The 72,089-nt window shown below is 37.6% G+C and overlaps 5 protein-coding genes across 5 annotated transcripts; all 5 read left to right on the top strand.

Annotated features, from left to right (window-relative positions):
• Nucleotides 1–155: 155 nt before the first annotated feature.
• LOC122484213 (olfactory receptor 8B3-like) lies at nucleotides 156–3,464 on the top strand. Its single transcript, XM_043582216.1, has 2 exons — nucleotides 156–265; nucleotides 2,504–3,464. The coding sequence occupies exons 1-2, from the start codon at nucleotides 156–158 to the stop codon at nucleotides 3,462–3,464; spliced, it is 1,071 nt and encodes a 356-aa protein (XP_043438151.1).
• Nucleotides 3,465–10,064: 6,600 nt separating this feature from the next.
• Nucleotides 10,065–11,021, top strand: LOC122482512 (olfactory receptor 143-like). The gene has a single exon (XM_043578832.1). The coding sequence runs from the start codon at nucleotides 10,089–10,091 to the stop codon at nucleotides 11,019–11,021; it is 933 nt and encodes a 310-aa protein (XP_043434767.1). The 5' UTR covers nucleotides 10,065–10,088.
• A 22,806-nt stretch (nucleotides 11,022–33,827) lies between these two features.
• LOC122482511 (olfactory receptor 8B3-like) lies at nucleotides 33,828–34,760 on the top strand. The gene has a single exon (XM_043578831.1). The coding sequence runs from the start codon at nucleotides 33,828–33,830 to the stop codon at nucleotides 34,758–34,760; it is 933 nt and encodes a 310-aa protein (XP_043434766.1).
• A 15,555-nt stretch (nucleotides 34,761–50,315) lies between these two features.
• Nucleotides 50,316–53,055, top strand: LOC122482510 (olfactory receptor 145-like). The gene is made up of 2 exons (XM_043578829.1): nucleotides 50,316–50,326; nucleotides 52,119–53,055. The coding sequence occupies exons 1-2, from the start codon at nucleotides 50,316–50,318 to the stop codon at nucleotides 53,053–53,055; spliced, it is 948 nt and encodes a 315-aa protein (XP_043434764.1).
• Nucleotides 53,056–62,802: 9,747 nt separating this feature from the next.
• Nucleotides 62,803–63,735, top strand: LOC122482509 (olfactory receptor 145-like). Its single transcript, XM_043578828.1, has one exon. The coding sequence runs from the start codon at nucleotides 62,803–62,805 to the stop codon at nucleotides 63,733–63,735; it is 933 nt and encodes a 310-aa protein (XP_043434763.1).
• Nucleotides 63,736–72,089: the final 8,354 nt, after the last annotated feature.

The following is a 72,089-nucleotide window of genomic DNA, read 5'->3' as shown; positions in this document are numbered from 1 at the left end:
TCAAGAGTCGAAAGCTCAACGGACTAAGCCACCCAGGTGCCTCCCAATACCCAAATCTTAAGTTACTACAGAAGGTTGAATAAACTTGAATTGTAAAATACAGAATACTACTCAGCAATGAAAGGGACAGACCGGTGTTACATACAACAGCTGGGATGGACTTCAGGACATGGTACTTAGTGAAAAACACTAATCTCGGAGGTTACATGTTATATGATTTCATTTATTGTTCTCTAAAGGAATCAACTGAAGAGGTGGAGAACAGGTCAGTGGTTGCCGGAAGACAGATACAGGTGGAAGGGGTTGGGTTTAAGGGGTAGAATAGCTGGTGGAGCAGTCCTGTGTCCTAATTGTGGTGGCGAATCTGTACAAGGGATCAGATTGCATTGATCTCCACACACACACACACACACACACACACACACACACACACACAGGCACACACAACACAAACTCTCAGTGCATGTAAAACTGCTGAAACCTGAATAACATCTATAGTCCTAAATTCTACTTAACATGATTGTTCCAAAGTCAGTTTACTGGTTTTGCTATTATACTACAGTTGTTGGAGATGTAGGTAGGAATCTGGAGTTCCAGGAAATCGCGACGTTATTTTTATAATTCTCTGTGAATCTATATTCATTTGAAAGTAAACTTTAGATATCTTCTCACAAGCATAAGGAGAAATTAATATATACTCTGGAATTCTAAAATTGTGTTTTCTTAAGATGGAAATCTATTACCAGTGATTTTTCTTATAGATTTAATTTTAATATGTGGAAAGCAAAGCCATATTGAGTCAGAACAACGCAAAGTAACATTTCATAGAATAATGGGTTGTTATTCTATCAAATTACTTTCTATTTAAACAATAATCTCTGAAAACAAAAGTATCCTTTTGCTGTGTCTATAAAATATGCTTAATGATTATTTTAGAATTCTCAAAATATTAAAAAAGCATAATAAATAAACTTTAGGAGATGTGTATAAATTCTGACTAGAACTGGGTTACATAGAATGATAATTAGTGACATTTTCAGTGACGCTATTTATATGCATCCTTCTAAGGGACAGCAGAGGACCCTTTCTCCTAAAACCTAGGGAATATGTAATCCCTGTTGGGAAATTAACATTTACGGTTACAATTAGTGTGTAAACTCAGACATCAGATTCTTCCCTGCAGAGTTTATCACGATGGGGAGATCTTAGGGAAGACCTACACCGTATTTCTAATGAGGTCTAAAAGAATTATAAGCCTTAAGCAAAAGTCTTGTGCTCTATGTCATGATGGGTCAGGTGTCACCTGTGTGGTTTCCCTTCAAACTCTCTTAGTAAATTTATAACTAGAAGTTTGATCTACTTCTCAGGCTGACTCCTGGAACATTCAGTCTGGGAGATCTATGCTATTGCTCTTTTGCCAGTAAAGGAAGAAGATCCTGTGACTATCTATATCTGCTCAGTTGTGACATCATAAAAGCCAGTTCTTACAGGGAAGTGGAGGTGAAACTCATGAAGAATCAGCACTGAGTTATCTCAATGGAAGGAGAGTGAGTTACGCAAGTTTCCATTTTTCTCTCACTCTGTTGCTGAAAAATGGGGGAAAGTACTTATTTTGAATAGCAAGAAATTCCGAAGTATGCAGCCCTTAATCCACTGCCTGCATTATTCTTAGCACACCCTTCCTGTGTTGGCTTCATCCTCAGTCTAGTAGCAGGAGAGCTATAGCAGTTCCAAGTGACATGTCCAGAAAATAGAAACATCAGAGGAAAAGATTTGTTTTTTTCCTAAAAATATTTTTTAGCTGAAATATGCTATTTCAGCTGAAATACACATACAATAAAGTTTAAATGTCCTAAGTATACAGCTTGCTACATTTTCACAAACCTAACTAATTTAATCAACATCCAAATTATGTTTCTCTTTTGTGCCCTCCTACAAAGAGAAGGAAGCACATCCACCTTCCTTTTACATTCTCTGTCCAGCTAGGATGGAACAAAGGAGGAGAATGTGTAGAAACACCTGATGTATGGTTAAATATAAGTCTTGGGCTACCAAGGGTCTCCTCAATAAGTGTTAAATATCTGAATGATCTCTACTCTAGCAGAAGTTTCTCTTTTTTTGTTAGTCATCACTGGGGAACTGAAGTATCTGGTAAGGTAATGGAAATCTGAGTAGGAACTAGGAAGTGAAGGATCAGATGAGTGGGAGGGAGAGAAGGGGGATACCTCCCTACTGAAGCTCACCAACAGGTGGGCTTAGTCCTCAGCTACTCCATTCTTGTATCTTCTAGTAAAGACAGGAATAGCTGTTTGTCACATACAACTCATGCAACAAAAGACAGAGTGATTTTAATGCCAATGGCTATGTGTGCAGTCCATTTGGACCCTGTGAAGCAAAGGGACTTATTCGATTTCTGCTGGTCTGAGTCTTCTCATAAATAAGAGCATGTAAGGAAGGAGAGAGCTGGGGTCTCTATTAATGGAAGTTTCTTCTGTTCTCACAGATTTCTGAAGAGAAGAATACTGGTTAGAAATGAGTCCTTAGTGACTGAATTTCTTCTTGCTGGCCTAACAGACCGTCCAGAGCTCCAGCAACCCCTCTTCTTCCTGTTTCTGGTGATCTACATTGTCACCATGGTGGGCAACGTTGGCTTGGTCACTCTTATTAGTCTAAATTCTCACCTCCATACCCCCATGTACTACTTCCTCTTCAACCTATCCTTCATTGATGTCTGTTACTCTTCTGCTTTCACCCCCAAGATGCTGATGAACTTTGTATCAAGGGAGAATATCATCTCCTATGTCGGCTGCATGACTCAGCTGTTTTTCTTTCTCTTTTTTGTCATCTCGGAATGCTATATGTTGACCTCAATGGCCTACGATCGCTACGTGGCCATCTGTAATCCGTTGCTGTATAAGGTAACCATGTCCCATCAGATCTGTGCCTTGCTGACTGTTGCTGCATATATGATGGGGTTTGCTGGAGCCTCTGCCCACACAGGGTGCATGCTCAGACTAACCTTCTGCAGTGTTAATGTCATCAACCATTACCTGTGTGATATTCTTCCTCTCCTCCAACTGTCTTGCAGCAGCACCTATGTCAACGAGGTAGTAGTTCTGATAGTCGTGGGAATTAATATCACAGTACCCAGTTTTACCATCCTGATTTCTTACGTCTTTATCCTCACTAGCATTCTTCATATCAGATCTGCTCAAGGACGATCAAAAGCCTTCAGTACCTGTAGTTCTCACATCATTGCTATTTCTCTTTTCTTTGGCTCAGCAGCATTCATGTATCTTAAATATTCTTCTCCGGGGTCTATGGACGTGGGAAAAATTTCTTCAGTTTTCTACACTAATGTGGTGCCCATGCTTAATCCCTTAATCTACAGTTTGAGAAACAAGGATATCAAAGTTACATTGTGGAAAGCATTGTTTAAAATACAAAGGATAACCATGTTCTGATTAGAAATTATAACATAAAGAAATTCAATTTTTATTAAAAAAATTTTTGTATGTAAAATTATTTTTGAGAGAGAGACAGAGTGTGAGAAGGGGAGGGAGGGGCCAAGAGAGAGGCAGACATAGAATCCGAAGCAGGTTCCAGGCTCTGAGCTGTCAGCACAGAGCCAGAGGTGGTGCTCAAACTCATGAACCATGAGCTTACCATGAGGTGGGGCTCAAACTCATGAACCAGTTGGACGCTTAACCGACTGAGCCACCCAGGTACCCCAAGAAATTCAATTTTAAAATTTTTATTATGTTTTTCAAGAGGTTTTGCTCATTATAAATGTTGTTTCTTCAGATTGTGGTATCTGTGTTTTAATAGACCTGTCTTAACATTTCCCTTATAGCTACTTTGTTTCATTGTTTGCTTTTGTATTTCTGTACCTGAAACCAGTTTACTAAATAACTAGTAACATGTTTATAAAAAGAAAAAAATATACTGGCTATTTTCTTTTCATACTGTTTCTGTCTCTAAGCTATTCTTAATCTGAACAAATATGATAAGCTTCATAAGTCACAGAAAGTTGAATTTACATTTATCTCTCTTAAACACAGAAGTGCCAAAAACTAAAGAAACATTCTTATTCTTCTCCATATTATTGCTGGTATAGGCAGGAGGATTCAATGAAATGTGTTCATTACAAACTGAGTATATGGCCTAAAGTATAATCAAGTCCTCTGATATTTGCATTTTGTTCTATTTTCTCACCAACTTTTCCCTTTACCATTCTGTTCTTTCTTGTTCCCATTGAAAATGGCAAAATGCATTCTGTACACCACCAGCTTTTGAGAGCCTCAAACAGTCTAGTTCATTTAAATTGAAGTGAATACATATATTGCCACATATAGCATTAATATATATGATTAAAGGAATAATACATATGTATCTCAGGATCCAAATATGGGGGGGGTGGTTGGTGTATGACTAGTCTGTTACTTATCACTTAAAGGAACATATTGCACATTGGGAGAAACATGTTAAACACTTTTACTTATTTAATGAAATTTATCATGAAGAAAGGGTATATATTAATGATAATAAACTTTATTTCTAGCAACATTTTGTGACCTTCCTTAAACCTGTCTCATAGTCCATTTGGGCTATTATGATAAAATACCACAGACTTAGTGGCTTACAAACAACAGAAATTTATTTCTAACAGCTCTGGAGGCTGTAAGTCCAAGATCAGGGTGCCAGCACAAATGGGTGAGAGCAGTTTTTTAGGTCACAGACCTCTCATTACATCCTTACATGGTGGCAGGAACTAGTGATTTCTATGGAGATTGATTGATTGATTGATTGATTGATTTAAAGTTTATTTATTTATTTTGAGAGAGAGAGAAAAGAGTGGGAGAGGGACAGAGAGAGGGAGAGAGAGAATCCCAGGGAAGCTCTGCACTGTCAGCACAGAGCCCAGTTCGGGGCTCGACTCATGAACCATGAGATCATGACCTGAGCTGAAATTAGGAGTTGGATGCTTAACCAGCTGAGCCACCCAGGCGCCCCTCTATGGAGCTTCTTTGAAAGGTATAAATCATACTTATGAGAATTCCATTGTCATGAACTAAGCACCTCCCAAAGGCCCCACGTTCTAATATCATGTTTGGGAGTTAGGATTTCAACATTTGACCACAGCACTTTGTCTCACCAATAAGAAAATAAATATTTACAGTAGATGCTGTTTCCTTCAATTTTCCTATCTCTCCATGTTTTCTCATTAGTATATTTAGAATTTCAGATACATTGGGAGGGCAAGAAATGCTTGTTGAATTGGATTGTCTTGTTTGAATAACAACAATAATAAATTTATTGCTAAAACAATAATTAATAAAATATAATAAAATAACAATAATAGATAAATAAGAAAGAACACTGGGACATATTTTGTTTTGGGGAGTGGACTGTGGCAGTCATAGAGAGCTCCTCTTCAAGAGAACCAGCTGTGTGGAGAACTGTTGACTAATAGTCTATAGCTGATACTCCTTTGGATTCACCATCATGTTCAGGCAGAGTCCACGCTCACTCTGAGATGTCCCCAGCCGATGGCTGAGCATGATGGGTCAGACAGGAGCTGGCCAATATCTGCGTAACATGGCGTCTTCTGATAGGCAGTCTTTGCTTAGGGACTTCCTGTCGTCCTAACAGAGAATTTTTAGAACTGCACTTCAGGCTGACATTTGCCTACCCTGTCCTTCCTTCTCTTCCTTCTTTCTTAGGTGTTGAGGTTTCAACCCAGTCTGAAAGCCTTTATCATTGATTCCTTCTCCTTCCCATTTTATCCTTCTCAGGCATTTACCACAATAAATGTCTTGCAGGTCTAACTATTCCTTGGCATCTGCTTCTCGGGGAACTTTAGATGACACAGAAGATTTACACTAACTGATTTTACCACTTAGATTTAGGCTCTGGTAATGAGGACAGATTGGTTTTGTTATAAAGATAGATAAATAAGTCATGGTACAGCATAGAAGGTTCAGAGAGAAATCCTTACTTATACAGTCAATTGATTTTTGACCAAGCAGCAAAGTAAATCCATAGGGATAGGAAAATCTTTTAAGCAAATTGATGCTGGAAATACTATTCATGAGAAAACAATGAAATGACCTCTATCTCACACCATATACAACAATTAATTTTAAATATGTCAAACCGCACATATAAAGCTTAAAAATAAATCTTCTGGAAGAAAATATAGAAAAGTATGCTGGTGTAGGCACAGATTTCTTAGACATACTCTAGAAAGTACTACATTCAAAAGAAAAAAAAAAACAAAGACAAAATAAACTTCATTAAAATTAGAACATCTGTTTATCAGAAAACTATTCATAGGCAAGCCACAGACTTGGCAAATGTTTACAATACGTATACCTGACAAAGGTATTGTAACCATAATATGTAACAAGTTAAAAATTAAGAGATACCTCAATAATAAAAAGGCCATTTCATAAATGGGCAAATGATTTGAAAGATATATCCCAAAGAAAGGCATGCAAATGGCCAATAAGCACATGGAAATGTACTTAACTTTCCGTACCTCCTTAGATGCACAGTCAGTAACTGGACAACACTCCCTTGGCAACTGTATTGCCCTCCCTTGCTTCAGTGCATGGGCTGTGTGTATCCTGAGCAGCTTAAGCACTTGTCGGGTTTCCATTCATCCAAGCACCGATCCCATAGAGCTGCTCCTCTGAGATTCCAGAATCTGGTTATTCTTCCTTTTCTATGTGTTCCACCAGTTGTGAAAATGGTTATTTTCTATAGTTTACTAGTCTTTATACTTTTTTGTAGTTTAATATTTTCTGTAGTTTAACAGTCTTTATATTTTTCAATTTTTTTCTCTTTCCCCCTTGCAATATCTGTATAAACCAATTCTTTGTTTTAAATATACTCTATAGGAAGCACATATTATGCCATTTGTTTTTCTGACTGGACCTTGTCTGATACGGGTAACTCATTTTATGTGATTTTGATGGATTGATTTGCTCACGTTAGGAGACATTGTCTTGTCCAATCAGCACATGCCGAATCTCAATGGCAGTGATTAGTCAGAAATAGGCATTTGACTTGTCTTTTCTGCCATAACTATTAAAAAAACATTTTTCTTTTCTCCCTAGAGTTACTGAGTTGGTAAGATTAAATCTAGGGATTTTGATGGTTCTCTTTTCACTACATGGGGAGAACCCATCTGGGATTAAAACTGAGTAGAATTAAACAGAACAAAAAGTGGGAAGAGAGACATACCCATGAAGGACTTGGTCCTGTACAGCCACACAAGAAGCCATGTGTGTTCTCAATTCACCAATTTCACACACTTCTGTGTTACAGGCTGGCTTATCGAGATAAATTTGACTTGAATTTCTGTCACTTAATTTGAAGGAGTCTTTATGTACGCTTTAGAAAATTGTGTATATCACCTCTACCACACAATTATGTAGTGGTAAAATAAATCAATTTTGGATTCATAGCCATTTAAATATGAATCTTTCTCTGGCAGTTGCTGTTTTGACCTTGCAACAGCAATTAATCCCTCCTGCCTGATTTAGAGGGTGGGTGTGAGGTGACATGAGGGAAGGTGGATAAAGAATCCAGCACTGTGACTGGCTAACAATAACTAATAGTGCTACAAATCTCAGTTTCCTTGGTTATCTCTCTAATATACTGAGAAATCATAGGGTCAAGGCCTATACCTCATTCTGTTCGTGTTCACTCTGTCTTGTAGTCTAAATGCTCAAAAAATTGTTCATTAAATGAAATGAGCCAGTAAAATCTCTAAAATAAAGAGAAAGTCTATTTATGGAGTTTTAGCCCTCATGTAGCATCTACTTTGGGTGGAATATAACTGATCAAGACCTGGAACATTAAACTCCAGGCTCCAGGTTCCTGTGGACTTAGTGTGATCCTAGAAGTGCAGTGGAGGACTCGGGTTAGAGACAGAAGACAACGTAAGCAACTTGTCTCTATTTCTTCTTGAAATTCACGGATGTGACAGAATGGATTAAAATGGCATTAACTCAGATAATTTATGATTATAGCCATATGTCGGTAGGAATTAGGAATAGAGAGCAAGAAGAGAATGTGCACGAATGTGCAGTGATGAAAGGGGGTAGAAAAGTTCCAAATTCTTATCTTCTGTAGGAGTCCAGGTTAGAAAACTGTTAGAGTAATCTGAATTTGAGATAACGAGAGAATGCAGAAGCTGTGTGAGAGGGAAGACCAAACCTTTCAAGGAGTTGGATTCTCTGGGACTTGGAGACTGGACGAAGATGGCAAGTGAGAGGAAATTGCTTCAGTTTAGTTTGTAGACTAGTTGCCTTGGATGATGGTGAAAATGATGATCTGGAGGAGGAGCAATGGAAATCGTAAGAAAATGCTAACTTCAGTTTTGGGAACTTTGTGCTTGTGGCACATAATGGACATAAGATAGAGCTTTCTGAGAGGTACTTAAGGAAGAAATGCATATATATGTAGATATAGATCTACATATGCGTCCACATTTCTCAAAATGAGTGATTTTGCCCGCCCACCCCCACCCCCAGGGACTTGTGCCAATGTCTGGAGAACATTTTGCTGGTCACAACTGGTGCTGGGGATACTACTGGCATCTAATGGGTAGAGGCCAGGGATGCTTTCAACTTACAATATGTAGGATGGTCTCACGATAAAGAATTATCTTGTTCAAAATGTTAATGGTGCCAAGGTTGAAAAACCTTGATATGATTAATATGGATTGGGAACAGGGGAGGGGTACCAACACTTATCAGGCCCCTTTTATGTGTCAGGCATGTTTCTGATACTTTGTATGATTTAACCCATTTAATCCTCACAGCAATCCCTATGAGATTGCTCTTTACTAAACTCATTTTATAGATATACATAGGTATAAGTAAATATAAAAGTATACATACAAGGGCCGGAGAAGTTATCACTGCCTTCAGTCTCATAATTAAGGACTTTAAAGCCCAGACTTAAACTCAGTCTCACTTGAGGGCCCACTCCCACTCTCTCAACCACTTTGCTAGAATATCCCTTTACAGGAGTGAGATCCACAAACATGGACAGGGCTAAAGCTATGATTTAATGTTTTGCTTATGTGATCCCAGAGGCTTTAGGAAAATGCTAGAAATGGCAAGTGACCATGCCCAGATTTTCCTCTTAGAACTGTGCAAAGACTCCAGGGGATGATAAAGGAAATGACGCACTTCCTTCCTCTGAATTGGGGGTTAAGAATGTCTATTGTGAAAATATAAACTGAGCAGAACGTGGAGTCTTAAGGGATCCAACATTAGGTCTATGACACAGGATATAAACGTAGGCTCAGTAATGTCTATCCTCAGTGGACTCATTTAACTTGGAAGGAAATAATGAGGGAGAGAATAAATCTTCTGTGATTCTAATCAATTTCCCCAGAACTACAGGTCATGCAATAGATTCCCATTTGAGTCAATTGTTTTGGAGCTCAAATAAGGTTGTTTTCCTTCTTGCAAGTGAAGAGGACTTCTGGACAAATTCTCAAATAGAGAGCATGGCCTGTTCTCCAGAATGCCTCTTTTAGCCTGTCAAAGACCTAGGGTGTACTGATGGATATTGCCTTTTTCCTTGTCAGAAACTTTGACCCCTCATGACTGTAGAGTAGAAGTGGCCGTAAGGTCCAGCAGCAGTGAGGCCTCTAGGAAAGCGAAGGTGAGGGTTGAATTACATTTGTCTGGATAATTTTCTTTCAGACTCCAGACTGCACAAGTCAAGGGTTGTGGGGAACAACACCAATTTATTAATTTATTGCTCTTGTCAGCCTTAATCCTGAATGGAAACTGGGGAGAAGGGAGGAAATGATGTGCAGAGACATTGGGGGTCTACCAGCATTCTTTCTGCACAAATAGCATGTGTAGGATTAGAAGAGAAAATGAGGAGTCATTCAGAATAATCATAGGAAGTCTTTCTCCTTGGATTCCTTGCATGTGTCTTTATATAACCTTGAGCTTGTAAGCCAGCAGATGCATCTCTACCTCTGGAGACAAAGAGTGAGGGTCCATTGTTAATGTCAGCTTCTACCTCTGTTCCTGCAGATCATACCTGTGAAGCGAATGGCTGTGGAAAATGACTCCTCTGTGACTGACTTTATCCTTATGGGATTAACAGACCAACCTGAACTCCAACTACCTCTGTTTTTTCTGTTTTTGGTGAACTATGTGGTCACTGTGGTGGGCAATTTGAGCTTAATTAATTTAATTTGCCTGAATTCACACCTTCACACCCCCATGTACTTTTTCCTCTTCAATCTGTCCCTGATTGATCTCTGTTATTCATTTGTCTCTACCCCAAAAATGCTGATGAGCTTTATTTCGGACAAGAACATCATCTCCTTAATGGGATGCATGACTCAGTTATTTTTCTTCTGCTTTTTTGTCAACTCTGAGTGCTATGTGTTGACAGCCATGGCCTATGATCGCTATGTGGCCATCTGTAAACCTCTGCTATACACCATTACCATGTCCCCTCAAGTCTGTTCTCTGCTGATGTCTGGTTCATATGTGATGGGTTTTGCTGGTGCCATGGTCCACACAGGGTGCATGATCAGGCTGATCTTTTGTGACTCCAGTGCCATTGACCATTACATGTGTGACATTTTCCCCCTCCTCCAGCTCTCCTGCAGCAGTACCTATGCCAGTGAGCTGGTTATCTCTGTTATTGTGGGCTCAGTTGTCATTGCATCTAGCCTCATTATCTTTATTTCTTATTTTTTGATTCTTTTCAATATCCTTCACATCTCATCAGCTCAGGGTTGGCCCAAAGCCTTCAGCACCTGTGGCTCCCACATAGTAACTGTTGGCCTGTTCTATGGATTTGGGTTGCTCACTCATGTCAAGCCATCATCTTCTGGGTCTGTGAGCCAAGGGAAATTTTTCTCAGTGTTTTACACCAATGTGGTACCCATGCTCAACCCTTTCATTTATAGCTTTAGGAATAAAGATATCAAACTTGCTCTGAAGAAAACCCTGAAGAGAATTACAAACTGAGTAGAACCATCTATGTCTCCTTTACTATGTCTTTTTGTCTGCTCTCTGGTCTTCTTCATCCTCTTCTTATTTTTTCCTTCCTCTTACCTTTATAAAGTCTTCTGGGCAGGATTTCTACCTTAGTTCCCTTTTTTTCCCCTCTTGTCACTTAATGTAACCATTTGGGCCTATTCCTGGACTTGAGGGTCATCCTCAGTTCTAAGGTGACCCCAAACTGATCTTTATTCACCATTATCAGTTGGAGACACAAGGCTAACCTTTCCTATTTAAGGATAACTCTACCTATTAGTTTTTTCTCTTGTCTTTCCCATCCAGGGTAAGCCATCAGGTAGTATGCTATCTTACGAGTTCATTTCTTTCTTTTTTTTTTTTTTTGCTTTCTCTGAAACAGTTACACAGAGAACTTCCCTGTTTCAAGGGTTTTATTACCTATAATTGCATTAAAACAGAGAAGGCATGAGAAAAATTGTGGACACTACATTTGTAAAAATTTCCAGAAATTTTTAGGATTCTTTTAGTAATGGTTCTTGTTCTGGATTTTTATTATCATGTATGTAATGGAATTGAATACCTTGTTGAATCTAGCTTCTTTCTTTTATTCTTGAAGATGCTTGGAAATGAATGAGCTACACTACTCTGCTCACATTTTCCAATCCCCGCTAATAATGAATGCCTCTGTTTGTGCAGTGGTCAACTGATATTTTGTCATAAATAGAATTGAAATTACCATCAACTTGTCTGTGTATGCATGGATTGTGATTGTGATTAAAAATCACAGAATAATATTCTTGGCTACAGAATAGGGTGTCATGTGCAATGTCAAGATTCTTTGCCTAGCTCTGTAACAGGGATTCCCTTTTGCAAAGGAAGATTTGTTTTCTGCTTTCAAAAGACAAAAATATATGGCGGAAACCTTGCCCTATTGGGATTTATTTTTCCAATATGTAAATTTGACTCCTCCCTTTGGTCTCTTACAAGAAAAATTAAATCTATGGTCCATATGTGTGCCACATTCTTTATAATTTATATTAAAAGATAAGCCTATCTATCCTGTTCTTGGATGAGGAAATAGTTATGTGACTTGCAGGCACACTTAATGGTGCAGAGCCTAGTGTTTTAGTCCACTGTGCATCTCACAAAGAAATGGAAGGGAAGAAAGGAGAATTGTGAAGGAATAAGAGAACTTCTGGAATGTTGTTCCAGAATGAGTTTGAAAGTGGGAATTTTCATGGAAATAATGTCCTCAGCCATGATGCCTATCCAAAAGCAATTGTCTACAGAGCTCTGATGCCCAGCTAGAAAAATGCATCTGTCTCTGGAGAAGTTTGATTTTAAAGTGAGGTTACAGGGTGAGTTACAAAGATATATTTTGTCACAATATTTTTATGTCTGTGATCATTTCTTGGGATACTGAGGCTGAGGAGTTTGGGGGTAAGCCTCCCTGGTGAGGCATGCTACAATTTTCAGAGTATTATGTATAGTTTAACAAGCCTGTTAGATATTATGCTATCTGCTGGAAACAAGCAACAAAAAAGAGTTCTTTATAATAAATACAATGGAAAATAGGACTCTACAAAATTTTCCTATTTTGTGTGTAACTTTGTGTGTGTCTACCATCCATAACTACTTTCAATGATTTTAGGGTCAGATATCTCTCAAGGGATATATCCTAGGCAGGGGATATATTAGATTATCTCTGTCATTTTTATGTTTATACAAAGATATCATGAGTTTTGAGAAGTTCTAAAACATTAGTTTGTAAGAATAGCCTTATGAAATAACTAATGCTTTTAAGAACTTTGCTTAAACCAGATTAAAATTATTGTTACAAGATTTGGCTCAGTCAGTTAAGGGCCCAACTCTTGATTTTGGCTCAGGTCATGATCTTGCAGTTTGTGAGATCAAGCCCTGCCTCTGGCTCTGTGCTGACAGCATGAAGCCTGCTTGGGATTCTCTCTCTCCCTCTGTCTCTCTGCCCCTCCCCTGCTTGCACTCTAACTTTCTCTCTCTCCCAAAATAAATAAACATTAAAAAACTACAAGAACAGATAATCAGGTAATTATATTTAGTATACTACCTAGCACACTGTCATAATTTTTATGGTTTGTTTTTTGAGAGAGAGAGCATGAATGGGGGAAGGCAGAGAGGGGGGGACAGAGGATCTGAAGCAGTGTCCACGGCATTAGCACAGAGCCTGATGTGGGGCTGGAACTCACACACCTTGAGATCATGACCTAAGCCAAAGATCAACGATCAAACAACTGAGCCACCCAGGTGCCCCACTGTCATAATTAAAAAACAAAAAACAAAACAAAACTTTTATTCCTCAAGTAAATATGAATGCCTCATACCCACATCTGTCCTTCTTTGTCTACATCCACTTAAATGCCTGGTTAAATAGCTTAAAACTGTTTGGTTTGAATTTGGCTCTAAAGCACATGTTTTTAGAAGTTCACATGCTTTAATAAAGACCTAGAATAAGACATACAACATGCGTGTCTATAAATCCTTGGTACTTAACAAAAAATAAAATGTTTATCACAGGCATAGCACATAACTTGTGGTCTGAATACTGTATGTAGGCATCAGCACTCCATAGCCTGGCTCAGTTCTGTGAAGTCAACAGTCTTAACTTCACAGGTCAAAATTCTTGTGTTGACCTAGCAAATCTAATTGATTTAACTTTTTAATTTAAACCACATTTTAATATTTATAAATAAAATTTTTGAAATTTAAGCCTAGTGTTTTAAATATTTATGTAATAAGAAAATTCAATGTGAAATAATTTCAGAATATATAAGCTTATTTTACAACTATTGAATGTTTGGAAATTTTGTATATGTATTTTGGTGACTTTTTAAAAGATGTGGATATTGTTATATACTTATTTCTTTTTCTCCTGTTATATCGTAGTTGTTTCCTAAACAATTTAAATTGGAAAATCCTTTGTTTCACTTACATTCAACCCATATTAACATAAGTTAAAGACATATCAAATCTTTTTTATATATAGAAAATTACATTAATTATAATCTGCTTAAGTAGATTATGTTAACTTAAAAGGGTCCTTTAGTTAAACTTTCCAAGAAAACATGAAATAAGAAATCTTAGAAACTTATTGTTTTAGAAGTTATGAATGGTGAATGGTACCTGTTCATCAACCAAGTTCATTCCATTATTTCAAGGAATTGAAATGTTTTCAGGTCCTTGATTTGCTTCAGCACTAAGGCTGACTTACTAATGAAAAACTTTTTAGATTTTTTTAAATCCAAAGTTCTCATTCTTTCTCCTTCATGAATAAAAATTGGGACAGAGTTTTCTCTGCATAGCAGACAGTATGGCAAATGGGTTAAGGTTAAGGTGTTGGATTTAGGGCAATCAGATTTGACTGTGAACAGCTGGAGTTTAAATCTGATTGCCAAGCATGTGGTAGGTAGCCTAGAAACAGAGATAAAGAGGAAAGGAAGTCTCTACTACAAAGCTGTAATCATCAAGACAGCATGCTTTTAATTCCTTTGCCTTTGGAGATGTGTCAAGTACGAAATTGCTGCAGCTGAGGTCAGAGAGGTTTTTTTCCTGCTTTCTCCTCTAACATTTTGATGGTTTTCTGTCTCACATTCACGTCCTTTATCCATTTTGAGTTTATTTTTGTGACTGGTGTAAGAAAGTGGTCTAGTTTCATCCTTCTGCATGTTGCTGTCCAGTTCTCCCAGCACCATTTGTTAAAGAGACTTTTTTTTCCATTGGAAAGAGCCTAAATGTCCATCAACGGATGAATGGATAAAGAAATTGTGGTTTATATACACAATGGAATACTACCTGGCAATGAGAAAGAATGATATATGGCCTTTTATAGCAATGTGGATGGAATTGGAGAGTGTTATACTAAGTGATATAAGTCATACAGAGAAAGACAGATACCATATGTTTTCACTTTTATGTGGATCCTGAGAAACTTAACAGAAGACCATGGGAGAGGGGAAGGAAAAAAAGAGTTAGAGAGGGAGAGAGCCAAATGTAAGAGACTTTTAAAAACTGAGAATAAACTTAGGGTTGATTGGGGGTGGGAGGGGGGGCAGGGTGAGTGATGGGCATTAAGAAGGGCACCTGTTGGGACGACCACTGGGTGTTGTATGGAAACAAATTTGAGAAAAAAACAAGAGGTAGGAAGATGGCAGCATAGGAGGACGCTGGGCTCACCTCATCCTGCTGATCACTTAGATTCCACCCACCCTACCTAACTAACCTAGAAAACCTCCAGAAGACTAACAAAATGGACTGTCCGGAGCCACGTGTAGACAAGAGGCCCACAGAAGAGGATCCACCTGCCTAATACGCCCTTGGCCAGATCCCATTGAAGCAGCACCACAAGCCTAGAAGTGTGCAAATAGCCCAGACAGGGGCCACACCACTCCACAGTGAGTTCTGCCCTGGGAGAGGGAAAGATAATGTACACATCAGTCTGACTGTGGCCCCAGCAGTGGGCTGGAGACAGACATCAGGTCTGACTATGGCCCCGCCCACCAACACAAGTTACTCCAGCACAGGGGAAGTACTCTGCAGTTCCACACCACCCCAGGGACTACCCAAAATGACAAACTGGAAGAACTGTCTGCAAAAGAAACTCCAGGAAGTACAACAGCTAACGAATTGGTCAAAAACGATTTAAGCAATATAATGGAACAAGAATTTAGAATAATATTCATAAAATTAATCGCTGGGCTTGAAAAAAGTATAGAGGACAGCAGAGACTCTATTGCTACAAAGATCAAGGGACTAAGAAATAGTCATGAGGAGCTAAAAAACATTATAAATAAGGTGCAAAATAAAATGGAGGTGATCACAGCTCGGATTGAAGAGGCAGAGGAGAGAATAGGAAAATTAGAAGATAAAATTATGGAAAAAGAGGAAGCTGAGAAAAAGAGAGAAAAAAAAATCCAGGAGTATGAGGGGAGAATTAGATAACTACGTGATGCATTCAAACGGAACAATATCTGTATTGTAGGAATTCCAGAAGAGGAAGAGAGAGAGAAAAGGGCTGAAGGTGTAGTTGAACAAATCATAGCTGAGAACTTCCCTGATCTGGGGAAGGAAAAAGGCATTGAAATCCAAGAGGCACAGTGAACTCCCTTAAGATGTAACTTGAATCGATCTTCTGCATGACATATCATAGTGAAACTGGCAAAATACAAGGATAAAGAGAAAATTCTGAAAGCAGCTGGGCATAAACAGGCTCTAACCTATAAAGGGAGACCCATAAGACTAGTGGCAGACCTGTCTATTGAAACTTGGCAATCCAGAAAGGAATGGCAGGAAATCTTCAACGTAATGAACAGAAAAAATATGCAGCCGAGAATCCTTTATCCAGCAAGTCTGTCATTCAGAATAGAAGGGGGCATAAAGGTCTTCACAAACAAACAAAAACTGAAGGAATTCATCACCACTAAACCAGCCCTACAAGAGCTCCTAAGGGAGGTTCTGTGAGTGAAATGTTGCAAGGACCACAAAGTACCAGAGACATCACTACAAGCATGAAATCTACAGACATCACAATGACTCTAAACCCATAGCTTTCCATTAATAACACTGAATGTAAATGGACTAAATGCTCCAACCAAAAGACATAGGGTATCAGAATGGGTAAAAAAACAAGACCCATCTTTTTTCTGTCTACAAGAGACTCATTTTAGACCTGAGGACACCTTCAGATTGAAAGTGAGGGGATGGAGAACTAGCTATCATGCTAATGGAAGTCAAAAGAAAGCTGGAGTTGCCATACTTATATCAGACAAACTAGACTTTAAATCAAAGGCTGTAACAAGAGATGAAGAATCGCATTATATAAGAATTATAGGGTCTATCCATCAGGAAGAGCTAACAATTATAAATGTCTATGCACCGAATACAGGAGCCCCCAAATACATAAAACAATTAATCACAAACATAAGCAACCTTATTGGTAAAAATGTGGTAATTGCCGGGGACTTACACTTATAGCAATGGATAGATCATCTAGACACAGGATCAATAAAGAAACAAGGGCCCTGAATGATACATTGGATCAGATGGACTTGACAGATATATTTAGAACTCTGCATCCCAAAGCAACAGAATACACTTTCTTCTCAAGTGCACATGGAACATTCTCCAAGATAGATGACATACTGGGTCACAAAACAGCCCTTCACAAGTATACAAGAATTGAGATCATACCATGCACACTTTCAGACCACAATGCTATGAAACTTGAAATCAACCACAGGAAGAAGTCTGGAAAGCCTCCAAAAGCATGGAGGTTAAAGAACACCCTACTAAAGAATGAATGGGTCAGCCAGCCAATTAGAGAAGAAATTAAAAAATATAGGGAAACAAATGAAAATGAAAATACAACAATCCAAACGCGTTGGGATGCAGCAAAGGCAGTCCTGAGAGGAAAAACATCGCAATCCAGGCCTATCTCAAGAAACAAGAAAAACCTCAAATACGAAATCTAACAGCACACCTAAAGGAAATAGAAGTGGAACAACAAAGACACCCCAAACCCAGCAGAAGAAGAGAAATAATAAAGATCAGAGCAGAAATAAACAATATAGAATCTAAAAAAAAAACTGTAGAGCTGATCAGTGAAACCAAGAGTTGTTTTTTGAAAAAATAAACAAAATTGATAAACCTCTAGCCAGGCTTCTCAAAAAGAAAAGGGAGATGACACAAATAGATAAAATCATGAAGGAAAATGGAATTATTACAACCAATCCCTCAGAATTACAAACAACTATCAGAGAAAACTACATAAAATTATTTGCCAACAAACTGGATAACCGTGAAGAAATGGACAAATTCCTGAGCACCCACACACTTCCAAAACTCAAACAGGAAGAAATAGAAAACTTGAACAGACCCATAACCAGCAAAGAAATGGAATCAGTTGTGAAATATCTTCCAACAAGTAAGAGTCCAGGACCAGATGGCTTCCCTGGGGAAATCTACCAGACATTTAAAGCAGAGCTAATACCTATCCTTCTTAAGCTATTCCAAAAAATAGAAAGGAAAGGAAAACTTCCAGACTCATTCTATGAAGCTGGCATTACTTTGATTCCTAAATCAGACAGAGATTCAGCAAAACAAGAGAACTACAAGCCAATATCCCTGATGAATATGGATGCGAAAATTCCCAACAAGATACTCTCAAATCAAATTCAACAGCATATAAAAAAATTATTCATCATGATCAAGTGGAATTCATTCCTGGGATGCAGGGCTGGTTCAACATTCGCAAATCAATCAACGTGATACATCACATTAATAAAAGAAAAGATAAGAACCATATGATCCTGTCAATCAATGCAGAAAAATCATTTGACAAAATTCAGCACCCTTTCTTAATAAAAACCCTCAAGAAAGTCGGGATAGAAAGAACATACTTAAACATCATCAAAGCCATTTATGAAAAGCCCACAGCTAATATCATCCTCAATGGGGAAAAACTGAGAGCTTTTTCCCTGAGATCAGGAACACGACAGGGATGTCCACTCTCACTGCTGTTTAACATAGTGTTGGAAGTTCTAGCATCAGCAACCAGACAACAAAAGGAAATCAAAGGCATCAAAATTGGCAAAGATGAAGTTAAGCTTTCATTTTTTGCAGATGACATGATACTATACATGGAAAGCCCGATAGACTCCACCAGAAGTCTGCTAGAACTGACACATGAATTCAGCAAAGTCGCAGGATACAAAATCGATGTACAGAAATCAGTTGCATTCTTATACACTAACAATGAAGCAACAGAAAGACAAATAAACTCATCCCATTCACAATTGCACCAAGAAGCATAAAATACCTAGGAATAAATCTAACCAAAGATGTAAAGATCTGTATGCTGAAAACTATAGAAAGCGTATGAAGGAAATTGAAGAAGATATAAAGAAATGGAAAAACATTCTGTGCTCATGGATTGGAAGAATAAATATTGTCAAAATGTCAATACTACCCAAAGCTATCTACACATTCAATACAATCCCAATCAAAATTGCACCAGCATTCATCTCGAAGCTAGAACAAGCAATCCTAAAATTCATATGGAACCACAAAAGGCCCCGAATAGCCAAAGTAATTTTGAAGAAGACCAAAGCGGGAGGCATCACAATCCCAGACTTTAGCCTCTACTACAAAGCTGTTATCATCAAGACAGCATGGAATTGGCACAAAACAGACACATAGACCAATGGAATAGAATAGAAACCCCAGAACTAGACCCACAAACGTATGGCCAACTAATCTTTGACAAAGCAGGAAAGAATATCCAATGGAAAAAAGACAGTCTCTTTAACAACTGGTGCTGGGAGAACTGGACAGCAACATGCAGAAGAATGAAACTAGACCACTTTCTCACACCATTCACAAAAATAAACTCCAAATGGATAAAGGACCTGAATGTGAGACAGAAAACCATCAAAACCCTAGTGGAGAAAGCAGGAAAAGACCTCTCTGACCTCAGCCGTAGCAATTTCTTACCTGACACATCCCCAAAGGCAAGGGAATTAAAAGCAAAAATAAACTACTGGGACCTCATGAAGATAAAAAGCTTCTGCACAGCAAAGGAAACAACCAACAAAACTAAAAGGCAACCAACGGAATGGGAAAAGATATTCGCAAATGACATATCGGACAAAGGGCTAGTATCCAAAATCTGTAAAGAGCTCACCAAACTCCACACCCAAAAAACAACCCAGTGAAGAAATGGGCAGAAAACGTAATAGACACTGCTCTAAAGAAGACTTCCGGAGGGCCAACAGGCACATGAAATGATGCTCAACGTCACTCCTTATCAGGGAAATACCAATCAAAACCACACTCAGATATCACCTCACGCTAGTCAGAGTGGCCAAAATGAACAAATCAGGAGACTATAGATGCTGGAGAGGATGTGGAGAAACGGGAACCCTCTTGCACTGTTGGTGAGAATGCAAATTGGTGGAGCCACTCTAGAAAACAGTGTGGAGGTTCCTCAGAAAATTAAAAATAGACCTACCCTATGACCCAGCAATAGCACTGCTAGGAATTTACCCAAGGGATACAGGAGTACTGATGCATAGGGGCTCTTGTACCCCAATGTTCATAGCAGCACTCTCAACAATAGCCAAATTATGGAAAGAGCCCAAATGTCCATCAACTGATGAATGGATAAAGAAATTGTGGTTTATATAGACAATGGAGTACTACTTGGCAATGAGAAAGAATGAAATATGGCCCTTTGTAGCAACATGGATGGAACTGGAGGGTGTGATGCTAAGTGAAATAAGCCATACAGAGAAAGACAGATACCATATGTTTTCACTCTTATGTGGATCCTGAGAAACTTAACAGAAACCCATGGGGAAGGGGAAGGAAAAAAAAAAAAGAGGTTAGAGTGGGAGAGAGCCAAAGCATAAGAGACTGTTAAAAACTGAGAACAAACTTTGGGTTGATGGGGGGTGGGAGGGAGGGGAGGGTGGGTGATGGGTATTGAGGAGGGCACCTTTTGGGATAAGCACTGGGTGTTTTATGGAAACCAATTTGACAATAAACTTCATATATTGAAAAATAAATAAATAAATAAAAAATTCTCATCAAACAAACAGACAAAAACTCAAGACAAATATGTGAGAGGTAATAGATGTGTTCATTCAAAGGGGGGAATTCTTTCACAATGTATATGTACATCAAATCCTGATGTTGTACACCTTAAATATCTTTTTTAAATTATTTTTAATTTTATTTAAACCCAAGTTAGTTAACATATAGTGTAATAAAACTATCTATTTTTACCTTCAAAAAAAAAAAACTGAGAACAAACTGAGGTTTGATGGGGGGTGGGAGGGGGGAGGATGGGTGATGGGCATTGAGGAAGGCACCTCATTGGAAAGAAAACTGGGTGTTGTATGGAAACCAATTTGACAATAAATTTCATATTAAAAATAAGTAAATAAATAATTAAATAAACATTAAGAAAATTTTTTTAGATAAAAGTCGACCCAAGGTCTAATAAGTCATTTTATAGAAGGGTTTTCTAAAATCACCACTGTTCACATTTTGGGCCAGATAATTCTTTGTTGTGGAAGGTTGTCCTTTGTATTGTAGAATGCTTGGGGGCATCCATCCCTGGGTTTTACCCACCGCGTGCCAGTAGCATTCTCCCCATCCTTCCCCTCCCAACCCCCAGATGGTGACAACCAAAACTGTTTCCAGACATTGTCAAATGTACCCTGGGGATTAAAATTACACCAGTTTCATTGTGCCTGGGTGGCTTAGTCGGTTTAGCGTCTGACTTTGGCTCAGGTCATGATCCCACAGTTGGTGGGTTCGAGCCCAACATTGGGCTGTGTGCTGACTGCTCAGAGCCTGGACCTTGCTGTGGATCTGTGTCTCCCTCTCTCTCTGCCCCTCCCGCGCTCATGTTTTGTCTGTCTCTCAAAGATAAATAGAAATGTTTTACAAAATTAAAAAAAAAAAAGAGTAAAGGAAGTCTGATGTGATTGCACTCCTATGGTTTTGGCAAGCAGCAAAACAAGAAACAAAAATGGTACCCACTGCTCCATTTTTAAAGCCCAGACAGGGGCACCTGGGTGGCTCAGTTGGTTAAGCATCCCACTCATGATTTCGGCTCAGGTCATAATCTCATGTTTGGTGAGTCTGGGCCCTGTGTTGGGCTCTGTGTTGACAGCAGGGAGCTTGCTTGTGATTCTTTCCTCTCTCTGCCCCTGCCCCCCCCCCCACTTGCATGAGCGCATACCCTCTCACTCTCAAAATAAATAAATATTTTTTAAAAATGAACTGAGGGTTGATGGGGGGTGGGAAGGAGGGGAAAGTGGGTGATGTACATTGAGGAGGGCACCTGTTGGGATGAGCACTGGGTGTTGTATGGAAACCAATTTGACAATTTCATATTAAAAAAAAATAAAATTAAAATTAAAAAATAACACAAAAAAAGCCCAGACATATTGTTACTCCACTGTCTGGTGGCCAGCTATAGCAGCTACATGCAGAGGAGGACAGTGCCCGTTGTGAACAAGAGTCCCATGGCTCTTGCCTAGACTGCTGAAGAGTTGTGTTTTAAGTGTGCCAGGAGCATTCGTAGATGCTGTAGTCTGTGGTTGTGGGAGGCCAGGCAAGGAATCCTTAATTTGCTCCAGATAGATGTCCCCACATCTGTTTCCCCATTTCAGATACTCCGGTCCATCACCAGAGGGATGTACCTTCTTAGTACTATTGAAGCTAGTGTGATTGTTCTAAGAATGTACAAGCGTTCTGCAAATTAGGGCTTTGTTCTTCTGAAGTGTTTGAAATGAAATATGAAATTGGCTCTAAATTGGTTTAACATGAAAGAGAAAAGCTCTTTCCTTATTTGAATGATTTCATTTGTAAACTTTTGAATGGTTTTAAAAGTGATTTAAAACTCTATGTTACTTTTATATTCAATATTTTTTGTTATGGGGATTGTAAAAAAATTTATGATTATACGCATTAAGAATTCATGATCAGTAATTGCTGTTTAATTCACAAAACCTGATAGAAAAAATAGGTTCCAGAAACAAGCACATATTTTAATTAAGGATTATGAAGATATTTTATTTGGAAATATTATCTAATAAATAAAATAATAACAAGTCTCCTTCCCCTCCCCCATGGTCTTCTGTTAAGTTTCTCAGGATCCACATAAGAGTGAAAGCATATGGTATCTTTCTTTCTCTGTATGACTTATTTCACTTAGCATAACACTCTCCGGTTCCATCCACGTTGCTACAAAAGGCCATATTTCATTCTTTCTCATTGCCAAATAGTATTCCATTGTGTATATAAACCACAATTTCTTTATCCATTCATCCATAAGAGACTCTTAAAAACTGAGAATAAACTGAGGGTTGATGGGGAGTGGGAGGGAGGGGAGGGTGGGTGATGGGCATTAAGGAGGGCACCTGTTGGAAGGAGCACTGGGTGTTGTATGGAAACCAATTTGACAATAAATTTCATATAAAAAATAATAAAAATAAAGTTATTTAACCTAAAAAAATAATGACATTTTTCAAGTGTATTTTGAGTTTCAAATAATTTACATTAATGTGGTATTTATTGAAAATACTAAACTTTTATTTTACCACGAAACATAACACACATATTGAAAAGTTCACAGAATATTTATTCATAATTTAATAAATAATAAATCAATGTAATCTCCACCCAGTTCATAAAATATTGCCAAAATAGTTTATTAAGTATTTATAGCTGTATTTTTCCCCATATGGGTATTTAGTTCCCCCAAACTTCGCCCAACAATATGAGATAGGTAAATAGTTAAATTAGGGCAAGTGGAATGGGGTATTCATGACATAGTTCAATTTTTGGTGAATGTCTTCATAGTGGGAGGAATGTTTGTATAAACAGTCATATTCAGTGTTAAAAGGTAATATATATTATATATATTAATATATATATTAAGGTAAGTAAGGTAATATATATTATAATTTTGTGAGTTTTTGCAAGTTTCTGCACACTATCTATTAGACTTATTACACAGAATCCCGTAAATAATGTACAGAAAATATTTTGGAAAGAAAATATCTAGATAAGGAAAGAAAGCTCTTGGGTCTTTCTCAATTCTCTTATGCTCCTTGGGTTTACCACTCTTACATCTGGCCATTCAGAGCATACTATTAACTTTTTTTGTCTGACCAGGACTCTACTTTTATTATTGTTTTTTCTCTACTAAATAGCTTTTTCATGATGATATTTTCAAAAGGAAACCATTGGAGAAATAATGAAAAATAAGGATAAACATACAAACCTAAAATAATCCAGTTTCCAGAACAGAAGAGTTTTCTGCAAATTTTGGTGGACTCATACGGCAAATGCTTGGGAATAGTATTCTTTTCTTTCCAGCTTTTCTCTATTCCTTACCATGTGGTATAGTCTTTTCTGACTGAAGTCCTCCCTTTAGGGAAGTCGCCCATTGGCTTCTGGAAATTTACTTCATGATATAAAGAGAGATATTTGAAAGGAGTTCTGTCCTCTTGTTCTCTTGCTGTCTTCTTTGGATGTAATTGTTTTTAGATTGGATTATTGGAGCTATGGCAGTCATTTTGTGACTAGGAGGTGAAAAGTTTGAGGATGAGGCCAATAGTTTGAGGACAGTGGAATAGAAGAACCTGGGTCCTTGAGAGTATTTAGTTGGCAAACCAACCCTAGGATGCTGTACCTCCAAATTTATTATTATTTGAGAAAAATAATTGCCTATTTTAAATGAGCATTTCAGCATTCTGTAATAAAGGTACAAACTTCCTAATTGATAACATGGGTTAACGATTACATTCCTGAGATACTAAGTAGTATATTATAATAACAAATGAATATCTTGGGGGATAGTCTTGTAACTTTCAGTAAACACTGAAGAGAAAAGTTGTATTATGATAGAAAGGAGAGTATGTAAATATTTACACTTAAATTTTAAGTACATTCTTCAGTTCACTTGGCTAGTGCTTTTCATTCATTGTACTCCTGTAGTCTCTGAAATGTAAACATTCTCTTTTTTATATTTGTGGAGAAGGGTAAGAGTTCGCACAATACTTAATGTACTCAAAACACTACAATCAATCAAAACAGTACTTTCATTATTTTTTTTCAGGTTTAACTCTCAATTGATTTCTTCTTTAATTTTATATAAAACTTAATCATAGCTTTTGAGACTCATGTTTTTATTAGTGTTTCAGTTGCCCATTGGGTAATTGAGGGACAGACCTGTGCTTTCAGAACTTTTTCTAGCAGCAGTGAATATGGCTAAATGTGAGGAAGTATGTAGGAAAATGCTAGAATAACAGTTAGGAGCCACTACAGTTCAGCAGCATAGTTGAATTAAGAGCTAAAAACTTATTGAACTTGTGTAGTGCCTGAGGGAAGTGGATGGAAATCATCGTAGGCTCTGATGTTTATAGCCTGTGAGAAATGTGGAAGCCTTTCTGAAGGTTTTCACCAAAGAACACCATAATTTACAGAATTATTTATGGAGTGCCTCGTATGCATTCTGTACTCTACATAACACCGTGAGAAAAGTAGTAAACAAGACAGAACTGATGTCTGTCCTTATAAAACTTACAGTTTATGGGAGGACATGAGGATTAAAGGGAAGAATGTCTTCTGAACACCGTAAGAAAAGTAGTAAACAAGACAGAACTAATGTTTGTCCTTGTAAAACTTACAGTTTATGGGAGAACATGAGAATTAAAGGGAAGAATGTCTTATGAGTGTTATGATACAAGATCTGGAAGTTCTCAGAATGTAAATAACAACAGCTGACATTGATTGACTATTTACCACATGCCAGGCACTGTTCTAAATATTTTACGTACATTTTTTCATTTAGTCATCAAAACAAACCAATGAAAGAGATGCTGTCATTGTCATCACTATTTTAAAAATTGTGAACTCAAGGCATGGAGATTTTAAGTAATTTGTCAAGTTTGTAAGCATGGTGTATGGTTTGAACACATGCCCACTAACTCCTTAGCCCCCACTCTCTTCTATGAGGAAAAGAATATGGCATCATTTCTTCATTAAATCATTAAATGTATGGCCTCTTACATTTAAGGACCCAGTAGGACTTTCAGGGACAAATTACGGAAGGTATTTAGAAATAAAAACTTTAAAATTGGGACTTCTGAGGAAGATGCTCGGGTAGGAGGATCCTAAGCTTCCCTCATCCCACAGATACACCTGGATAACACCCATATTGGTGTAAACAACCCAGAAAATGATGTAAAGCCTGGCAGAACAGATTCTCCACAGCTAAATGTAGAGAAGAAGCTACATCAAAAACAGTAGGAAGGGCAGAGATATGGGCTGCAACCTGACTGACTGTCCCCAGGCTGGAGGGACACCACAGGTACAGAGAAGGGAGAAAGGCAGGTGCCACACTAGGCATCCCAGGCATGGGGGACCCACACTGGGAAGATGAATGCCCACCACATTTGGCTTTGAAAGCCAGAGAGACCTAACTTCATGAGTTTTATAATTAGTGTGGCTTGACCCCTGGAACTTTAAAAATCAGCAGGCTTCCCAGAGCCAGAGGGTGATAAGATACTGAGTCTCTGCCCTTAAAGAGATAGCATAACAAATAACCCCTCTGAGATACAGCATAGAAGCAGAAGTTTGAAAAATGTCCAGGATATATGAGAATTAGATTTATTTACTAATCTCAGAACATGTGCTGGAGGGGCAGGTATCTTTGGGAGACTTCTCCAACAACAAAGGAGCTGGTGGGCAACATTTCTCCCCTGTGTCCCAGCCTAGATACCCAGACACCTTTGAGAATCAGCACAGTGCAAACACTCTCACCCAGCTTCACTATCAGCCTGTGCCATCCTTGTGTGCCCCTGCTGACACCCCCCGGCTTGACCATTCTCCAAAGCTGATCAGGTCTCCTTCCACAGCAGACCTGTGCACACCTTGCTAATACAATGTGCCCTGCCTCTGCATTCTCTTATGGGCCCTCCCTATCCACCATGCCCTTGGTAGGAGTCCATCCACAGCAATGCCACAAGCATGGAAGTGTGCAAATATCCCTGAAAGAGGGCAGTACCACTCTAAAGTGACTCCTGCCTTGGGTAGAAGGGAAGATAACTATACATACCAGTTTAGTGGTGGACCCATAAGTGAGTTGGGGGCAGATATCTGGTCTGGCTGTGGGCCTGCCCACCAATGAAAGCTTCTTGGAGCACAACACTGGGAGAGTGCCCTGCAGTTCCATGTAACCAGAGCTCAAGGTCTGACCCTATTCATGCCCAAGATGGCCCCAGAATGGTCCATGAACAACAGAGGGACCAAATCCTTTCCACAGCTGGAAACGAGACCCATTGCAGATGACTGGACTAAAGGCAAATGTGACTCAGCCACAACAGTAGGGTGCATGTAACATGGAGAAGACACTCCTAAAGTGCCAAGTTCTGGTGAACAGGGGACATTGCACTGCAGGCCACTACTTTCCAGCAGGAGCCATAGCTGACTTTCCTAACACATAGAAACAGATACAGAAAGCTAGGCAAATGAGTGGACAAGGAATATGTCCCAAATGTAAGAACAGGACAAAATCACAGTAGAAGAGCTAAACAAAATGGAGATAAGTAATAAGCCTGATAGAGAATTTAAAGTAATGATCATAAAGATACTCACTAGACTTGAGAAGAGTGGAGAATCTCAGTGAGTCGCACAGCAAAGCAATAGAAAACCTAAAAAAGAACCAATCAGAGATGAATAACCTAATAACTGAAATTAAAAACGGAGAAAGCAGAAGAATGGGTCAGTGACCTGAATGACAGAATAATGGAAAGCAATCAAGCTGAACAGGAGAAAGAAAAAAGGATAATAAAGAATGAGAATAGATTAAGGGAATTCAGCGACACCATCAAGCATATAACATTTGCATTATAGGGATCCCAGAAGGAGAAGAAAGACAAGGAGCAGAAAATTTATTTGAATAAATAATAGCTGAAAAATTCCTGAATATGGGGAATGAAACAGATATACAGATCCAAGGGGGCACAGAGACCCTCACCCTCACCCAAATCAATCCAAGGAGGTCCACACCAAAATACATTGTAAATAAAATGGCAAAAAAGTTGTGATAAAGAGAATTTTAAAAGAAGAAAGAGAAAATAAAAGTAGTTATATACTACTTTTCCCCATAAGGAAATTAGCTAATTTTCCAGCAGAAACATTCTAAAGCTAGATGGGCGTGGCATGATATATTCAAAGTGCTGAAAGAAAACAACCTGCAGCCAAGAATACTGTATCCAGCAAGGCTATCATCCAGAATAGAAGGAGAGATAGTTTCCCAAACAAGCAAAAGTTAAAGGAATTCATGACCACTAAACCAGCCCTCCAAGAAATATTAAATACTAAAGGGGGCTTGTTGAGTGTAAAGACCATAAGCAGGAGTAAGAAAAGTGGGAAGCACAAAAGCAATAAAAGTAAATGTATATATAAAAATCAGTCAAGGTATTCACATGATAAAAGGATGTGAAGTATGACACCATATACTTAAAACATGATGGCAGAAGGAAGTAAAAACTTAGTGCTTTTAGAATGGCTTCAAAATTACACATCCATTGACTCAATATAGACTGCTAAATGCATAAGATGTTATATTCAAACCTGATTGGAACCACAAATCAAAAACTAGTAATAGATATGTAAAAAATAAAAGGAATCCAACTGTATCACTACAGAAAGCCAGCAAGCCATGAGAAAACAGAGTAAGAGAAGAAAGGGACAGAGAAGACCTACAAAAACAACCATAAAACAAGTAATAAAATGACAATAAGTACATACATGTCGATAATTACTCTGAATGTAAATGGACTAAATTCTTCAATCAAAAGACAGAGGTGATGAAATGGATAAAAAAAAAATCCATCTGTATACTGCCTACAAAAGACTCATTTCAGACCTAAAGATGCATACAGATTGAAAGTGAAGGGATGGAGAGGCATTTATTGTGCAAATGGAAGTGAAACAAAAGCCTGGGCAGCAATACTTATATTGGACAAGACAGACATTAATACAAAGACTGTAACAAGAGACAAAGAGGGACACTACATAATCATAAAGGGAACAATCCAACAAGAAGGTACAACAATTGTAAATATTTATGAAACCAATGTGGGAGAACCCAAATACATAAAGCAGCTATTAACAAACATAAAGGAAGTAGTTGATAGTGATACAATAATAGTAAAGGATTTTAACACCCCACTACATCAATGGATAGATCATCCAAACAAAATCAATAAGGAAACAGTGGCTTTGAATGACGTATTGGACCAGATGGATATAACAGATATATTCAGAAATTCTGTCCTAAAAGAGTGGAATACACATTCTTTTCAAGTATACATGGGACACTCCAGAATAGATCATATGTTAATCCACAAGACAAGTCCCAACAGATTCAAAAAGATTGAAGTCATACCAAGTATTTTTTCTGATCACATCACTATGAAACTAGAAATCAATCACAAGAAAAAATCTGGAAATACCACAAATACATGGAGATTAAATAACATACTATAAAAGAGTGAATAAGTTGGGGCACCTGGGTGGCTCAGTTGGTTAAGCATCCAACTCTTCATTTCGGCTCAGGTCATGATCTCACAGTTTGTGAAATCGAGCCCTGTGTGGGGCTCCACGCTGACAGCATGATGCCTGCTTGGGATTCTCCCTCTCTCTCTCTCTTTGCTTCTTTCCCACTCGTTTTTTTCTCTCTCTCAATAAATAAATAAACATTTAAAAAGAAAGAATGAATGAGTCAAGAGGAAATAAAATAATACATGAAGAAAAATGAAAATGAAAACACAATAGTCAAAAATCTTTGCTCTAAGAGTGAATTTTGTAAATTTTTAAGTGTTTTTGTTTATTTTTGAGAGAGAGAGAGACAGAGCATGAGCAGGGGAGGGGCAGAGAGAGAGAGACACACACACAGAATCTGAAACAGACTCCAGGCTCTGAGCTGTCAGCACAGCTGTCTGCCCCGACGCAGGGCTTGAACTTGTGAACTGCGAGATCATGACCTGAGCCGAAGTTGGACACTTAACCAACTCAGCCACCCAAGCACCCCAAGAGTGAAGTTTATAGTAATACAGGTCTACCTCAAGAAGCAAGAAAAATCTCAAATGAACAACCCAACCTTACAACTAAAGGAGCTAGAAAAAGAAGAACAAACACAACCCCAAACCAGTAACAGGAGGAAATAAAGATTATAGCAGAGATAAATGAAATAGAAATTAAAAAAAAAGAACAGATCAATGAAACCATGAGCTGATTCTTCGACAAGATCAACAAAAATGATAAACGGTAGCCAGAATCGTTTTTTAAAAAGGAGAGAAAGGACTCAAACAAAATCAGAAATGAAAAAAGAGAAATAATGACCAACACCACAGAAATACAAAAGATTATAAGAAAGTATTATGAAAAATTATATGCCAACAAATTGGACAAAGTAGAAGAAATGGAAAAAAATTCCTAGAAACTGAAGCTGGAAGAAATAGAAGATTTGAAGAGACCAATTACCAGCAATGAAAAATAATCAATAATAATAATAAAAAACCTTCCCAAAACAAAAGTCCAGAACCAGATATCTGGCTTCACAGGCGTATTCTACTAAACATTTAAACAAGAGTTAGTACCTTTTCTTCTCAAACTACTCCAAGAAATAGAAGAAGAAACACTTCCAAATTCATTCTACAAGTCCAGCATAACACTGATAGCTAAGCCAGATAATTTCAGTACAGAAAAAGAGAACTATAGGTTAATATCTCTGATGAGCATAGATGCATAAGTCCTCAACAAGATATTAGCAAACTGAATCCAACAATACATTTAAAAAATCATTCACTATGATCAAGTGGGACTTATTCCTGGGATGCAAGGTGGTTCAGAATTCACAAATCAACCGTCATGATACATCATATCAATAAGAGAAAGGATAAAAATCATATTACCATTTCAATATGGAGAAAAAGCATTTCACAAAGTACAATATAAATTCATGATGAACACCCTCAATAAAGTAACAGCTAACTACAAATCTGTAGTAATCAAATACTACAAATCAAATACTACTGTAGTAATCAAATATACTACATATCTATAGTAATCAAAATAGTATGGTACTGGCACAAGAATAGAAACATAGATCAATAGAGTAGAATAGAGATCCCAGAAATAGATCCATGATTATATGAACAATTAATCTATGATAAAGGATGCAATAATATTCAATGGAAAAACAGTCTTTTTAACAAATGGGGTTGGGAAAATTAGACAGTTATAGCAAAAAAAAAAAAACCTTTCTTACACCATATACAAAAATACACTCAAAATAGATTAAAGACCTAAATGTGAAACCTGAAACCATAAAAATACTAGAAGAGAGTACAGACAATAATTTCTCTAACATTGGCTGTAACAGCATCTTTCTAGATATGTCTCCTGAGGCAAGGGAAACAAAAGTAAACATAAACTATTGGGACTACATAAAAATAAAAAGATTCTACACAGCAAAGGAAACAATCAACAAAATAAAAAACCCAACCTATTGAATGCAAGAAGACATTTACAGATGATATATCCAATAAGGGGTAAGTATCCACAATATAAAAGACTTATACAATTCAACACAAAAAAACAAGTAACCCAATTAAAAAATGGGAGAAGACATGAATAGACATTTCTCCAAAGAAGACATACAGATGGTCAATGGACAAATGAAAGGATGCTCAACATCACTCATCACCAGGGAAATGCAAATCAAAATCACAATGAAATATCATTCATACCTATCAGAATGGCTAAAATGAACAGCACAAGAAACAACAGGTGTTGGTGAGGATGTGGAGAAAGGGTGACTCTCATGCATTGTTGGTGGGAATGCAAACTGGTGCAGCCACTGTGGAAAACTTCCTCAAAAAGTTAAAAATAGAATTACTATATGATCCAGTAATTCCACTATGGCGTATTTACCCAAAGAATACAAAAACACTAATTTGAAAAGCTCTATGAACCCCTATTATTTATCATAGGTAAAATATGAAAGCAACCCAAGTGTCTATTGATAGATGAAAGAAGAGGCGATATGTATATACAATAGAATTTTACTCAGTCATAAAAAAGGAATGAAATCTTGCTATTTACAACATTGATGGATATAGATTGTATAATGTTAAGTTAAATGTCAGCCAGAGAAAGATGAATACCAGAAGATTTCACTCATATGTGGAATTTAAGAAACAAAACAATAAAGAAAAAAAGAGACCAAAAAAACAGACTCTTAACTATAGAGAACAAATTGATAATCTTACCAGGGGGGAGGTGGGTGGGAGTAAGAGTGAAATAAATTAAGGGGATTAAGAGTACATTTATCATGGGTGCCTGGATGGCTCAGTCGGTTAAGTGTCTGACTCTTGGTTTTGGCTCAGGTCATGATCTTGCAGTTCATGGGTTCAAGCCCTGCATAGGGCTATTCACTGACAGCACCAATCCTGCTTGGGATTCTCTCTTTCTCTCTCCCTCTCTCTTCATTTCCCCTTCTCTCTCTCTCTCTCTCTCTCTCTCTCTCTCTCTCTCTCTCTCTCCCTCCCTCCCTTTCTCTCCCTCTCTCTCTCTCTCACACACACATAATAAATAAATAAACATTAAAAAGTACACTTATTGTGATGAACACTGAATAAGATATAGAGTTGTTGAATCAGCATACCTGAAACTAATAAAATTGTACCTTAATTATACTGGAATTTAAAAAATTAAAAAAACACCTTTAAAAGTGAGAAAGGTATTAACCTTTCTTTTTGGAGGTGACCCAGGAGAGATAACAACTGAATTTAACTACTGCAATATTTGAAATATTTCAGAAAAAGAAATAAGGCTGTAGGCAAACTCTATGGAAAGTTTTCATTTAGGATATGGGAAGAAAGGGAGAAAGAACTTATGCAATAGATTTTCATTAAGAGATGAAGATGATAGAAAGATGGGAGTTTAGTTTTGCCTTTGCCTTGGGGAATGTACAATCCTTAGAGTGAAATGTAAACTTGATTAGCTGTTGAGTCCCTAAAGAACTAAAGAGAGATTGTGGTCCCGAGTGTAAACACAATCAATCCCTTTATTTCTCTTTTGTACATAGACTCTATTCCTTGGGATGGAGACTGAGCAAACATCTACCCTGTTTATAATCAAGTGCACTTTATCATTAAACTCACATTCAGTCTTCTGTGTCCTAAGTAGCAAATGTGATGATAATAAAGACTTTGGTCTCTGCTGCTTGAGAGGACTGAAAGTTATAATCAGAAATTATGATATATAGTCCAGAAATATTTGAAGGGCATATCTGAAATTAAGTATGGGCTAAATCCTTTTAGAATTAAAGAAACCAAGGCCTCAAGAGCCTGAAATTTCCTTTCCAAGACTACAGGGGTAAATACCAAAGATAAGGAAGCACTGAGGTTTTCTGGCCTAAGGAGGGTGAGTTTCTGAATTCTGTTTATATCAATGTCCTTATTGATTTGACATGGAAGTCCAAAAATGTAAGGTAAGCCACTTCCCTCCCCCCCGCCATTTTGTGTAGTCCTAAGACTCAAGTAAAACTGACAAGAGAATATGTTTCAGGGGGATAAGAGAATGTTCAGAGATCAGAGGGTTCACGGGATGTAGTATCTCAGTCAGTTCCCACTCCATGGGTGCAACCCTCAATGTTCTGATTTATGACGTTTTCTCTGTGACATGGGACAGTAACTCAACCTCACCTAAACTCTGGTCCCTTAGTGTTGGATTAGGAACAATATTCATGGTTCCCAATCCACGAAGTCTAATTTGGCCCGTTAGAGGCCAGCTTCAGCTTGTTAGGGTCTCTGCCTCCAACTTTACTGGTGATGAGAAGGTTCAAGTGAATGAAGAAACAGTGAGATGGGAGAAGGATGATTCTGTCGTGGGCCATGCTTCTTCTTACTCACCTTGGTTTTCCAGCAGTCACGTTGGCATGTGGCAGCACTGGCTTTCCCTCTTAAGGCAAAGTTTGTGATGCACTTTGCTACATTTAGCTTATTAAGACTCTAGTAAGGGAAAGTCCCTGTCACTTAGTCTCATGTTGATGGAAAAGACAGATGCAATGGGTCCGGGTTGGGGTAGCTTAGACATTCCCAGTGTACACACTCTTTTGTGGGATGAGATATTGCAGGAAGAGCTGAGTTTTTCTGAGTTTTCTTGTGTGTCCACAGATCCCCTTAGAAAAGAATGACTCCTGGAAATGCCTCTTCTGTGACTGAATTCATTCTGGTGGGATTAACAGACCTATCAGAACTCCAGCTTCCCCTGTTCTGCCTATTTCTAGTCATGTATGTGGTCACTGTGTTGGGAAATATGGGCTTGATCAATTTAATTGGGCTGAATTCATACCTACACACCCCCATGTACTTTTTCCTCTTCAATTTGTCCTTCATAGACCTCTGCTATTCTTCAGTATTTACACCAAAAATGCTGATAAATTTCCTATCAAAGAAAAATATTATCTCTTATATGGGATGCATGACCCAGCTTTACTTTTTCTGTTTTTTTGTAATTTCTGAATGCTATGTGCTGACATCAATGGCCTATGATCGCTATGTGGCCATCTGTAACCCACTTTTGTATAATGTTGTCATGTCCCCTAAAGTGTGTTCCAGCCTTATTCTTGGTTCATATTTGATGGCATTTTCGGGTGCTATGACCCACACAGGATGCATGCTGAGACTGACCTTCTGTGATGCAAACACCATCAACCATTATTTGTGTGACATCCTCCCTGTGCTCCAGCTTTCCTGCACAAGCACCTATGTAAATGAACTGGTGGTTTTCATCGTGGTGGGCATCAACATCATTGTGCCCAGTGTCACCATCTTTGTGTCTTATAGTTGCATCCTCTCCAGCATCCTCTGCATCAGCTCCACTGAGGGCAGGTCCAAAGCGTTCAGCACCTGCAGTTCCCACATAATTGCTGTTTCCTTGTTCTTTGGGTCAGGTGCAATTATGTATCTTAAACCATCTTCTGTTGGGTCTATGGATGAGGGTAAAATCTCTTCTGTCTTTTATACCAATGTGGTTCCCATGATGAACCCCTTAATCTATAGTTTGAGGAACAAAGATGTTAAAATCGCTCTGAGAAGAACCCTCGGTAGGAGAGTGTTTTGATCAGAAACAGTGTCTGTTCAAGTGGTCATAGGGTAGGGATATTTCGTGTGTTTATTTATAGTATTTTTAGTGGAAGTCTTCCTATCCTGTTTCTCACTGTGGTGAAGGAAATATGAGTCTTCTCTAAATCTGTTTCTGTTTTTTTTTAGGTTTGATCTGATTCCTTTGATTACCATTTTACAACTTTTGCTCCTTTTCCTCATTTTTCCTATTTAAGAATAACATTAAGAAACATATTCTAAGATTAGATTATTTAACCTCTAATAGCTTCTCTTGTTTATATATGGAAGGATATTTTAAGCCTAATTATACTTTAGAATCACTTGTTGAACTTAAAAAAAGATGGAGATACTGAATCTCAAATCCAGAGCTTATGAAATGGAAAACAGGATATATATGCATGTTTTAAAACTTCATGGGTTAATATGCTGCTCACCAAAAGTGAAAGACTTGATGTAAAAAAGGAGAATAATAGTATCTTTTTCACAGGTCTATTGGAAGCAACAAATAAAATAATGTGGCAACTACCATCAGAGCATAAAAAAAAAAGAAACATATTTATCTGTTTTTTAAAATGTCAAATGGACTTTTTTCCTGGAAAAAGATGAATGATATAACAAATGATCAATAAAATAGCACAAGTGTTACCTTGTGCATTGGGGGTTTCTTAACTGACACTTGTAATGTGCAGTTGGAACCATGAACTAGACAATCTGTCTCTATTCCTTTCTTTCCATTGTACTGTGGGCAGGATTATGACTCCTTCAAATGCCAATGTTTCACAATTATAAAAGATTCCATTACAACTATCAATTTTACTCCACTTTGCAGCTGCAAACCCTACACATTAAACTTCTTTTAGCAGAGATTTCACTTTTACGACTCAAAGTCACACATAATAGATTGTTAATATTTATTGGGGTTAATGATTAATTAAAGTCACACAGCTTCTTCATAGAGAAGTCTAGAATAGACTATTAGCTACTTGATTTCAAGTCAACTACTTTTTCTAGTATACTTTCTAATTCACTTTATTTTTATTTTAGTAAACATGAAATATGAGAAAACTTTTCTATTTTGAATGCTGACATTTTTGCAAGGAAAGAAAAATGTGAAATGTTTTCAGAGTCTTCTAATTCAAACAAGACACAGGAAGAAAGATTTTCCAGGAACATGTCATTATTCTATGGCCCAAAGAGATATATGGGCACTAAATCAGAGGTCCCTCAGTAGGGAATGGGCAATAAAATTTTAGAAACCATATTTCATTCTGAATTTATAACCTGCTCCATAGAATACTGTAATTATCCTTCACTTTCCATGAAATTTTCATTAAAACTTATAATATACCCATTTTAATAGTGGTCTTGGGAATGAAGACCAATAGCTATGCTCACATTTGTAGGGAACCAGGTAGGGTAAGTAGAGATAAAATAATGAGTTGTAATCAAGTTAGGAAGAAGGAATAGAGTGTAAAATGATGAGAAAGGAAAGTTTTCTGTGACTCTATTCTTTTGGGAAGGCCATAGAAATAGTATGTGGATGACAGGATTTCTCTTGATAGAATAAAATCTTAAGTTATTTGATATTTAAAAAGTTAAATTCACAGGACTGGTAGACCTGGGAACAATAAAATCACCCCTGCTTTTTGGTGGCTTTCATATGTTACTCCCGTATGGATTTTGAAGTACGGTAATCTCAAACTGCAGCTAGAACAATGGCAATTTGAAAGAACTATTTGGTCTATGGCCATAACACCCTGACTGTGCCCAATCTTGTCTGAATGCGCTATTTGGTGAATAAATGAAATGGTGACAGTGTCTTTTCTGTAGTGGAATGTTGGATTGTTTTTCTTTTGAGAAAACGGCAAACTGATGAACACTCAAAAATCCTTAATACGTTGCATGGAGTGACAACTTAAACATTTTCTAAGATAACTTTAAAAACATTCACTATTTTACTCTTTTTCCAATCTCTACTCACTATTTAGGTATTTTGAAAGTTAGCATAGCTAGATTGTTGGCTTGATTGTTTTTGAGGCATTTGGCATTGCTAAATCCATGACCTGTGGTTTTAAATGACCACTCATTTCCCATGTTCTGACCCCAAAATTAATATGCTTGATTTTCACTATTTATATAAAAAAGGGGGTCGTGAGTGGAGTTTTCATTTTGCTTTTGTTTTACTGTGTTGATAAAATTGTTTTCCATGCTGGAAGAAAAGTTTATGGCTGTGGTATTTGGGATCCTTTGAAGACATTGTAGACTGCATTCACTCTTCATGTATTTTATTGCTCTTTTGAGGTGGACCAAAGAGTGGATTTAAAAGTCATTGATCTTTCATATGATGAGACTCAAATACAAATGACTTCTGTTCCAATTTCAGGAAAAGAAAATCCTTTATTTAAAATTAGATCCCATTCTTTCAGATTATTTTCAAAATTATTAATAAAAAAGCAGATAAAAAGACATTGTAAAGTTTAATGTGCTAAAGTTTTAAGAGGCAAATTAGTTTTTTAGTTAATGCATTTATAAGTACTATGAAACTATTTGGACCTCTTTCAAAGAGAGGAATATGTCAGAGGAAACAAGTCAGGTGTTTTACATGCACAGCATAGGATTATCCTTTGTAGTTTTTTTATTCTGTGTGTTACATGAAATGTGATAAAAGAAGTTTTGAGAGACAGAATAATTCTATTGAAGTTGTCACAGCTGAGAGTCAAATAAGTAAGCCATAGGATTCACCTCTGCCTGTGTATTAGGAAGGAGATTTTTTTTTTCCTAATTTGTGTGCAAGTTTGGAGTTTCTGAGTTATAACATATAAAAATGGTCCTCTTAGTTAAATCATAAGGAAAATTTTCAGATTACATGCTAAATTTGTTTCATGTAAATTTTCTGTAAGTGACCTACTGTTGTTACTCAGGATTAGGTTTGGAATGAGCATGACTAGGGTGTGCTGTGGTTAAGAATTGATGAAAACGAGGGGCGCCTGGGTGGCGCAGTCGGTTAAGCATCCGACTTCAGCCAGGTCACGATCTTGTGGTCTGTGAGTTCGAGCCCCGCGTCAGGCTCTGGGCTGATGGCTCAGAGCCTGGAGCCTGTTTCCGATTCTGTGTCTCCCTCTCTCTCTGCCCCTCCCCTGTTCATGCTCTGTCTCTCTCTGTCCCCCCAAAAATAAAATAAACGTTGAAAAAAAATTTTTTTAAAGAATTGATGAAAACGAGAAGTAAAAGGGGTTTTGAGTTCTATATCCCTTTAATTCCTGAACCCCAGCTTTGTTGAACCCACTCTTCTTTATAATGCCTCCCTACACACACACACACACACACACACACACACACATGCACTCAGTGTATTCAAACCTTATAGTTTATGAGATTTGTGCCTAACATCTATTGCATGGCATGTGACTCACTTTGAATCTTTGCAAGAACATTCAGGTACGTGGTTCCTGTTTCTGGCTCCAGTGAGGCAGGGCTGAGTAGGAAATACTACTGAATCCTGCAAAAGGAAATGATTATTGCTTCAATTATTCATTTAATTATGTAAAAGCAACAACAGCAAACACGTTTATACCTGCTAAGTGTCTGGCAATGTGTGCAATATGCAATATGTCACAACTATAAATAAGGTAGAAAGATAGATTTTTCATATAACAACACAGTAGGGTTACATGCTACACATGCATAGAATCTAAAATCAGTCTTATATAGTCAAAAATATTATTGAAAATTGATTGTGGTGAATCCGTGTCTGTGCTGGGGACAGTCATGGTATTTTTCTGGAAGTCTGATGCAGTTGGTTTTTCTCTCTAGCATTGGGATATTTCGGTGTATATTCAGCTGAGCACCAGATGAAGTAGTAAATGAAACACCAGGGCTCTGTGGTAAAAAAAAAATGTATATTTGAACATTAAAATCACTTTCACTGTGGGGAAGTTTTATGTTCTAAGACAGAGACTCCTATCTTTAGCGAGGGAGATGGCTGGTGGAATCCAGTGGGCTGCTTAAAGTCTCCCTATGACATAAAGTTGAATAGACACACTTTATTAATATAGAGAATGTGCAGGGTGTTATGATTGTTCTGGAAGTAGTGTTACTGTTTTCTCCATGCTGTTACATCTGTGTGTCCATGTGCTCCTCAGGGAAGTGCTGGGAGGTCAGTAGGGAAAGGGATCCAGTTTCCATCTCATTGATGATGGAACTGATTCTCAGAGATTTCATGGCTTGTTCTGAATCACAATTTATAAATGGTAGAAGCTGAGTCGAGGACCTAGATGTTTTGATTCTAAATCTATCAGCTTTTTTAAAATCATGTACAATTTACCATTCTTTTAAAACCATGAAAACATGAACAGTGGTTTTAGTTAACTAAAATGTTTCAGAACACAAATAACAGCCAAGTACTCAAAGGAGAAAATATTCAGAAAGTGTCTTTCACATTTCATTGACAATACAGATTGGTTCACACAGAAGAAACCAACAGAGGCCAAATAACACTTACAAAGTAATCCAGACCAGTCCAGGGCAGAGACAATCTCTTTACCACACTTGAAGAATTTTCACTAGTGTCTGAAGGAAGAGGAAGATCAATGTAAAAACCCATTGTATAGATTTGTAGAAAGTTATTTGTCATTATATTTAGGGTAATGGTAATGAGGGTATAGTTCTCATTCCATATTATATGATTTCATTTTCTTAACCTTTTCTAGTTTCTTCATATAGTCTTTTTATTGTTAAAGAACTTCTTCAGGCATTGTTTTTTTTTTTAATTTTTTTTTTCAACGTTTATTTATTTTTGGGACAGAGAGCGACAGAGCATGAACGGGGGAGGGGCAGAGAGAGAGGGAGACACAGAATCGGAAACAGGCTCCAGGCTCCGAGCCATCAGCCCAGAGCCTGACGCGGGGCTCGAACTCACGGACCGTGAGATCATGTCCGGCTGAAGTCGGACGCTTAACCTACTGCGCCACCCAGGCGCCCCTTCAGGCATTGTTTTTAATAGCTCCGTGATGAAAAGAATTTGGGAGTATAGATATGGAAATATTTAGGCATAGAGAAAATGAAGAAAAGACATAAGTAGGAAAATCACAGGAAAGCAAATTGGAAAGGTTTACAAATTTATGAATGAATGCTCAACCCCATTAATATTTAGTGGAATACAATTTAGAAGTGCTAGGAGAATAAATATAGTTTCATAAATTACCCGTGGGAATATGAATTGCAATAGTCTTTGAGAAATCCAATATATAAACATACATATTAAAATGAAAGACAATATTCTGGGAACTTATCTCATTGAAATACAGTTACTGTCATATAAAGATTTTTGCATAATAGTGATAACATTGATTTTATTGTAAAAAACTGGAAGATAGTGAATTTCCATCAGTATGGAGTGGGTGGATGAGTTTTGATATATCTACAGCATACAACAGTAAAGTGATTCCAATGAAATGTTTTTTAATGTTTATTTTTGAGACAGAGAAAGACAGAGCATGAATGGGGGAGGGTCAAAGAGAGGGAGACACAGAATCTGAAGCAGGCTCCAGGCTCTGAGCTGTCAGCACAGAGCCCAACGCGTGGCTTGAACTCACAGACTGTGAGATCATGATCTGAGCCGAAGTCGGATGCCACCCAGGCACCCCTCAATGAAATATTTTCAAATGGCAAAAGCAATAGGTCGACAAAATGTTTCTTTGTAAATACAGGACACAGCTCTTATGAATGCATTTGAATGTATGAGCAGGTAGAGAACAGTGGGAAGGGATGTGCTGAACAAATGTCAGTGATGAGTTCAGGAGAGCTGTACATGGAAAGGGAGTGCTGAGAAAAAGAAAAGAGGAATCTGGGGAAATGGCACATTACAGTAGTATGTCGGGAATCTGTCTCCTCACCTGCACAAAAGTTGCACTTACAGAATTTGTCTGATTTGTCTTGGAACTCTGGAGTCTATAGAAGGTTTACAATTGCCAGGAAAGGCTTGGATGGTAAATTCCAGTTAAATTTGATCAATTTCAGCACTTAGTACAGTAGAAGCTGACATCCTTTACTTTTCAGCCTTGTGGCAGGCAGCCATTCATGTCTCCAGAATCAGCTTGCTTATAACTTAGGGGAGCCAGAGTAGGTAAATAAGACAGTGTGCTCCAAATAATGGGGAATCATGCTCTGATTGATGATTGCTGCTTCAGATTTCTGAAGTGCAGATAAAAAAGTGAGCAGTATTTATTGTTGCACTGCCCCACTGTGACAAGCCCCTTCTCCTCTTGCTGAATTGACTTCCAGTAAATTTAAAGGCCAGTGCTTTATTTTCCCTTTTTGTTTTTCTTTTTTCACCCTTTGGGAGCCAGGCATTAAAAACTAGGTCTTAAAAAAACCCTAGAACTTTCTTTCTTTTTTTTAAATATAATTTATTGTCAAATTGGCTAACATACAGTGTGTAAAGTGTGCTCTTGGTTTTTGGGGTAGATTCCCGTAAAACCTAGGACTTTCAAAAGCAACTGTATACGCAAGAGAAATTAGAAAGTCACTGCACATGTACAGGGAGAAATGCAAGGTCTGAAAATCTTGAAAAGCCCTTAACAGCTCAGGCTGATCCTTGGGACAAATATACTCTACAGCAATTAAAACAAGCAAGCAAACAAACAAACAAACAAACAAACAAGTAAACCCTGGTGAAGGGAGAAGATTTGATTTCTAGAGTTACCATATTATTAGATTCATATGTTCAGTTTTCAACAAGAAATCACAAGATATACAATGAAACAGAAAATATGGACCCTTCAAAGGAAAAAATAAATCAGTAGAAACTGTCTCTGAAAAAGATTTCATGGCAGATCTACTAGACAAAGACTTTAAAATAACTGTTTAAAGAGGCTGAAATATCTATAGGAAGATGTGTAGAGAGTCAATTAAACAATTTATAAACATAATGGAAATATCAGTAAAGAAATAGAAAATCTAAAAATAAGTCAAAAAAGAAATTCTGAAGCTGGAAATTGCAATAACTGCAATGAAAAGTTAGGTAGAGACGTGTCTGACTCTTGATTTTGGCTTAGGTCATGATCTCATGGTTCATGGGATCAAGCCCCGCATTGGGCTCACACCTAGACACAACACAGCTAAAATCATACTCAATGGTGAAAAACTTAAGAGCTTTCACCCTAAGATGAAGAACAAGATACGATTGGGAATAAGATAAAGATGCCCATTCATACTACTTTTATTCAACATAGTACTGGAAGTCCTAGCAATGGCAATCAGACAAGAAAAAGGAATATAAAGGCATCCAAATTGGTAAGGATGAAGCAAAACTTTCACTATTTGCAGATGACATGATACTCTATGTAGAAAACCCAAAAGACTCCACTGAAAAACTACTAGAACTGATAAATGAATTCAGTAAGGTTGCAGGATACAGAATCAATGTACAGAAATCTGTTGCATTTCTATACACTACTAGTGAAGCAACAGAAAGGGAAATTAAGAAAGCAATACCATTTACAATTATCAAAAACAATAAAGTATCTAGGAATCAACTTAACAAAGGAGGTGAAAGGCCTATACTCTGAGAACTATAAAACATCAATGAAAGAAATTGAAGATAACACAAATAAATAGAAAGATATTCCATACTCATGGATTAGAAGAAAAATATTCTTAAAATGTCCATTCTACCAAAAAAAAAAATCTACACATTTAATGCAATCATATCAAAATACCAACAGCATTTTTCACAGGACTAGGGCAAATAATCTTAAAATTTGCATGGAACCGCAAAAGAAAGACCCCAAACAGCTAAGACAATCTTGAAAAAGAAAAACAAATCTGGAGGGGTCACAATTCCAGATTTCAAATTATACTACAAAGTTATAGTAATCAAAACAGGATGGTACTGGTACAAAAATAGACATGTAGATCAATTGAAGAGGATCTAAAACTCAGAAACAAACCAATGATGGTATGGTCAATTAATCTTTGACAAAAAAGGCAAGAATATGCAATGAGAAAAAGATAGTCTTCAACAAATGGTGTTGGGAAAACACTCAAAAACCAAATAACCCAGTTAAAAAATGGTCAGAAGACATGAACAGACATTTCTCCAAAGAAGAAATACAGATGGCCAACAGACAGATGAAAAGATGCTCACCATCACTCATCATCAGGGAAATGCAAATCAAAATCACAATGAGATATCACCTCACACCTGTCAGAATAGCTAAAACTAAAAAATAATAATAATAATAAAGAGCAAGTGTTGGCAAGGATGTGGAGAAAAGGAACCCTCTTGCTGTTGGTAGGAATGCAAACTAGTGTGGCCACTGTGAAAAACAACACGGAGGTTCCTCAAAAAGTTAAAAATAGAGCTATCAGGGGCGCCTGGGTGGCTCAGTCGGTTGAGCATCGGACTTCAGCTCAGGTCACGATCTCGCGGTCCGTGAGTTCGAGCCCCGCGTCGGGCTCTGGGCTGATGGCTCAGAGCCTGGAGCCTGCTTCCCATTCTGTGTCTCCCTCTCTCTCTGCCCCTCCCCCATTCATGCTCTGTCTCTCTCTGTCTCAAAAATAAATAAACATTAAAAAAAATTAAAAAAAAAAAAAAGAAAAAAAAATAGAGCTATCATATGATCCAGCAATTCCACTACTGGGTATTTACTCAAAAAATACAAAAACACTAATTTTAAAGATATATACATCCCTATGCTTATTGCAGCATCATTTAAAATAGCCAAATTATGGAAGCAGCCCAGTGTCTATCTGCAGATGAATGGTTAAAGAAGATGTGGTGTATATATATAATAGAATGTTACTCAGCCCTAAAAAAATGAAATCCTGCCATTTGTAGCAACATGGATGGAGAGAGTGATTATGATATTAAGCAAAATAAGTCAGTCAGAGAAAGACAAATGCCATATGGTTTCATTCAAATGTGGAATTTAAGAAACAAAGAAAGAAAGAGAGAGACAAATCAAGAAACAGACTCTTAACTATAGAGAACAAATTGATGGTTGCCAGAAGGGAGATGGGGTGGAGGATGGGTGAAATAGGTGAAGGAGATTAAAGAGTACACTTATCATGATGAGCACTGAGTAATGTACAGACGTGTTGAATCGCTGTATCGTACACCTGAAACTAGTGTACCATTGTATGTTAACTATACTGGAATTAAAATTTTAAACTTAATAAAAAGCTTTACAGAGACAAAGAAACCATACTTAATGGAAGATTCAATAGAGCAAGAAGATATAATGGTTATAAACATTTACAAACGTAGTAATGGACCATGAAAACATATGCAATCCAAACTCGCAGAACTGGCCTCTAAAATAGGCAGTTTTAGTAATAGTTGAAGAGTTCATTGTCTCATCCTCAATAATAGATAGCACAACCAGACATAAGATAAGGAAGGAAATGGAGGCCTTAAATAACATAATAAACCAAGTAAACTTATCAGACATATATAAAACATAGACCCAACAACAGCAGAATACACATTCCTCAAATGCACAAGGGATATTTTCCAGAATAGCCATAAGTTAAGCTGCGAATTGAATCTCAGTATAAAAGAGAAATGTCATAGAAGGTGTCTCCTCTGACTACATGGAATAAAGTTAGAAATCAATAACAGAAGGAAAACAGGAAAATGCACAAACTTGTGGAAATTAAACAACACTCCCTTAAAGAAACCAATGGATCAGAGAAGAAATCACATGGAATTTGAAATGTTTGTTTATTTAATTTAAATTTCAGTTAACATACTGTACATTATTTGTTTGAAGAGTAGAATTCAGTGATTCATCACTTACATACAACACCTAGTGCTCATCACAAGTGCCTTCCTTAATACTCATCACCCATTTAGCACATCCTCCATCCATCAACCTTCAGTTTGTTTTCTATCATTAAGAGTCTCTTGTGGTTTCTTTCCTTCTCTTCTCTTTAAACATGAGTGAAAACAAAGCCACAACATACCAAACTTACGGGATGCAACAAAAGCAGTGGTAAGGGGGACATTTGTAGCTATGCAAGCTTACGTTAAAAATCAAGAAAGATCTCAAATCAATGACCTTACTTTACAACTTAAGGAAGTAGGAAAACAAGAGAAAACTAAACACAAATCTAGCAGGAGAAAGGAAATAAAGATTAGAGCAGATATAAATAAAACAGAATAGAAAAGCAAAGGAGGTGAAAGGCCTGTCCTCTGAGAACTATAAAACATCAATGAAACATCAATGAAAGAAATTGAAGATGACACAAATAAATAGAAAGATACTCCATACTCATGGATTAGAAGAAAAATATTCTTAAAATGTCCATTCTACCAAAAAAAAATCTACACATTTAATGCAATCCTATCAAAATACCAACAGCATTTATCACAGAACTGGGGCAAATAATCTTAAAATTTGCATGGAACCTCAAAAGACCCCAAAAAGCCAAGACAGTCTTGAAAAAGAAAAACAAATCTGGAGGTATCACAAACAGAATAGAAAACTGACAAAACTGTAGCTAGTTAGACTAAGCAAAAAGATAGTAGAGTCAAATAAATCATATCAGAACAATATATTGTTGACAAGAACAAAATGATCATGAACAATATTTCCTGGCTCAATAAATAAAATGAATAAAATTAAATAAAAATAATAAAATGTCTACCTTATTTCTGCTGAGAAAAGATTTTCTACTCCTTCTCAGCTTTCTTCTCTCTATCACTTTCCCCTTGTACCATAATAGATACCTATAATTTGTTGTAGGGACTGAAATAAGGAGTTGCACTATACTTTTTCCTCATTTCCTTTACATTTTATATCTATAAAGCATGTTAAATGCAGAATGGAACTACCACAGTTGCTTGCTTATAGAATATCCAATGGAACTATGGTTTATATTTGAACAGATTTCAATTTAAATAATTTATGATGAAAGGATGTTACAGGGCAAGTTTTTCAGAATGGGCCAACTATATCCACTAACTTTATCACCCAGTTACACCTTACACTTTTAGTGTGGATCTGTGTTAAAATCCTCACCCACAATCAGGGAAATTCAGATACTGATTGGACATTTGATAGTATAAGGCATTTTTATTTTAATTTAAGTGTAAAATAGTGTTATTATAATTTTAATAAATATTTATCTTTTGGAAATGCATACTAAAATATGATACCTGGGATTTTCTCCAAAATAGCTCAGTTGAGGCGGGGGTTCAATAATCATGGTAGAGATAAAAAGGATTGACTATGAGTTGATGTTTTTTTCATTATTAATGGGTTCAGGATAGTAAACTGTAATTTGCTCTCAACTCTTGTATATGTATGACATTTTTCATAGAATTTAAAATTTTTAAAAATGTCAAAGAAAAGATCAGAAATGATGATCTAGATATCACTACCACTTCTATTGAAATAAAAAGCATTATAAGTGAGAACTATGAGCCATTATATGCCAACAAATTGAGTAACATAGATGAAATGGAAAAATTCCTGAAAATTCAAAGCCTACCATGATGTAATCATGAAGAAACAGAAAATCTTAATAAACCTATAACTGGTAAGAATATTGAATCAGTAGATAAAAATCTCCCACTAAAGAAAAGTCCTGGACTTCATAGCTTTCCTGGTCAATTCTACCAAACATTTATGGAAGAACTACCACCAGTCCTTTTGAAGCTTTTTCAAAAATTGAAGAGAATGGCACATTTTCCAGCTCAGTCTTTGAGGCCACCATTACCCCAATGCCAAAGGCAGATATACACACTACAGGAAAAGAAATCTATGGACCAATAACCTTAATGAACATTAATGCAAATATCCTCAACAAAATACTAGCAAATCAAATTCCGCAGCATGTTTAAAGGATTACATACCATGACAAAGTAGGATTATTCCTGGAATGCGAAGGTGGTTCATCATATGAAAACTAATCAAAGTAATATACCACATTAATAAAATGAAAGAAATACACACACACACACACACACACACACACACACACACAATCATGCCAATTGATTCAGAAAAAGCATTGAGCCAAATTCAGCATTCTTTCATGATAAAAATTTTCAAACAAACTAAGACTAGAAGGAAACTATCTCAACTGAACAAAAGCTGTATTTAAAAAACCCAGGGTACATTATACTCAATGGTGAAATCTGGGAGCTTTTCCTTGAAGTTCAGGGTCAAGGGAAGGGCACTTAGCTCTCACAGTTTCTATGCAACACAGCACTGGAATTTCTAGGCAGGATATTAGGCAAGAAATAGAAATGAAAAGTATCCAAATTGAAAAGAAGTAAAATTATCTCTCTTCATGAATGTTAGGATCTTATATGTAAAACATTCTAAAGAGTCCATAAAAATAAATGAATGAATGAATGAATGAATAAATAAATAAAACAAACCACAAGTGAACTTAGGAAAGTAGCAGGATGCAAAGTTAGCATACAAAAATCAGTTGCCTTTATATATAATAGCAATGAATAATCCTTAAGTGCAATTAAGAAAACAGTTCCATTTAAAGCAGCATCAAATAGAATCAAATACTTAACCAAGGAGATATAGACTTGTAAAATGAAAACTAAAAAATATTGATGAAAGAAAATAGAGAAGACATAAATAAATGGAAACATACTCCACGTTCATGGATTGAAAAACTTAATATTGTTGTTTTGTTTTGTTTTGAGACAGAGAACGAGCAGGGGAGGGGCAGAGAGAGAGAGGGAGACACAGAATCTGAAGCAGGCTCCAGGCTCCCAGCTGTCAGCACAGAGCCGACGCGGGGCTCGAACTCCCAGGCTGTGAGATCATGACCTGAGCCGAAGTCGGACGCTTAATCAACTGAGCCACCCAGGCGCCCCAAAAAACTTAATATTGTTAACATAAATACTACCCAGGGGCGCCTGAGTGGCTCAGTTGTTTGAGCATCTGACTCTTGATTTCAGGTCATGATCCCAGGATCATGGGATTGAGCCCCAATTCAGGCTCCACACTGGAGCCTGCCTATGATTTTCTCTCTCTCTCCTTCTTCCCCTCACTTACACTCACTCACTTTCTCTCTATTAAAAAATAAATAAATAAACAGATATTAATACTACCCAAAGTGATTTACAGATTCAACACAAATTCCAATGCCCTTTTTTGCAGAAATAGAAAACCCCATCCAAAATTCATATGGAAACACAAAGGGCCCTAATAGCCAAAACACTCTTGAAAAAGAGTAAAGCAGCAAGACTCACACTTCCTGATTACGAAACTTACTACAAAGCTATAGTAACCAAGAGAGTGTGGGCTTGGCATAAAGATAAACAGAAAGACCAATGGAATAAATACAAAAACTCAGATATAAAATTTTGCATAAAAGGAAGATTTTCTTGGATATGACACCAAAAGCAAAGGCAACCAAAGCAAAGATAGATAAATGGGATTCCATCAAATAAAAATCTTCTGCAGAGCAAAGGAAGCAATCAGCAAAATGAAAAGACAACCTATGGAATGGGAGAAAATGTTTGTAAACCATGCATCTGATAAAAAGTTATCCAAAATGTGTAAGGAACACCTAAAACTCAAAAGTAACAGCAACCACACAAAAAAGAGTCTGCTAAAAAACATGGGCAATGGACCCGAATACACATTTCTAAAAAGAAAACATACAAGTGGCCAAAAAGTATATTAAAAGATGCTCAACATCACTGATTGCCAGAGAAATGCACATGAAAACCACAGTGAGATACCACCTCACATCTGTTTAAAGGCTAGTATCAAAAAGACAATAGGTAAGCATTGGTGAGTTTGTGAAGAAAAGAGAATCCTTGTACAGTGTTGGTTAAGATATACAAAGTTTCATTTATGCAAGATGAATAAGTTCTGGAGATCTAATGTGCGCCAATATCACTATAGCTAATAATTTATTTCCTACTTTTAAATTTGCTAAGAGGGTAGATCTTAAATATTCTCACTGCAAAAAAAAGGTAACTATGTGAGGTGATAGATATTTTAATTAATTTGGGTCAACTATTTGACAATGTTTACACTTATAAACTCAAGTCAAATGTCTTAATTTTTTTTATGTTTATTTATTTTTGAGAGAGAGAGACAGAGTGTGAGTGGGAGAGGGGCAGAAAGAGAAGGAGACACAGAATCTGAAGCAGGCTCCAGGCTGTCAGCACAGAGCCTGAGGCGGGCTCAAAATCACGAGCCGTGAAATCATGACCTGAGCCGAAGTGGGACGCTTAAGTGACTGAGCTGCCCAGGTGCCCCTCAAGTCATTATCTTAAATATTTAAAGTTATTAATTTTCCATTATACCCTGTAAAGTTAGGGAAGAAAGAAAAAAAAAATAGCTTCGACTCAATTTCTTCTTTAGTTTTACTGAGGCTGAATCATGGCGTGGGGTGGGGGGGGGTACCTTTTGCTTATTTTTTTAAAGCAGGCCCCATGCCCACCGTGGAGTCCAAGGCAGGGCTTGAACTCACAACCCTGAGATCAAGACCCAAGCTGAAATCAAGAATCTGACATTCAACCACCTGAGCCACCCAGGTGCCCCTGAATCACAGTTTTAAGACATCATTTTATGACAAAATTTCAGTTGCCTAAGATAATGGAGAACAATTGAAAGTTCTTGAACTAGGGAATGACAGATCTGTGCTTTCAGAGGTCATTCTAACAGCAGTGTGGATGGTTAAGTAAGAGGGCATGTGTGGAAATGCTAGAAAATAGAAAAGCCACTACGGTTCAGTAGGAGAGTTAAGTTAAAACCTAACCACTGCCTCAATTATGGTGGTGGCTGAAGGAAAGGCATGGATGTCATTGTGGTGGCAGACTCTGTGGCTTAGCATTTGGGTTTTGTGGAAAATATTTTTTTTTAATTTTTTTTTCAAAGTTTATTTATTTTTGGGACAGAGAGAGATAGAGCATGAACGGGGGAGGGGCAGAGAGAGAGGGAGACACAGAATCGGAAACAGCCTCCAGGCTCAGCCCAGAGCCCGACGCGGGGCTCGAACTCACGGACCGCGAGATCGTGACCTGGCTGAAGTCGGACGCTTAACCGACTGCGCCACCCAGGCGCCCCTTTGTGGAAAATATTTTGAAGCTTTGAGAACAACATCACTTTCAGAAAAATTTGAGTTCCTACTCTGTACACTGTACTGTACTTAACAAATAAAACAAAAATTATTCTTACAGAAGTTATAATTATTGAAGAACAGGAGAATTAAAGGGAAGAATGATGAAGCCTCAGAACCTCCATCATAATGGAGGTTGTTTCAAAATTTATGAGAACCTATATAAGCTGACGTTAATGACTATCTACCGTGGGATAGTCAGTGTTCTAGCCATTTTACTTACATTTTTTCATCTAATGATTACAACAATTTAATGAAAGTGACGCCATTTTTTTTTTTTACCATTTCTATTTTACAAAGATAAACCAGAGGAAGAACGAGATTAAGTAATTTGCCTGGAGTATGATTAGTAAGAGTGGAGGTAGGATTTATACACACGCTCTAACTCTGTAGCCCCTGTTTGTGTGTGTGTGATGAGAAGAAATAGATGACCTCAGTTATTGAAATGTCACAAAAGTCTCAGGAGGATGGTCAGGTACAAATTTCCAGTATGTATTTAAAAAAAAGAAACCTTAGAAGGGATACATGGCATTAAAATTATTTTAGACATATCCCAGGAAGAGACAGTTGACCTGAGATGCTCCATCTTGCAACTTTTCAGGTAAAGAAATAAAGAATCTTAGAGGCAGAATGCCTGCAGAAAAATTTCCATTTAGGATATGGGAAGAAAGAGGGAAATGTATAATCGATTTCCCTTCAGAGATGAAGATGACAGAGAGATGGGAGTTCATTTTGGGCTTTGTCTTGGGAGATACACAATCCCATGAGTGATGAGAAACCTTGTTAATTTTTGAGTCCCTGAAGAACTAAAGACAGATGCATGGTGGAGGGTGTAAATACAATCCTCTTATTTCCCTTTATGCATAGAATCTATTCCCAAGGGGAAATAACTGTGCAAGCTTCTATTCTGTTTATAACCACGTGCAGTGTATCATTAAACTCACATTCAATCATGTGTACCTTATCAAATGGCAAACGATTTAATAGTGAAGACTTTATTTTTCTCTGTTGTTTGAGAGAATTCAAAGTCATAATCAGAAATTATGATCTGTAGTTCGGAAAGGTTTCTAGGACGTGTCTGAAGTTACACCTATGCAATATCCTCTTAGAATCAAAGGGCACAAAGCCTCAGAACCTGAAATTGCCTTTCCAGGACTGCTGGGGTAAACAAACAATAAGGAAGCACCAGGATATTCTTGCCTAAGAAGGGTGAGTGTTTGAATTCCATTTATATGAATGTCCCTCTTGTTGTAAGATGGAAATCCAAAGATCTAACATATGCCACTTTCATTTTTACTTGTGCAGTTCTGAGATTTAAGTGAGGAAGAATCTGTTCAAAGGGAGATCAGGAATGTTTAGAGACTTAATTAGTGCAGGGATACAATATCTCCATCAATAAGTTCCTTCTCCATGGATAGAACTCTCACTTTTCTGGATTTGTGGATTTTATTCTGTGACATGAGGCAGTAACTTAACCTGTCCTAGACTCTGGTCCCTTAGTTTTGGATTAGAAACCATGTTCTTGGACACCTGGGTGGCTTAGTCAGTTAAGCGTTTGACTTTGGCTGAGGTCATGATCTCACAATTTATGAGTTCAAGCCCCACGTTGGGCTCTGTGCTGACAGCTCAGAGCCTGGACTCTGCTTCAGATTCTGTGTCTCCCTCTTTCTCTGCCCCTCGCTTGCTGGTGCTGTTTCTCTCTCTCTCTCTCTCTCTCTCTCTCTCTCTCTCTCTCTCTCTCTCCCTCAAAAAATAAACAAGCATTAAAAATTAAAAAAAGAAAAAAGAAAGAAACGATGTTCTCGGCTCCCACCACATAAGGTCTAATATGGATTAGAGACCAGCAAATATCCTAAGATCTCTACCTCTATATTTATTTAATGGGAGTCTTAAGTGAATGAAGAAATGGGGAGATAAGAGAAGGACAATTATGTCCTGGTCCATCCTTTTTCTCCCTTCTCCCTTGGTTTTTCCAGCAGTTGTGTTTGCATATGGCAGCACCAGACTTCCCTCTTTAGGCTAAATTGCGATACTCTTTGCTATATTTAGCTTATAAACCTCTAATAAAGGAGAAGTTAGTGTTTCTCAGTATCATGATAGAGGTAAAGACAGATTTTATTGATCTAGATTTGGTTAGTCTCAGATAGTCCCAGCCTATATTACCTCTTTTAGGATGCAATATTGTGGGAAGTGCTGGGTTTTCATCTAATGTAACCCTGTTTTTCTGTGCTCACAGATCCCCTTGGAGAAGAATGGCTCCTACAAATGCCTCTTTTGTGGCTGAATTTATGCTGGTAGGGCTAACAGACCTACCAGATCTCCAGCTCCCCCTGTTCTGCCTGTTTCTAGTCATGTATGTGGTCACTGTGTTAGGAAATTTGGGCTTGATAACTCTAATTGGGCTGAATTCACACCTACATATCCCCATGTACTTTTTCCTCTCCAATTTGTCCTTCATAGACCTCTGTTATGCTTCTGTGTTTACACCCAAAATGCTGATTAATTTCACATCAAAGAAAAATATTATCTCCTATAGGGGGTGCATGACCCAATTCTACTTTTTTTGTTTTTTTATCATTTCCGAATGCTATGTGCTGACATCAATGGCCTATGATCGCTATGTGGCCATCTGTAACCCACTTTTGTATAATGTTGTCATGTCCCCTAAAGTGTGTTCCAGCCTTATGCTTGGTTCATATTTGATGGCATTTTCGGGTGCTGTGGCTCACACAGGAAGCATGCTGAGACTGACCTTCTGTGATGCAAACACCATCAACCATTATTTGTGTGACATCCTCCCCCTTCTCCAGCTCTCCTGCACAAGCACCTACGTGAATGAGCTGGTGGTTTTCATCGTGGTGGGCATCAACATCATTGTGCCCAGTGTCACCATCTTTGTGTCTTATGGTTGCATCCTCTCCAGCATCCTCCGCATCAGCTCCACTGAGGGCAGGTCCAAAGCGTTCAGCACCTGCAGTTCCCACATAATTGCTGTTTCCTTATTCTTTGGATCAGGTGCATTTACATATCTCAAACCATCGTCTGCTCTGTCTATGCATAAGGGGAAAATCTCTTCTGTCTTTTATACCAATGTGGTTCCCATGATGAACCCTTTAATCTACAGCTTGAGAAACAAAGATGTTAAAACTGCTCTCAGAAAAACCCTCAGTAGGAGAAGGTTTTGATCAGAATCTGTCTCTGTGCAGGTAGTAATAGGACTGGTATATTCTGTTTCTTTTATCACAGTAGTTTAGGCAGAGCCTTCATATCCTATATCTTTGTTACCATGATGAAGGAAATTGGAGTCTTCTCTCAATTTGTTTCCAATTTTTAAATAGTATAATTTCCTTCCTCACCAGTTTTGCAATTTCTACTCTTTTACACCATTTTAACTATTTAACATTAATGAATAAGCTTATCTTTGTTTTTCCATTGTCATTATGGAGTTTGCTTTTTTTTCTCCTGGAAAAAGATAAAAGGTTCTGCAAAAGATCAGGTAAAGTAACACTATCGTGATCTTGGATTCTTACCTGCGACTTATAATGTACTGGTGGAACCAGGAATCAGATAATCCATATTCGACTGGTTACATCTTCCATTAGCCTTTAATGTGCCTCCTTGAAATGCCAGTGTTTTACAGATATAGTAGGTTCCATGAAGTCCATAAAATATAATCCACTTGCCAGCTGTAAACTGGCATAAGCTCCTTCTGGCAGAGATTTCATATTTATCTTGGTAAATATGAAACTGAGACATATTTATATCATGAATATATATTTATTGCATAGACATGATACTGAAGCTGAGAAAATTTAATGAGTTAAATCATACAGCTTATGAAAGAAATACCTAGATAAACTGTAACCTCCTGATTTCAGTCTGCTGCTGTTTCAAATATACTTGTCTACTTCATTTCATTATTTTTATTTCAGTAATCATGGAATATGAGAAAACGTTTTTATTTTTGAAGTTGACAGTGCTTTGTTGGCTTATACATGAATACCTCTCAGGGTAGTGGTTGTTTTAGGAAAATAGTTTAATTGTTCTTTTTCTTGTGAAAGAGAAGTCCTGTTATGCTAGGATAGTTGAGAGATGATTGGCTCAAACATGGAGCTTTTTCTGTAAATGAAGTTAAAAAAAGATTTTAGAATGTTTGCAAGTACTAGTAATTCACAGAATAGGGCACAGAAGAGAAAGGAACCCGGCCACAAATCATTAGGTCAAGACATAAAAAAACGCATGTACAATAAACAAAAAATCTCTCTGCAGAAAAAAGGACAATGAGATTTAAAACTATATTTCAATTTGAATTTGCATCCTGCTCTTTAGAGTACTGTAATTATCCCCCACTGTACATACAGCTTTGATAGAACTTATAATGCATGATGATCATGCATTAGTAGTGTGTTGGGGAAGGTAGGCCCAAATTAGTGGCCATATTTATGAGGAACCAGGAACACAGAGATCAGAAATTTCAGGAGATTAAATAGTATGTGGTATTCAAAACTCAAGTGAGGTTGAAGGAGTTTAGAAAGCAAATTATGGGGAAAAGACAGCTGTTTCTATGACTCTTCCTTTCTGGAAGCTCTAGGAATGTTATGGAGACCTCAGGATTTCTCTGGATAGGATAAAAGTGAAAGTCACTTGATATTTAAACAGGAAAACTCACAGAGTTACAGGACTTGGGAACAGCTAAGTCACTCCTGTTTTTGTTGGTTTCCATATGCTACTCCCATATGGAGTTTAAGATACAAAACCCTGAAACTGCAGCTGGGAAAGCAATGACAACTTGAAAGAAACACGCGGTGAATAAACCAAGTTGTGACAATTTCTTTTCTGGAATAAGATGTTGGCTTATTTTTCTTTTGAGACAGCACAAAAAGATGACTACTTTAAAAACTTTTAATCCTAAATTTCACTTCTGAATCCAATATTACGCTATATATTAACTAACTAGAATTTGAATAAAATCTTGATACAAACAAAAACCTCTTAATCAAGTGATAATTTAAACATTTCTAAGATAACTTTAATACTATTACTTTTATACCATTTTTCTAATATTCGCTCAAGATTTAGATATTGTGATGTCCATCGACTGATGAATGGATAAAGAAGATGTGTGTGTGTGCGTGCGTGCGTGTGTGTATACAATGGAATACTACTTGGAAATGAAAAATAATGAAATCTTACCATTTGCAACAATGTGGATGGAACTAGAGGGTAATATGGTAAGCGAAATAAGTCAGTCAAAGACAGGTATCATATGATATCACTCATTTGTGGAATTTGAGAAACAAAACAGATAAATATAGGGAAAGGGAGGAAAAATAACATAAAAACAGAGAGGGAGGCACACCATTAGAGACTCTTAAGTACAGAGAACAAACTGAAGGTTGCTGGAGGGGTGGTGAGTGGGGCAATGGGTTAAATGAGTGATGGGCATTAAGAAGCACACTTTTCAGGATGAGCACTGGGTGTCATATATAAGAGATGAATCACTGGGCTCTACTCCTGAAGCCAAGACTTCACTGTATGTTAACTAACTTGAATTTACCTTAAAAAAATAAAGATTTAGGTATTGTGAAATTTAGCATAACTGGTTTGTTAGCTTGTCTTTTTTTTAGATGTTTGACATCGCAAAAACCTTGACTGTGGTTCACTTATTTATTTTAAAAATTAATTTTTTTCTGGAAGCCAATTTATTACAAAGAAGAATTAATTGATCTTTAACTAAAGTATAGTTAGCATAAATATTACACTAGTTTCACACATACAACATAGTGATCTGACATTTATATACTGTACAAAATGCTCACCATGATAAATGTAGTTATCATCTCTCACCAGATAGCCACTGACTTATGATTTTACATGACCTCTCACACCACATGCCCTGACCTCCATATCAACATGCTTGATTTGCACTTACCAAGTAGTATTTATAGAAAATGGTTGGTTTTTACTGTTTTTTTTTTAATTTTTGCTTTTCTTTTACTTATTGTCTATTTTGATGAAATTGTATTCCTTATTGAAAAAAGTGTGTCAGTATGTAAATAATGTCTGTGCTATTCAGGAATCCCTGTAGACATTGCAAAGGTGTGTTCATATTGTTATGTATCTTATCACTATTTGAGGTAGCTAAAAGTATGTGTTAAACCTGGTCACTAATATTTCATTTGAGAAGCCTTAAAATACAAGTGAAATCTGCTTCAGTTGCAGACAAAGACTTCCAGAAATGATAATTTTTTACTGCCGAAAAGATAAGCTTTCTTTTGAACTAGGCCCCATTCTTTTCAGGTTGTTTGGGGAAAAGTTTATTAAAATTGTTATAAAAGCTATTAAGACATTTATAAAGGTAAGATTGACAAAGCTTTAGTAAAAGCAACTCAGCTGACAACTTTCTGGTTAGTAATTTAAGAACTGTGTATGGAATTTCCTTTTTTTCAAAAGGAGAACCAAGTTAGGTGTGTTACATGCACAACATAGAGTTATCCCTTATGGTTTTTGCTTTTTCGTGTTATGTGAACGGCCATAAAAGAAGTTAGGAGAGAAAGTATGAGTCTCGTATCAAATTGTCACAGCGAGGAGTCAAGCAGGTAAAGCATGGGATTTGTCTGGACCTGTGTACTAGGACAGAGCCATCTCTAAATCAGTATGAAAGCTTGAGCTTTCTGGGCAATAACAGAAAATGATTCTCCTAGTTCAGGACCAGAAGCGACGTTGATTACATTCTGCCTTTGTTTAATCTAAACTTTCTGTACGGGAGCTGGTATTGTTGCTCAGGACCAGTCTGGAATGAGCATGATGGGGGTAAGCTGTGGTTAAGGTGTCATGCAAACCAGAAGTACAAGGGGTTCTGAGTTCCATGTCCTTTGAATTGCTGAACACCTACATTTATTGAACCTAGTTTTCCACTCCTCTTTACAGTGCACCCTAAGCACACCCCCTTCCCTACACACACAAAATCTTGGGGTCATATTTTATGAGATCACTGCCTAACACTGATTGTATGATATGCAAACTACTTTCGGGTAGATGGTTCCTGGTTCCAGCTGCTGCGAAGGATGAGCAAAAAGTACCTGCTGAATCTAGTAAAACTAAATGGTTATTGCTTTAATCACTTTCTTGTTCATGGAAATACACACACACACACTTGCGTGCACACACACACACAGCATCTTCTAACTCTAAGTACCTAGCAATGTATGGCATTGGGCTATATATCACAGACATAAATAAGGCATGGTAAGAGAAAGATATAAATGTATATTATCATAATGCGACAGAGTAGAGGGATTCTAAAATCAGTCTTAAAATTACTTCTTAAAATTGATTTTGGGGGTGCCTGGGTGGCTCAGTTCGTTGAGCATCCGACTTCGGCTCAGGTCATGATCTCGCAGTTCATGATTTTGAGCCCCATGTCAGGCTCTGTGCTGACAGTTCAGAGCTTGGAGCCTGCTTCAGATGCTGTGTCTTTCTCTCTCTGTCCCTCCCTCTCTTGCACTCTGTCTCTCTCTCTCTGAAAAATAAATGAATGTCAAATAAATAAATAAATAAATAAATAAATAAATAAATAAATTTTTTTGAATCGATGTCCATGTTGGGGGACGAACCTGGTATTTTCCCTGAGTCCGGCAGAATTGGTTTTGCTCTCGTGCATTGGGACATTTCAGTTTATTATCAGCTGAACAACAGTTGGTTGATATGTGGGGTTTTATTATGCAAAATCTGTACCTTTAAACATTAATCTCATACACAGAAATTTTACACGCTGAGACAGAGACATTCATCTTTCTCAGTGACTAGTGGCTGGTGGAATCATAGGGGCTCTGAAATCCTCTCTGTGCTGTAAAGTTAAATTAACCCACTTCAAATATTCATAGAGATGTGCATGGTGTTACGATTGCTCTTAACGTGTTTTAGTTTTTTCTGCACTGTCACATCTGTCAGTTTAAGTATTCCGAAGGGAAGTAATGTGAGATAAAGAAGAGAGGGAATCTTAGTTTTCATTTCACAGATTAAGAAACTGATGCTCAGACTTGTTCATGATTTGTCTCAAATTACAACCTTTTCTTTTTTTTTTTTTTTTTGAGAGAGAGAGCAAAGGTGCAAATGAGCAAGGGGCAGAGAGAGAGAATCCGATGAGGGGCAGAGAAAGAGAGAAAGAGAGAGAAGCGGGCTCACCCAAAGTAGGGCTTGTGTTCACCTGAAGTGGGGCTTGAGCTCACCCAATGTGGAACTTGAACTCACGAACCCATGAGATCATGACCTAAGCGGAAGTCTGGTGCTTAACAACTGAGCCACCCTGGGCCCCCTCAAATTACAACTTTCAAGTGGTAGAGCTGTGATGAGGAATGGTGTTTTGTTTCTAAGTATATCAAGGTATTATTATTATTATTATTATTAATATACTGTACTTTTAAATATCAGTGAAACATGAAAATGGTTTTAGTGACTAAAAGGCTCAGAACACAAATAAAAGCAAAATCCTAAACTAAGAAAAAATGTCGAAAAATATCTTTGACATTTCATATTTGAAAGTTCTATCGCTTAATTTAGAATTTGTGAATATATTCTTATTTTATACTGGCCTACATGATAAATGGAAACACCTAAGGGTAGGCTATAATAATCATTTCCATGTTTTCTTTTCCTTCTGCTGGCTGGATGTGGAACGCATGAGGCCCCACTTAAGTGAGAAGCTGGGAACAAATGCTCCTGCATGATTGTAGCGGTATCATGATGGAGAATGGGAGACTGTAGGGGCGCACAAGGGCTCTGGAAGGCAGGAATAGTCAATTTATAGATCTTCATGGTCATTATAAGCTGTTCATTTTATGATGGTTGAAGTGTATATTTTGTAGACTTTGATATATGTATTTATGTTAACTTTCACAGTAAATTAAGGCTGAAATTTGATTATACCTCTACTGAAATTAAATATTAAACTAATCAGGACTCAGAATAAAGTCACAGGTGAAGGAAACAGCCTTCCAAGTACAGCATGGCTCGCACAGAAGAAACCAGCATAAGTAATGTATGGAGGACGCTAAACCAGTCCAGGGAAGAAAGAATCCTTTTACTACACCCAATGAGGAATTTCCAGCAGTGTCTGTGGGAGGAGCAAAGTCAACATAGAACCCCATAGTATAGGTTTGTAGTAGGTTATATGTCATTAGGTTAATGTAAAGAGGATATAGTTCTCATAACATTATGTAATTTAATTTTCTTCACCCTTTCTACATTCTTGATAAAGTCTTTTCTTAAAGAACTTTTTTAAAATATTAAAAAAAATATTTAATGTTTATTTTTGAGAAAGAGAGAGAGACAGAGTGTGAACCGGGGAGGGACAAAGAGAGAGGGAGACACAGAATCTGAAGCAGGCTTGAGGCTCAGAGCTGTCAGCACAGAGCCTGACACAGGGCTCAAACTCAAGAACCGCAAGATCATGACTTGAGTCAAAGTCGAACGCTTAACCTACTGAGCCACCCAGGTGCCCCTTTTTAAAAAATTTTTAATGTTTATTTATTTTTGACAGAGAGAGAAAGACAGAGCATGAGCAGGGAGAGGCATAGAGAGAGAGAGAGATAGGGAGACACAAAATCCAAAGCAGGCTGCAGGCTCTTAGCTGCCAGCACAGAGCTTGACATGAGGCTCGAACTCATGGAGTGCAAGATCAGGACCTGAACCGATGTTGGACACTCAACCAACTGAGCCACCCAGGCACCCCCTTCTTTTTTAAAAAATTTGTTTTAACATTTATTTATTTTTGAGAGACAGAGCACAAATGGGGGAGGGGCAGAGAGAGAGAGGGAGACACAGAATCTGAAGCAGGCTCTAAGCTCTGAGCTGTCAGCACAGAGCCCAATGCGGGGCTTGAGCTCATGAACTGTAAGATCATGACCTGAGCTGTGAGGTCATGAAGTCGGATGCCTAACCAACTGAGCCAACCCAGGTACCTCTTCTTAAAGAACTTCTTTAAGCATTATGTTCAACAACTATGTGAATTTAATAATTTGGGAATATAGAAAAATTGATATATTTAGGCATAGAGAAAAGACTGCTTCAATCACCAGAGGTATTATAAAGCATAACCATTGAATCAGAACCGGATATCACCATCATAATTCAAGTTTAGAGGTGATCCAGTAGTCAGTAAATTTGTGTTGAGTCCCAGAATATTGGGTTAGAGCATTTTATATCTAACCTGCCTGGATAAGCATTGTTCCTGGAAGTTGGTATAGATCTGACTATGCAGGTGGAAGTCAGATTAGCTCAGTTAAGTAAAATGGATAGTGGATAAGTAGTTAACCCTTGGTATTTGTATATATATACTCATAATGCAATTTTTATGGGACTTATTTTTCTATAAATAGGTCATAGTATCAGGAAATTGCTATGATGGGAACTTTTCAGCCTTTTTTTCTCCAAATGTGCTTTCTGATCCTTTCTCACTGTCCTGCTGAAGTTTCTAAAATGTACATATTGGTCCACATGGTAGCATCCAATAAGTGCCTCATGCTTCCTTCACTATGTTTCATTCTTTTTTCATTTCACCCTCTCATGGAATAATTTCCAGTGGCCTTTTATCCAATTCAGTGATTCCTTCTTTTGTTTGGTCTGGTTTGCTCTGGAGCCCCTCCAGTGAATTTTTCAGTGCTGTTATTGTATTCTTCAGCTCCATGATTTCTGTTTAATACTTTTTTCTGTCTCTTGTTCAGATTTCCTCTTGGTTTGTGTTTTGTTCTCTGACTACAGCGAGCATCTTGATGACAGTTATTTTCAATTCTCTGTCAGGTATATCACATATTTTCATTCCATTAGAGTCAGTTTGTGGAGATTGCTCTTATTCCTTTTTGGAAAGTGTTTCAACTTGTCTTCATTTTCATTGACTCTCTGCACTGGTGTCTGCACATTAGACAAACACCCATTTGGCCTAATACTCATGGACTGGCCTTGAACTGGAGAGGGCACCACCAATAAGCCTGGTCAGAGACTCTGGAGGCCTCTCAAAGTTTGTGCAGTCCTATCCTCTTTCTTTGTTCCTGGTGACCTCCCCTCCCCACCAACAAAGGCATCCATAGTGTGCCAGGTCCCATCTGTGCTCTAAAACATGCAAGACTGAAGCTAGTTCCTCAGGCAGCTCACAGATAAATTGTGTTATTGAACACCTTGTGCCCATTTTCCCTCACCAGAAAGAAGCTGTAAGAAAGGGCTTTTCAATTGCTTGGTCTGTGCTGAGCCAGGGGGAGGAGCTATGGTGACTTCCAGGGCAAACCACTGTCTTTACTCTCTCTCACCCCAGGCAGCTGAAGTGTGCTGTGTCCTGTATTCCCTCTGCTTTCTGACAGAGACTCTCTAGAAGCCAGTCTTCAGGACACAGCTAATAAAAGCTGGGGCATTGGACACGTGGTGCACTTCTTTCCCTCCCCTCGGAGAAGCCAGGAACTTGGGGGTTTTGTCCCAATTTGAAGGTGCTGTGCAAGGATAAGTATAGGACAAGAGGATATCTTGACCTTCCCTACCAGTTTCAGTGTGACCAGTTTCATGTTTTAACTGGGAGCAGGACTGCCTTAACTAGTATCTGGATTTCCCACAAAAGCAATCTGTACATGAAATGTTTTCAAATCAGTGTATTCATGGAGGGTATGAGGTCTAGGGCTTCCGCTTCTGCCATCTTGTTTAATGGGAAATGGGAATTTATTTTTTGCCCCTCTTTGGGAGATGTCCATTCCCTACAGTGGGGGGAAAACTTGGGTAAAACTTTGAGTCCCTACAGTATTGGAGACACGTTATGGTCCTTTGTGTAAATACAATCCCCTCAATACCCTATTACACCTAGAAACTATTCCCTGTGGGAGAGACTGAGTAAGTGTCTGCCCTGTTTATAACTGGATACATTATATCCTTACACTTGCGTTGTCTTCTGTGAATTTTAAGTGGCAAAAATGGTAATAAGAAAGGCTGTTTATTTTTGTCTGCTGCTTGAGAGGACTCAAAATCAGAAATTCTATTCCGTAGTTCAGAAAGATTTCCAGAGCACATCAGAAATTAAGAGTGGTCTCCATCCTCATAGAACCAAAGGGAATGAAGTCTCAGAGACTAAAGCTTCCCCTTCAGAACCACAGGGGTAATAATGGTAGGGAAGAACCAAGGTTTTCTTGCCTAGAGAAGGTGAGTTTCTGAATTCCATTTATATTAATGCCCTCCTTTTATGATGGAAGTCCAGGGATCTAAGATATGCCACTTTCATTCCAGATTTTGCAGTCCTCAGACTCAAGTGAAATTGACAGAAGAACCTGTTGGAGGGGGGATGGTGGTGCAGGGAAGGTTCAGAGACATTATTGGGTTCAAAGGATGCAATGTATTGGTCAGTTCCATGGATGGAACTCTCACTCTTCCAAAGTTATGGTTTTTACTTTGTGGCATGGAGCAGGAACTTAAACTCTCCTAGTTATGGTCTTTTATTCGGATTGGAAACAATGTTTTTCATTCTCACCACACCAAGTCTAATCCCCATTAGAGGCCAGCACCAGGTTGGTGGGTTGCTGCCTCCAATTTTACTGATTAGGGGACGGGTCATGTGGTCGAAGAAATGAAATGAGAGGAGGCGATTCTCTCCTAGTCCAATCTTCTCCCTTAACCTTTGCTTTATGCAGCAGTCATGTTGACATATGGAAACATTGGCCTTCATGCTGTCAGCTCAGTTTTGATGCTCTGTGCTTATGCAGTTTATAAAGACTCTAATGAGGGAATGCCCATGTCACTAGATTCATGATAATGGTAAAGCAGATCTGTGGGTCCATATTAGGCTAGTCTCAGATATTCTTTGTACATACCCAATTCTCATGAGAGGCTATATGGTGAGAAAAATTGAATTTTTCTGTGTAACATTTTCCTCCTGTGTCCACAGATTCACTTAGAGTAAAATGGTGCCTGGGAATGCTTCTTTTGTGACTGAATTCATTCTGGTGGGGCTAACAGACCTACCAGATCTCCAGCTCCCCCTGTTCTGCCTGTTTCTAGTCATGTACGTGGTCACTGCATTGGGAAATTTGGGCTTGATAACTCTAATTGGGCTGAATTCACATCTACACACCCCCATGTACTTTTTCCTCTCCAATTTGTCCTTCATAGACTTCTGTTATTCTTCTGTGTTTACACCCAAAATGCTATTTAACTTCACATCAAAGAAGAATATCATCTCCTATAGGGGGTGCATGGCCCAGCTTTACCTTTTCAGTTTTTTTGGTATTTCTGAAGGTTATGTGCTGACATCAATGGCCTATGATCGCTATGTGGCCATCTGCAACCCACTTTTGTATAATGTTGTCCTGTCCCCTAAAGCGTGTTCCAGCCTTATGCTTGGTTCATATTTGATGGCATTTTCGGGTGCTATGGCCCACACAGGATGCATGCTGAGACTGACCTTCTGCAATGCAAACACCATCAACCATTATTTGTGTGACATCCTCCCTGTGCTCCAGCTTTCCTGCACAAGCACCTATGTAAATGAACTGGTGGTTTTCATTGTGGTGGGAATCAATGTGATTGTGCCCAGTGTCACCATCTTTGTGTCTTATGGTTGCATCCTCTCCAGCATCCTCCGCATCAGCTCCACTGAGGGCAGGTCCAAAGCGTTCAGCACCTGTAGTTCCCACATAATTGCTGTTTCCTTGTTCTTTGGATCAGGTGCATTTATGTATCTCAAACCATCTTCTGCTGGGTCTATGGATGAGGGTAAAATCTCTTCTGTCTTTTATACCAGTATAGTTCCCTTGATGAACCCATTCATTTACAGCTTGAGAAACAAAGACATTAAACTTGCTCTGAGAAAAACTCTGAATAGGGGAAAGTTTTGATATATCTGCCACTTGGCATTAGAAACTTGTATCAAACACTGTTTGTATTCCCAGTGTTCCGTCTTCCAATTGGCAAGTATATGTCTCCTTTAAATCCTGGGATTGAAGATTCCACAAAGGCAATCAAGGTTAATCCATTTTGCATATGTAAACATCAAGTATAAAGTGTCTTTTGGCAGGCTTTTCTCTTTTACCTTTGAACAGCCAAACCAACACATCAGTGATCCTCAAAATATATTTAGTGTATGCATGGGAAAGTGAAGCTCGGAGTAGCTAGATTTACCTAAAGTCACATAGCTTCGTCAAATCAAAGCCTTCTGATTTCAAGTCTACTTTTTGTAGCCTATTTTGCTCTACTTTATTCTGTTTTTGTTTCAGTAAGCACGGACTATGAGAAAACATTGCAAATTTGAAAATTAACTGTGCTTTGCTCCAAGATGATTCATGAATCTCTCTCGGTGTGGGTATTACTTTTTTTCATATTCTCTTTCAAAAAACACTTTGATGGTTCTTTTTGTTGGGAGAGAGAATGCCTTGGGAGCTAGTATATTAGAAAGATGTTTGGCTCAAATAGGGAGGTTATTTTTCTGCAAATTGAAAAGAAAAAAAAAAAGCCTGAATTTGCAATGTTTGCAAGTGTTTGTAATTCAGAGAATAGGCCCGGAAAAGAAAGGAGCACAGAATTTTGTCGGTAGGTCAGGACTCAACAAGACACATGGGCAACAGGTATGAATGAAGTCCCTTATTTATTGTGGGGAGTGGTTATGAAAATTAGGATCCATGTTTCAGTTTGATTTTATATCCTATTCTGTAGAGAACCGTAACATATTTCAGTTTCATATACCTTTCATAGAACTATAATGCATAATGTCCATATATTAGTAGTGTTTTAGGAATGCAGATGGAAAAGCTGTAGGCACATTTGGGGAACCAGGTAGAGTGAGGGCAGCAGTTTCAGGTGATAAAATAGTAAGAGGTAATTTGAGTTCAAATTAGGAAGAAAGGAATTTAGAAAGAAAAATGATGGATAATGAAAGCCCCTACCCATGACTCTCTCCTTTCTTGATGGCCCTAAAAATATGGAGATGAGAGGGTAGTGAAAGCATAAGTTATTTGATATATTTTTTAAAGTTAAATCGACAGGGTTAGAGGACTTGGGGGCAACTAAATCACTCCTGTTTTTATGGGCTTCCATATACTTTCATATGGATTTTTACATATGAAAACCTTGAGTTGCAGCTGATAGAGCAATGACAATTAAAAGAAAGATTAGGTGAATAAACCAAATTGTGACAAAGTTTTTTCTGGAAGGATATTGGATGATGATGATGATGATGATGATGATTATCATTATTATTAGAAAAAGCAAAAAAAAAAGCTACTCTAAAAATCTTCAATTTGATGAATCAAGTGACAATTTAAATACTTTCTATTTTATTCACCTTCAAGGTTTTATTTAAATTCCATTTAGATAACATACAGTGTGATATTGGTTTCAGGAGTGGAACCCAGTGATTCATCACTTACACACCACACGCAGTGCTCAACACAACAAATTCCCCCTTAATCCGCATCACCCATCTGGCCCATCTTCCCCACTCACCTCCCCTCCAGCAACCTTCAGTTTGTTCTCTATTGTTAAGAGTCTCTTATGGTTTGCTCCCCTCTCTTATTTTTATCTTATTTTTCCTTCTCTTCCCTTATGTTCATCTGTTGTGTTTCTCAAATTCCACATGTGAGTGAAATCATAGGATATCTGTCTTTCTCTGACTGGCTTATTTCACTTAGCATAATACCCTCTAGTTTCATCCACGTTGCTGCAAATGGCAAGATTTCATTCTTTTTCATTGCCATGCAGCATTCCATTGTATATATATGCCACATCTTCTTTATCCATTCATCAGTCAATGAACATTTTGGTTCTTTCCATAATTTGGCTCTTGTTGGTAGTGCTGCCATAAACATTGGAGTATATGTGCCACTTTAAATGAGCATTTTTGTATCCTTTGGATAAATTCCTAGTAGTGCAATTGCTGGGTTGTAGGGTAGTTCTATTTTCAATTTTTTGAGGAACCTCCATACTGTTTTCCAGAGTGGCTGCACCAGTTTGCATTTCCATCAGCAATGCAAAAGTGTTCCCCTCTCTCCACATCCTCACCAACATCTCTTGTTTCCTGAGCTGTTCATTTTAGCCATTTGACAGGTGTGATGTGATATCTCATTGTGGTTTTAATTTGTGTTTTGACTAATGTCATCCTCAATGGGGAAAAACTGAGAGCTAAGATCAGGATCTTAGCTAAAGATCTTAGCTAAAAACTAAGATCAGGAACACAACCGGGATATCCACACTCACCAGGTGTTCAACATAGTACTGGAAGTCCTAGCCTCAACAATTAGACAACAAAAAGAAGTAAAAGGCATTCAAATTAGCAAGGAAGAAGTCAGACTTTCACTCTTCGCAGATGACATGATACTCTACATGGAAAACCCAAAAGACTCCACCAAAAAACTGCTAGAACTGATCCATGAATTCAGCAAAGTTGCAGGATATAAAACCAATACACAGAAATAGGTTGCATTTCTACACACCAATAATGAAGCAGCATAAAGAGAAATCAAGGAATCAATCCCATTTACAACTGCACCAAAACCCATAAAATACCTAGGAATAAACCTAACCAAGAGATAAAAGATCTGTCGCTGGAAACTATAGAAAGCTTATGAAAGAAATTGAAAAAGACAAAAAAATGGAAAAACATTCTATGCTTATGGATCAGAGGAACAAATGTTAAAATGTCGATACTACCCAAAGCAATCTACACATTCAATGCAATCCCTATCGAAATAACACCAGTATTCTTCACAGAGCTAAAACAAGCAACCTTAAAATTTGTGTGGAATCAGAAAAGACCTGAATAGTCAAAGGAATGTTAAAAAAGAAAACCAAAGCTGAAGGCATCACAATTCCAGACTTTAAGCTGTATTATAAAGCTTTAATTATCAAGACAGTGTGGTGCTGGCACAAAAACAGACACATAGGTCAGTGGAGTAGAATAAAGAACCCAGAATGGACTCACAAATGTATGGCCAACTAATCTTTGATAAAGCAGAAAAAATATCCAATGGAAGAAAGAATCTCTTTAGCAAATGGTGTTTGGAAAACTGGACAGTGACATGGAGAAGAATGAAACTGGACCACTTTCTTACACCGGACACAAAAGTAAATTCAAAATGGATGAAATACCTAAATGTGGACAGGAAGCCATCTAAATCCCACAGGAGAAAATAGATGGCAACCTCTTTGACCTCGGCTGCAGCAACTTCTTACTTGACATGTCTCTGGAGGCAAGAGAAATAAAAGCAAAAATGAAGTATTGAAACCTCATCAAGATAAAAACTTCTCCACAGAAAGGAAACAATCAACAGAACTAAAAGGCAACCGAGGGAATGGGAGAAGACGTTTGCAAATGGCATATTGGATAAAGCGTTGGTATCCAAAATCTATAACGAACCTATCAAACTCAACACCCCCAAAATAAATAATACGGTGAAGAAATGGGCAGAAGACATGAATAGACACTTCCAAAGAAGACAGCCAGATGGCTAACAGACATATGAAAGATGCTCAACATTGCTCATCATCAGGAACCCACTTTTAATCTTTGCAAGAACATTTAGGTACGTGGTTCCTGGGTCCAGCTCCAGAGAGGCAGGACTGTGTTGGAAGTACTTGCTGAATCCAGGAAAAGGAAATGGTTATTGCATAAATCATTCATTTGTTTATATTAGAAAAAAAAAAAAAAGCCCAGCTTTTTTTTACCCTGGCAATGTTTGGAAATGTGATATATATGACAAACAAATAAGATATGTGAAAGACCAATATAAACATAGGTTTTCACATACAAAGTAGAGTTACACTGTACACATGGAGAGATTCTAAAATTGATCTTATATGGTCAACATTACTCCTGAAAATTATGTCAGCAAATGTTTATGTTGGGGGCAGACATGGTATTCTTCCACAAGTCTAACACAGTTGATTTTCCTCTTTAACATTGGGATATTTCACTGTATATTCAGCCTAGCATTAGATGTAGTAGTTGTTTTATATGCAAGAATTTGTTATACAAAATAATGCATGTTTAAACATTAAAGTCTTGGGGCGCCTGGGTGGCTCAGTTGGTTAAGCGTCCAACTTCCGCTCAGGTCATGATCTCGTGGTCCGTGAGTTCGAGCCCTGCATCAGGCTCTGTGCTGACAGTTTGGAGCCTGGAGCCTGCTTCAGATTCTGTGTCTCCCCCTCTCTCCCGCCCCTCCCCCGCTCACACTCTGTCTCTGTCTCTCTCTCTCTCTCTCAAAAATAAAATATAAAATAAAATAAAATAAAATAAAATAAAATAAAATAAAAAATAAAAATTTTATTTAGAGGCGCGTCTCTCTGGGGCGCCTGGGTGGCTCCGTCGGTTGGGCGTCCGATTTCGGCTCAGGTCATGATCTCGCGGTCCATGAGTTCGAGCCCCGCGTCGGGCTCTGTGCTGACAGCTCAGAGCCTGGAGCCTGTTTCGGATTCTGTGTCTCCCTCTCTCTCTGACCTTCCCTCATTCATGCTCTATCTTTCTCTGTCTCAAAAATGAATAAACGTTAAAAATAAAATAAAATAAAGTGTCTCTCTGATGTAAGGTTGAATAGACCCACTTAAAAAATAAAAGTATATGCAGGGTTTTACACTTGCTCTTAGGAAGAGTGTGCTGTTGCTGTGTTCCCTGCGTGTTATATCTGTCAGTCTCTGTGTTCCTCAGGGAAGAACTTTGAGGCAAATGGGAAAGAGGATCCAGTTTCCATTTCATGGATGATGAGACTACCACTCAGAGATGTTCATGGCTTATTCCAAGTCACAATTAATACATGGTAGAAATAAGACTCGGTATTTGGTGTTTTGATTCAAAATCCATTGGAGGTAAAAAAAAATTATTATTATTATTATTACACAACATTTGCCATACTTTAAAAAAATCAGTGAAACTTGAACAATGGTTAGTGGATAAAAATGCCTCTGAGCACAAATAGAAGGAAAATATTCAAATAAGAAAAATGCCTAGAAAGTTATCTTTCACATTTTATATTTGACAGACCTTTTGTCTAATTTAGAAAGGGTGACTAAGTTCTCATTTGATACAGATTTATACAGTAAGCGAGAACATATAAGATAGCTTGTAATAAACTATATTTGGGTGTTTACTAAGTGCCAGTAAATTCTTACATTCAACATGTTATTTAAACTTCACATCCTGGATTCTGATAAACATCAATGTGATTAGCCCCTTGCAGCAGAGTTTGCTAGCTGTTCACCTCTTATTCTAGAACATACATTTCCCTTTTTTTTCTTGCAGTGAAATGTGAGATATGAATGAATTCTAAACAAAATGGACACAATTCTGGGGAAAAGTTTACCTTTTCCATATTCTCTTTGACCTTCTGTGGGCTGGATGCAGATGATGATGAGGCCCTACTTAGATAATACAGCTGTAATGTGATACAGGAGAAGATTGCAATAGATAGAGAATGGTAGAGAATGAAAAAATAGTTGGAGCAATCATCTAACAGGTCACAAAGAGCACTCTGGTGTGCTGGCAATAGTCTATTCTTGTATCCACTAGTGATTATAAGCTGTTAATTTTCTAATAATTGGTGAAGTGTAATTTTATACTTAAAGTGTATAAATTTCACAATAAATTAAGTTTCCAAAATTTTGATTATAGCTCTCCATAAATGGAACATTAAGCTAATCCATAAGCAAAGATTGAGCATAAAGACACAAGTAAATGGGAACAACCCTCAGAATATAGAATGCCTCCCATAGAAAAGGACCACCATATGTAGGATAACACTTACAGAACAATATAGACGAGTCCAGGGCAGAGAATGTTCTCTCCACTAACCTGATGAAGAATTTCACCACTGTTTGTAGAAGGAGGTAAGTCAATGTACAATCCCATTTTATAGATTTGTAGTATGTTATGCATCATTATGCTTAAGCTAATGGTATAATAAAGAGAGTGTAGCCCTCATTCCATTTTATATCATTTCATTTTCCGAATCCTGTCCACTTTTTTCATAAAGCCTTTTCTTAAAGAACTTCTTTAGGCATTATCTTTTATATTTGTAATGAAAACCATTTGAAAATATAGAAATATAGCAATACTGAGGCATAGAGAAAAGACTGCCTCAGTCATTGGAAGTACTACAAAAGATAATGATTGCATCAGAATCAGGTATCACAATTGTGACTTAAGTTCAGAAGTGATTCAACAGTAAGTAATTTTGTGTTGAGCCTAGCATGCTGGATGACAGGATTTTGTAATCTCACCTGTCTAGATAAGCACTGTTCCTGGAGATCAAGAGAGACCTGATACTCAGTTAAATAAACACTGAATAAATTGTTTATCCTCCGTCTTTGTGTGTATATACTCCTAATGTAGTTTTTTTGGCTTTTGTCTTTCTATAAGTAGATCACAGTGTTAGAAAGGTGCCATGGGTTCAAAATAAATTAGTTGATTTCTTAAAGTGACAGGGACATGTGATGATGAAAAGGTGGTTAAAATGAATGCTTTGGCAGTTGCTGCTAGGAAAAATAAAGGTAAAAGAAACACGAAAAACTAGAACTAAAGGGGCAGTTATGTTTAAAAAAAAAAAAAAGGTCAAGAACATCAGTGATCAGAACATCACTGATACTGAATTTGGGAAATGTATAAAGAGTAACATTTTTTTTTTGACAGAATTCTTACTTGAATCTATAGATTGAATTTCCCAAATTATTAGTCTACTGAGGCAGAGATTCAGTGATATCTTTTCATTTCGTCTTTCATTACTCAGGCAAGAGCTTTCTGATAGCCTGACGTGTGTACACACACACACGCACACACACACACACACCACGTAATTAGTCCCTAAATTTCTAAAACCCTCACTTCTACCCCAATAAAAGCTTAAGTTATAGGTATTTGCACCAATGAATTGTTTATCATTGCATAGTGAAATAAGTTTGGAATTATAGCTCATAATGGAAATTGTTAACTGTGATAGGATTCTAAATACGTGATAAGCAACTGTGGATTAAATAGAGCAGAGTTAAAAATTGTCTTTCACACCTCAGAACATTTGTTCTGTAATTGATGCAATTTTGACCCTGTCGCATTCTTTTCCCCTGCCTGGAATTGCTACTTCCCATTGGTATTATGCATTGGTCCTACCTTCCCAGGAATATTTTTTGACTCTTTAATACTAAGTGATGATTCCCTTCTTGGCTGGCATCTCATTGGTGTTTATTGTACTATTGCATGTATCACATTGTATTATAAAAGTTTTTTACATTCATAATCTCAATAAAAAAGTGAAATTGGAAGTGGATTTTTCCCCATAAAATGAGTGGGTTTTTGCATAAAACAAGAACATACTCAAAAGTATGGGACAACAAAACCATATTTTAATGCCACCAGCTGTGTTCTAGGCACAAAAAGAAAATGGAGTTAAGTACGATTTTTCTCAGAACTCGTGTAGATACATGCTCAGTGAGGATAGCGGATTGAGCTGATCTAGCAATTTGAGGGTCTTGTGAAACTGGTCTTTATGATCTGATAATTATGCTACTGAATATTTACTCAAAGAATATGAAAATACTAATTTGAAAAGATACATGTATCTCTAAGTTTATAGCAGCATTATTTACAATAGTCAAATTATGGAAGCAGCCCAAGTGTCCATCGATAGATGAGTGGATAAGGAAGATATGTTATGTATACAAGGGAATATTATTCAGCCATAAAAAAGAATGAAATCTTGCCATTTGCCATGCCATGGATGGATCTAGAGATTAAGCAAATAAGACAGAGAAAGACAAATACCATATGATTTCACTTATATGTAGAATTTAAAAAACAAAACACAGAGAGCAAGCAACAATCCCCAAAACAAAACTCAACTATAGACAACAAACAGATGGTTACCAGAGGGGAGGTGGGTGGGGGAAGGGGTGAAATAGGTGAAAGGGATTAAGAGTACACTTATCTTGATGAGCAGCCAATAATGTATAGAATTGTTGAATAACTCTATTGTACACTTGGAACTAATACAATGCTGTACGTTAACTATACTGGAATTAAAATTAAGAAAAAAAGAAACTGATCTTGTTTGTTCAGGGAGGAAACCTACTGCTGTCGGTCAATCTGTACAGATACAAGACTTGTTGTCTTAGATGCCCTGGAGACAGATGTCCACTTTCATTCTTATGGGACCAGCTAGATATAGTCCTGACATTTGCAGAGTTGCCAGACATTCATGTGCTGACATGTCCATGC

The sequence above is a fragment of the Prionailurus bengalensis genome, chromosome D1 (genome assembly GCF_016509475.1).
Source record: "Prionailurus bengalensis isolate Pbe53 chromosome D1, Fcat_Pben_1.1_paternal_pri, whole genome shotgun sequence".
NCBI lineage: Eukaryota > Metazoa > Chordata > Mammalia > Carnivora > Felidae > Prionailurus > Prionailurus bengalensis.
The sequence above is the reverse complement of the archived record's forward strand: the minus strand, read 5'-3'. Positions and strand labels throughout refer to the sequence as shown.

Bases quoted from the DNA above. Each gene is read 5' to 3' on its own strand.
- LOC122482511 (XM_043578831.1), top strand. From the start codon at position 33,828: ATGACTCCTGGAAATGCCTCTTCTGTGACTGAATTCATTCTGGTGGGA.
- LOC122482509 (XM_043578828.1), top strand. From the start codon at position 62,803: ATGGTGCCTGGGAATGCTTCTTTTGTGACTGAATTCATTCTGGTGGGG.
- LOC122484213 (XM_043582216.1), top strand. From the start codon at position 156: ATGGACTTCAGGACATGGTACTTAGTGAAAAACACTAATCTCGGAGGT. The intron at 266-2,503 runs GTCAGTGGTTGC...CTGTTCTCACAG, and splicing joins ACTGAAGAGGTGGAGAACAG to ATTTCTGAAGAGAAGAATAC.
- LOC122482512 (XM_043578832.1), top strand. From the start codon at position 10,089: ATGGCTGTGGAAAATGACTCCTCTGTGACTGACTTTATCCTTATGGGA.